This window comes from Furipterus horrens, unplaced genomic scaffold (genome assembly GCF_987537825.1).
Source record: "Furipterus horrens unplaced genomic scaffold, mFurHor1.1.pri manual_scaffold_4, whole genome shotgun sequence".
In the NCBI taxonomy this organism is placed as follows: Eukaryota; Metazoa; Chordata; class Mammalia; order Chiroptera; family Furipteridae; genus Furipterus; species Furipterus horrens.
This window is the reverse complement of record NW_028327174.1, coordinates 117,451,740-117,523,828: the sequence shown is the minus strand read 5'-3', so window position 1 is coordinate 117,523,828 and position 72,089 is coordinate 117,451,740. Positions and strand designations below refer to the sequence as shown.

The 72,089-nt window shown below is 40.0% G+C and overlaps 2 pseudogenes; both read right to left on the bottom strand.

The window, feature by feature from the left end:
- Positions 1–37,387: 37,387 nt before the first annotated feature.
- Positions 37,388–38,965, bottom strand: LOC150012720 (WD40 repeat-containing protein SMU1 pseudogene; annotated as a pseudogene).
- Positions 38,966–38,969: 4 nt separating this feature from the next.
- LOC150012719 (scaffold attachment factor B2 pseudogene) lies at positions 38,970–48,940 on the bottom strand (annotated as a pseudogene).
- Between the last annotated feature and the right edge of the window lie 23,149 nt (positions 48,941–72,089).

The window sequence follows — 72,089 nt, the reverse complement described above, 5'->3', positions numbered from 1 at the left end:
ACTGGTATCACAGAAATACAAAGGATTTTAAGAAATTGCTACAACAACTATATGGCAAGAAACTTGACAACCTAGGTGAAATGGACAAATTTGTAGAAACATATAATCAGCCAAAACTGAATCAAGAAAAAGCAGAAAGCCTGAGCATACCGATAAAAGGGTGAAATTGAAGCAGTAATCAAAAAACTCCAGGCCCAAAAAAGCACTGGACCGGATGGCTTCAAAGGCGAATTTTACAAAACATTTAGGGAAGAACTAATGCCTATCCTTCTCAAACCATTCCAAAAAATCCAAGAAGAGGATTTTTCTATGAAGCCAGTATTACCCTAATCTCAAAACTAGGTCAGGACACGACAAAGAAAGAAAACTATAGGCCAATATCACTGATGAACATAGATGCTAAAATCTTCAACAGAAAATTGGCAAACTGGATCCAGCAAAACATTAAAAAGATCATACATCACGATCAAGTGGGATTCATCCCAGGGATGCAAGGATGGTTTAATATTCGCAAATCAATAACTATAATACACCACCTAAACAAAATGAAAAACGATAGCCATGTAAGCATATCAATATATGCTGAAGAGGCATTTGATAAAGTACAACACCTATTTATGATGAAAACACTCAGCAAAATGGGAATAGAAAGAGCATACCTCAACATAATAAAGGCCATATACGAGAAACCCAAAGCCAACATCATACTCAATGGACAAAACTAAAAGCATTCCCCTGAAATTAAGAACCAGACAAGGCTCTCCACTCTCTCCACTCCTATTCAACATAGTGTTAGCAGTTCTAGCCACAACAATCAGATAAGAAAAAGAAATAAAAGGCACCTAAATTGGAAAAGAAGAAGTAAAACAGTGACTTTTTGCAGATGACATGATAGTATACCTAGAAAACCCTATAGACCCACAAAAAAACTACTGGAACTAATAAGTGAATTTGGCAAAATAGCAGGGTACAAAGTCAATATCCAGAAATCAAAGGCATTTCTATACACCAACAATAAAATATCAGAGATAGAAACTAAAAAAAATACCATTTACTATAGCAACAAGAAAAATAAAGTACCTAGGAATAAACTTAACCAAAGAGGTAAAAGATCTGTACTCAGAAAACTACATAACCCTGAAGAAAGAAATTAAGGAAGATACAAATAAATAGAAGCATATACCATGTTCATGAATGGGAAGAATCAACATCATTAAAATGTCTATACTACCCAAAGCAATTTATAGATTCAATGTAATCCCTATTAAAATACCAGCAATGTATTTTGCAGACCTAGAACAAGTACTTCAAAAACTTATATGGAACCAAAAATGAGCCCAAATAGCCACAGTAATCTTGAGACAGAAGAACGCAATAGGAGGAATCACAATACCTGATATCAAACTATACCACAAGGCCACTGTAATCAAAACAGCCTGGTACTGGCATAAGAACAGATATATAGATGAATTGAAAAGAATAGAGAGCCCAGAAATAAATCCAGGTCTCCATGGTCTCCTAATATTTGAGAAAGGGGGAAGCAACATAAAATGGAATGAGAAGAGCCTCTTCAACAAATGGTGCTGGGAGAACTGGACAAGGACATGCAAAAAAAATGAAGCTAGACCACCAACTTAAACCACACACGAGAATAAACTCAAGATGGATCAAAGACTTAAATGTAAGATGGGACACCATAAAAATTCTAGAGAAAAACATAGGCAGAAAAATTTCAAATATCCCACATAACAATATTTTCACTGTCACGTCTCCGAAGGCATGGGAATTGCAGGAAAAAAATAGACAAATGGGACTACATCAAACCAGAGTTTCTGCTCAGCAAACAAAAACATCAGCAAGATGAAAAAGGAACCAATCATATGGGAAAACATATTTGCCAATGATACTTCAGACAAGGGGTTGATCTCCAAAATATATAAAGAACTTACATATCTCAACACCAAGAAGACAGACAACCCAATTAAAAAATAGGCAAAGGACCTGAACGAACATTTCTCCAAACAGGACATACAGAGGGTACATAGGCATATGAAAGAATGCTCATCATCACTAGCCATCAGAGAGATGCAAATAAAAACCACAATGAGATACCACTTTACACCAGTCAGAATGGCCATCATCAACAAATCAGCTAACAACAAGTGCTGGTGAGGATGTGGAGAAATGGGAACCCTGTTGTATTGGTGGGAATGCGAACTGGTGCAGCCACTATGAAAAACAGTATGGAATTTCCTCAAAAAACTAAAAATGGAACTGCCTTTTAAACCAGCGATTTCACCACTAGAGTTATATCCGAAAAATCCTGAAACACCAATTCAAAAGAACCCATGCACCTGTATGTTCATAGCATCACTGTTTACAATAGCCAAGTGCTGGAAACATCCTAAGTGCCCATCTGTAGATGAGTGGTATAAAAAACTGTGGTACATTTACACAACGGAATACTATGCAGCAGAAATAAAGAACTCCTGCCATTTGTGGCAACATGGATGGAACTAGAGAGAATTATACTTAGCGAAATAAGCCAGGCAAAGAAAGAAAAATACCATATGCTATCACCCAATACAGGAGACTAATGAACAACACAAACAAATGAACAAAATTGAACAAGGTACAGAGTAACAGTTATCAGGGGAGAGGGCGGAGGGAGAGAAAGGGGGTAAATAGGGGATGGGTTTAGTAAAGGAACTAGTATAAATAACCCATGGACATGGACAATGGAGTGTGGATTGACTGTGGGAGAAGGGGTGGGCCGGGTGAGGGATAGCAATGAAGGAAAAAGTGAGGCAATTGTAATAAAAAACAATAAAAATCAAATCAAATAAAAGAAATCGGTATATCCTTGGACCCATATTTCCACTTCTGGTAGTAGCCTTGCATGTCTACAAAAATACTGTATTACAAACACCTGGTATTTTTTAAAACTTGAAAATAATTAAGATGTTCTTCAAGAAAAAAAGGTTAAAGGGAAAATGATATATCGGTACTACAGAGTATTTATTATTCAGCTCCTTAAAATACTAAGGGAGAGCTTTCAGACTAACACAGAAAACAATTTCAAAGCTATATTTTTAAAAAGAGAGTCATGTGTATTTTATAATCTTATACTTGTAAAAATGACCCATGTATGTGCCCATGTGCAGGTTTATCAATCAACAGGCAAACATCTCGAAGGCTCCATAACAGCCATTTCCAAGAATGGGATTTTTACCCTATTCACTGATTTATGGCTTGGCTCTTTACACTGAGACTGTATAACTTATATGATAAAGTGCTCTGTTTTGTCTTGTTTTTTAAAAGGGCAGTAATTACAAGAAATTGAGGAAGGCTGATCTTTCTTATGACTCTTAAATCTTAGTAATTACCAATTATTTGTAACATTTACAAGTAAATTCTTGGCCCCTTTAATTGCTTGACAATTGGAAATGAAGGATGAGAGAAGAGTGGTGTTATTAATCATTGTCCTGGCTTGCAGTCACAGTGAACTTCCCACATAAAGGAATAGCAGATATGTCATATATGATGCCCACCTGACCCTGCAAAGGAGATGTTATTATCTTCACTTGATAGATGGTAAATCTGAGGCTCAGGGTATTATGCCACTGCCCAAAGCCTCACAGCCACAGACCATGGATTGGAACCAGGTTCCTCTGATCCTTAAGCTTCTTCTGGTTTCCTCTGCTTCTTCTTGGAGCCTCCACATGCACAGGAGGTCCTCTTCAGAGGCACAGACTGCCCAACGTGACACAGCAGAGACACTCTCATGGCCCTAGTTGGCTGGCACTGTACCAGGTCCGACTGGAGCTGAATCCACAGGAATGTTCAGCTGGCCTGGATTCCTGTGAGTACTGTAAAGTCAAGTTGGTCCTGGTCATAACCTGAACACCACCATCTTCACACACATATGCATGTATACACACACATATATGTATATAATTTTATTGCTAGAATCTCAGTTTCTCAGGGCACCAAAAGCAATTTATCGAATAGTATTTAAGGAATAAAAATGCTTCTTTATGATTATCACTTCACATTCAGCACGTGACACTGATGCCCAGCTTGCAGTGGGTGATGCAAGTATGTGATGACCCCTTGGTTGAACGGGATCAGGTGTTCTTCCATTACTCTGACCCCCATACTTCTGTTCAGGGGGCTCACTCCTGCACCACTTTAGGTGTTTTTTTGTTTGTTTGTTTTGTTTTGTTTTTGGTTTTTCAATTACAGTTGTCCCATTTTTCCCCCATTGCTCCCCCCGACCCAGCCCACCCCCTCTCCCGCAATCATATCCCTGCCCGTTGTCCATGTCCCATGAGTCATTTATACACGTTCCTTGACTAGACCCTTCCCTTACTTATCCCCCTTCTCTCCCTCCCCCCAGCCCTCTATTGACTACTATTCTACTCTTTGTCCTATTTAGTTCGTTTGTTTGTGTTGTTCTTTAGTTTCCTGTATCAGGTGATATCATATGGTATTTTTCTTTCTTTGCCTGGCTTATTTCACTGAGCATAATTCTCTCTAGTTCCATTCATGTTGTTGCAAATGGCAGGAGTTCCTTCTTTCTCTCTGCTACATAGTATTCCATTGTATAAATGTACCTCAGCTTTTTGATCCACTCATCTACAGATGGGCACTTAGGCTGTTTCCAGCACTTAGCTATTGTAAACGGGCTGCTGTGAACATAGGGGTGCATAAGTTCTTTTGAATTAGGGTTTTAGGATTTTTCGAGTATAATCCTAGCGGTGGGATCGCTGGTTCAAAAGGCAGTTCCATTTTTAGTTTTTTGAGGTAATTCCATACTGTTTTCCATAGTGGCTGCACTAGTCTGCATTCCCACCAACAGTGTACTAGGGTTCCCGTTTCTCCACATCCTCGCTAGCACTTGCTGTTTGTTGATTTGTTGATGATGGCCATTCTGACTGGTGTAAAGTGGTAACTCATTGTGGCTTTTATTTGCATCTCTCTGATGACCAATGATGTTGAGCATTTTTTTCATGTGTCTATGGACCTTCTGTATGTCCTCTTCAACAAACTGTGTTCTGGGCTGGATGGCTCCCCATCTTTGCACATGTTTCTTTCTGTTTAGCAATTCTCTTCTCCCCCACCTGCTTTCCCTTTGGTTGCCCATAGAACAAGCTGAGCACCCATGCCCAGCCCCCCACTCACAGTGTTCAAGTTCTAAAAGCTGCTTGCACTTTCTTCCTTCTTCCCAGCTTTTTGTTCTTTCTACCATCTCAGGGCCATCACCCCCACCACCACCACCACCTTCTCAGGAAAAACTACTTTCATGCTTACACATTGATGATAGACAATGTTTTAAAGTGATTCGTATCTTGTAATATACTTGAAGCTTTTAAGAGCCAAACCCAGGAAATTCTGGTACCAATGGGTATCAGTGAAATACAGAAAAGTAAATACTTAGGGGTAAGTGAGCCTTTCAGTAACTGAATATCATTCATTCTCTCTCATTATATCTGAATTGTTGCTCTAGTGTTGTGGAGTTAAGATAACAGTGAATAAAATGAAATGTCATGAAACTCCTCCTATGCAGGGGTTTCCTGTCTCTCATGGCCTTAAATGCAGAAATAGAGTATCTACCCACCCCCAAAGCCAGTAGTTACTAATCTTAGATATCCAATTTTAATGGGGATTCTAGAATCTATTTATTTATAGCTGTGCTCCATCAGCAGTAAATACATTCTAATTGGGTCCACAAATTTATTCCTGAGTTTAAATCTTATAGTGTGTCTGTTTCTTGAGTTCCAATCAGCATGGGCCTGGTGCCTAATCATCAAAATGAAGAGATGAAGTAAACACCATTGCCACATTCCTCTTAGGATAAGCAGAGGACATTTGTTTGGAAGGACTGTCTTTCCTGTGGAAGGTATGAGTGTATAGAGGAACAAATAATGAGAAGGTGGAGCTTGAAACTAAATGCAAGTTTGAGGCAAAGTAGAATTGCTGTGGACATCATAGGAGGAGGATCTGTGGGTGTCAGTCTGCCTTCCTCCCTGTAGAGATGAACCTGCCTCTACATATGTGCTGGAGAAATTGTCATAGATCTTCTTGTAACAAGATGTGTTTGGTCCAGCCTATAGCCCAGATTAGTTTTGCCCATATGCGCCCTTTTGCTGTTAGTTCCCCTCATTAATAGATAAGACCACCAATTTTTCCTTAATTGTAGCTTTCTGTAAAGATCTACACAGATGCCCTGATCTGGTCTGGCCATCTGACAGTCCTTCCTAAATGGGTTATGTGTCCCTGTGGATTCTGGGACTGAATATACCTTGTCCTGGGTGGTGATTCACACACTCAAAATAGGCAAATGACTTCCCTTCTCTGTTTTTCATGGGGGATTCAGAGACACATGATTTCTCTCTGAATGTGTAGAAAGCAATGATATCATCACTCATTGCCCTAGTTGCCAGGACCTGCCCTTATAAGTCTAAAGTTCAGCTGTGTTTCTTCTTCAATTACAACATGATTTAGAGGACCATGTATTTAAAATACCTTAGGGTAAAGACTATGAAAATCAGCAATTTTTGTTTTGCTTTGTTAACAGGGATTCGTGTTTACAAAACCGTATTGGGAATAGAGAAGTAGAAGCTAAGAAGAGAAACAGTGTCAATGTTGTTGATGGAAATGAGGTTCTTACACAGATTTGCAAAAAAAGCATTTTGGGACTCATGCATGAGAGAATGCATAGTGAGATAAAGTGTAGTGGTAATATTTATTTGAGCTGGAGCAAACACAAGGAACTGTCCCCAGGTTCCCAGAGTTTCATCCACAACCAGGTAGCTCAGTTCCATCCCTCTATGGATTAAGTCCAACCTTGTCTTCAGCAAGCCAGAAGAAGGACCAGGGTCCAGCAATGTTGTGCCATTACCCAGAAACATCAGGGCATCCAAGGTTTCCTCAGTTCAGTTCAGTCTATGCCAAAGCTTGGTGCAGCTCACTCTCTCTGTTCCTGTCCACCTAGTTTAGTCTCTATTCCCAGGTGCACTTACTACACATAGGCTGCCACACCCAGACCACCACACCCAGACCCATACAACTGCCAGGCCTGCACCGCTGCTACGGAGAGAAAATATGCAAGTGGGTGATCCAGAATACAAATGCATGTTACCAACAGGCTTTTGTTAAGCTTTGAATATGTTACCTCAGGTTTGGGAAGGGGTAAAGTGTCTTTCAAACTAACCAATCTCTTTCCCAGCTCTTCATGGATATATAGCTGGCCCTTCCCCTATCCAATCTCTTCCCTGATCCTTCTAGGGTTTCACATCCCTTATCCAATACAATCTTTTTTCCAAGATTAGACACCCCCCCACACCATTTTTGCTCCTACTGTGTGTGCCTCAAAATTCTGCTATGTCATCAGATTTCTATTGTGCAAGCACTTACCTCTCCTGTACCATCTTGGTTTCCACTGCACATGTGCTCAACAAAAGAATTTCCCCTTTATTTGTTCTTCCTCCCCCTGGAAATCTATGGGGAACAGACATTTGGTTCCCTGAGGATATTGGAAAACAGGTCCTTCCTCCCTAAAAGTAGGGGGTTCGAAGGGATGTTAGTTCCCTTGGTGGGGATTAGGTTATCCCCTGGGGTGTCTGAAGCTATAACTTCCAGACCTATTCTTGGTTAAATATAACTCCCAGACTCAATAAGGTCCAGACAGTCTAGCTCTCTTCTCTTTTATTAACTCCAGTTGCCAACACTAACATTGTCACTTATAACTTGGGTTTGACCCTGGACAGAAGTTTTTTATTTCACATACCCTCTTAACCCGTTATGAATTTCATACATTTCCCCCCTCATTCATTTTCTTGTACTTGAAAAACATTTTTCTCTACACTCATCTTTTGTTGAGGGTTTCCTGTTCTTTAACATTCTTCTTCATATCAGAATCAACTTTCTCCCCAGCATATCCAATTATTTTCTGATTTAGTATTGCATGAATTTATTGACTCCCACCAAATTAGAGTCATTTTAAAGCTAGAGTGCTCTGGACAGAGGTACACACACACACACACACACACACACACACACACACACACACCTCCAAGCATCTCAAGCAGGCTCTTGACTTGATACAAAATATATTATGATGTTGTTCAGGGTGGGGGTGGGGATCTCCATGAGGCCCATCCAAAAACTCAGATAGAATATGGTAATTAATTTCTCAGATGCCAAAGCAAAAGCCACAGCTTTACAAAGGTAGGTACTCTTACAAGGAAAATTAAATAAATCATTTTAAGCTGAGAGTGAGTGCAGAAATCCAAGGTATATATATGATAAATGCTGGCTTGATGTCTACCTCATGACACAGTCTCTATTAATGCTTTTTACCCTACTACTATTTTATTAAGAACTCCAGGGTACCTTAAATTCCTTATGAAAAAGCCTGATCATGCCACAATATTCTGGATGATGATTGTCACAGGTCAGTTTCCCCAGGAAGCAGATTTGTGATAAAAATAAATGATTGTTGGTGTTATAAGCCACTAACATAAGGGTGTTTGTTATGTAACTGTAGTTCACTGGAACAAGTCCTTCTATGAGGTCTGGGACATCCTTATCTATCTTCCTATTTCAGTAGTCTAATACTATTCATTCCATGGGCCATCAGATTTCACATGATCACAAGACAAAATAATGGTTGGTCTGTTTCATATACCTAAGAGGTTCAAAAATTTGGTTCTGAAAGTCCCTGATAACGTAAAAAGCATAAATAAGTATGACATCATATGACTACTTATTCAGTGCATATTTTTAACTAATTTCAGGTTGAGATTTAAAATTATATATAAATATATTATGTTGATATATTAATAGTTAATATCTAATATGACAACACTTAATATGGAAACTTCCCATGAGGCTTCTGGTAGCAAATAATACTAGCCCACATTTCCTGGTGGGAAGAAAATATAGAGTGCCTGGACTGAGTTAAAGCCAAGTACAATACCATATCATACAACTGCTGGCCACTGATGCATATGTTGGCACAAACAAGAAAACAGAAAAGTCTTTCTCAGAACAAATGAGTATCTCTTTGGTTTATCAGGGCATTTTACAAGCTACCAGTCTATATGTGCAAGGGACAAAGAGACTGGTGGAACGTAACAAAATAGGCACTCTGATAAGAGGTGTAAAAATGGCACGGAATCCTCTCCACTAACAGGTGTGTGGATTTGCTCAAGGTGATCTGAATATCTATAGCATAGCAATACACATCCACACACATGCTCATCAGTGAAGGAAGTGAGGGGTCTGTCATTACTTACTTCCTTCTTGCCTCTGCCTACAGAAACACAGCACTGCAGTTCTTCTGGAACATGTTCAACATTTCTCCAGTCTGACAGATGATCAGACACTGATCTCTTCCAACCTCATGTTCCTTCCATCATGATGTCATGCCCTTCAGATCCATCCCTGCCTATATTCCACAGATCTCTGGCACTATTAACTAGAAAAGTCACACCGTTCTCTGTGTGTATATCACATATCTGGGTGGGTAAATGCTTACTGCACCCTTTAGGGTCTGCTGGGATTAGTTGTAGGTCTGGAAGTGGAGAGTGGTGATCGGGTAGGTACTGATGAAACCAGCAATGCCTGCATAGCCAACCTTCCCAGAGTGGCCATTACAAGCCTTCAGGCAAAGGGTGCTCACCTTTTCCTGCAGGAAGAAGGGTTGCTCATCCCGTTGTGCTGGGCTCCCAAAGAACAACCACAGGACTCAGCATATCAGTTGTACTCGCAGCTGTATTTCGTGCAGAAGGATATAAATCAAATCAATAAAGGATAAAGGCACATGGGTCAACATCTGGAGGAAACCAGGCACAGGCTCCCAAGCTTTCTCTCCCAGTGAAGTCACACCGATGCATTTAAACCTTTCAGCAACAAGCTATGACACCACATGTGAAATGTTGTCTAAGAGAAGCAGAGGCTCAGCACCCAGGGTTTTTATTGCAGTCTGGTCACATAATCACTCTCAGCCTAGAATATATCAAAATTTCAGAGTCCCATAGAAAAACAGGTCTCAGCACAAATTACACTGTACAAAGATATTTTCATCATTTAAGGAATCATTGGGTCCCTCCCCAAGTCCAAGTTTCTGAAAGTTAACCAAAGTTTATCCTTATAAACAGGCCTTTCCAAGGAGAGCAATCCAAGGCCTTTCTATGTTCCTATGTTAACTCTGTCCTACACAGGTGTCTGAGAAGATGCAGCAGCATTTAGGGGCTCAAGGTGCCCAGATTCATTTGCATCTGTTCATATTTCCCATTCCTTCTCAACCTGTGTTCTTTTTTAAAAATATGTTTTATTGATTATACTGTTACAGTTATCCCAATTTCCCTTCCCTCTGCTCCCCTCCACCCGGTGACACCCCTCCCTCCAGTTGTCCCCCCCTTTTAGTCCATGTCCATTGTTTGTGCATATAGTTCTTCTCAACCTCTTTCTGTCTATTCCATTCCCTCCTACTATGCTTCTTAATTCCTGCACTATCTCACTCCCTCTCCCCTTCCTGCTGACCTCCCCCCAGTATGTTCCCCATACCTATAGTTCTTTTTCCACACTTGTTGCCTATTTAGTTTGCCTTTCTTTTGATTCCCTAGCTTCTGTTATTGGTTCTTGTGATGCAATTTTTATTTTAATGTTCATAGTTTTGATGCTCCTTTTTCTAAACCAGTCCCTTTAACATCTCATATAACAGTGGTTTGGATCTAATGAACTCCTTCAGTTTTATTTTGTCCTGGAAGCACTTTCTCTGCCCTTCTATTCTGAATGACAATTTCAACCTGTTTTCTAACTTTAATAAAGGACTCTGGATTTATTTGGATATTGCAGTGATTTGCTGGAAAGAAAATAGGGATGCTAGCCTCCTACAAAATAACAAGTTGTCCCTCATTTCACATGACTTTCAAATGACTACTTCAATGTTTCCATTGATGAAGAAACCTATTTATGTGAGCCAATAATTTTACTCTTTACATGTAAGAACAAAGGATATCTTTATGTGGGATGAAAATACATTGAACTTTCCAGAAACGTATCTATCATGTAAATTAAGAAGAAATTTTTGTTCTGTTTTGCCCGGAACTTAACCAAAAGTGGTTCATGATTTCAGAAAATAACATTCCTAATGACAAAACTACCTACAGTACTTGAGTCACAAAAACAACATCTGTATCATCAGTTTACACTTGTGGGTGGGCCATTCAAAGTGATTCTGTGACTGTGTGTGTGTGTGTGTGTGTGTGTGTGAGAGAGAGAGAGAGAGAGAGAGAGAGAGAGAGAGAGAAAGAGAGAGAAAGAGATTATTGCAAAAATGTCACATATATAGCTGAATATTGGCTTCCTTCTCTCAAGTCCAACCTAGTTAATCTTAAGTAAGTACAAGTATTCAGTTACATTCTTGTTACCTCCTTGTCTCATAGTGAGGTCTGTTCTGCCACAGCACATTGTTAAGAAATGTTTGTTCATATGCTGCTTTAGTTATCTATTCCTATGCAGCAAAACACCTTAAAAAGTAGTAGCTTAAAAAAGCAAAATTGGCTTCTGGTCAAGATGGAGGCATAGGTAAACACATTTTGCAACCTTGCACAACCATAAGAAAAATCACAACTAACCCCAAAACAAAAACACCCAGAACTGACATAAAATTGAACTATTTAGAAGTCCAACAACCAAGGATTTAAAGAAGCCAAATTCATCCAGACAGGTAGAAGGGGTGGAGATGAGGAGCCAGGCAGAGAGGATACAAGTAACAGCATCAAGGCGGTGGAACAGGTGGTACCACATAATGTATAGTGTATAAAAATCAGGGAAATACCTTGTGAGCAAGCTCCCAGCCCCAGGTCATACCACACATCTCAGGGTTCTAGCGCCTCATAACTGTGGGCTATAAACACCAGTGGGAGTTGGAGTGGCAATAGAAACTGAGTGAGTCTGTTTACACGGATCGCACCAGTCAGGAACGTATGCAAACACACTCACTCTGGAAAACACCACCAGGGCGGCATCTGGAGGGGTGCCAGTCACATACAGGAAGTGGATGAAGTGAGTGGAAAGGGGGTAAGTGCCAGGCAAGACTCCAGAACTAAGGCAGCAGCAGCATTATGCACTCTCTGACCCCTGCCCCAAACACATGGAGCCACATAGAGGTGAAATATGCTGCCCTGCCCTGGAAAATACACAAGGCTCCACCCCATCCAACTTAACAAGTATGCCAAAACAGGGAGTCAAATACCCTCCATTTAGTACATAGAAACAAACACAGGGAGGCTACCAAATTGAGGAGATAAAGAAAGATTGCCCAGATGAAGAAACAGAACAGAACCCTAGAAAATGAACTATGCAAAATAGAGATAACCTACCTATCAGGTGCAGAGTTCAAAACACTGGAGATCAGAAAGCTCAGGGATCTTATTAAAAATAGCAAAAGCATAAGGGAAGAAATGAAGGCTACACTAAAAGAAATAAAGAAAAATCCACAGGGAACCAACAGTGAAGAAAATGAAGCTGGGGTTTAAATCAATGATTTGGAACATAAGGAAGAAATAAACAGTCAACCAGAACGAAATGAAAAACATGAATTCAAAAAATCAAGGAGAGCATAAGAAGACCCTGGGAGAAATAAAAGCCCCGATTCAGCGTTCAGATGAACCAGCATCTCCACAAAACAACTCAAGACAAAGTGGACAGAGTGACTTTCAATTAACTATCAAGAGGGAATATCCTACTAAAGAGCACCTGAAATATAACCAGACAGCATAAACAAATGACATAAAGGGTATCCCAAAAACATCAGGCTCAGGAGATCAAAGAGACTGCACCACTGAAACTCCCAGATCTCCTATAAAGAATCTCATACTACAAAAGTGGGACGTCAAAGCAGACAAATCCCCCCCCAAAAGAAATAAACAAGAAGAATCCAACATGGTAAGATGCAGAAACAACCTCTCAATGAAAAGAAAAGAGGAATTCAAAGAAAGAGAGGTAGACGGAATAGACATAGCCCAAATGTCAGACATGGAATTCAAAACAATGGTGGTGAAGAAGCTTAATATACTCAACAACCTCAAAAACAACTATGACAACCTCCAAGGAAGTTACCAACAGCTCCAGGAAAATTATGGGGAACTTATGGAGAACTACACCGGCATAAAAAAGGACATAGAAACTATTAACAAGAACCAGGAAGAAATAAAGAATACCATCTGTGAACTGAAAAACACAGTAAAATCAATTAAAAGCAGATTAAACAAAGCAGAGAATTGGATCAGTGAGTTAGAGGACAATATAGAAAAAAATTCCCAGACAATTCAACAAAATGAAAAAAGATTGAAAAAATATGAACAAGATGTAAGGGAATTACAGGATGGCATGAGAAAAAATAATATCAGGATCATTGGAATAAAAGAGGGAGAAGAGGAGCAAGGAATAAAAAAGCTGATAGGAGTAGTAATGACAAAATTTTTCCAACCTGATAAGAGAAAAAGTTATGCAAGTTCAAGAAGCACAGAGAGTCCAAATGAAGAGGAACCCAGTAAAATCCACTCCAAGGCACATCATAATTAAAATGGCAACATTCAAAGACAAAGAGATAATTCTAAAAGCAGCAAGAGAAAAAGAGCAAATAACATACAAGGGAGCTCTGATAAGGCTATCGACCGATTTCTCAACAGAAACACTACAAGCCAGAAGGGAAAGGTCAAAAATATTCCAAGCAATGAAAAACGAAGTCTTACAACCAAGAATACTCTACCCAGCTAGGCTCCCATTCAAAATGGAAGGTGAAGCAAAGAGTTTCTCAGACAAAGGAAGACTAAAAGAATACATCTCCACCAAGCCAGCATTGCAAATGATGCTAAAGGGAATGTTTTAAGAAAAAGAAGAAAAAAAAAAAAAAGAGAGAGAGAGAGAGAGAGGAACACAGGTACAAAGGGAAATGCAAAAAAATGAAACTGGACAATCAACTTACACCATAAACCAGAAAAAAATAAAAATAGATCAAAAACTTAAATATAAACAGTGACACCATTAAAGTCCTAGAGTAAAAAATAGGCAGGAAAATTTCACATATCCCACATAGCAACATTTTCACTGACACATCTCCTAAAGCAAGGGAAATAAAGAAACGAATAAACAAATGGGACTACATCAAACTAAAAGGTTTCTGCTCAGCTAAAGAAAACATCAGCAAGATGAAAAGAAAACCTACCATATGGGAAAATATATTTGTCAATCATATCTCAGACAAGCGATTGACCTCCAAAATATATAAAGAACTTATACGACTTAACACCAAAAAGACAGACAACCCAATTAAAAAATGGGCAAGAGACCTGAACAAACACTTCTCCAAAGAGGACATACAGAGGATCCATAAACTATGAAAGAATGCTCAACATCACTAGCCATCAGAGAGATGCAAATAAAAACCACAATGATATACCACCTCACACCAGTTAGAATGGCCATTATCAACAAATCAACAAACAACTTGTGCTGGAGAGGATTCGGAGAAAAGGGAACCCTGGTGCATTGCTGATGGGAATGCAGACTGGTGCAGCCACTATGGAAAACAGTTTGGAATTTCCTCAAAAAAATCTAAAAATGAAACTGCCTTCTGAACCAGCAATTCCATTGCTAGGATTATATCCAAAAAATCCTGAAACACCAACTCAAAAGAAGCTATTCACCCCTATGTTCATAGCATCACTATTTAAAATAGTCAAGTGCTGGAAACAATGTAAGTGCCCATCTGTAGATGAGTTGATGAAAAACTGTGGTACATTTACACAATGGAATACTATGTAGCAGAAAGAAAGAAGGGGGAAAAAAAGACATAGGGTAATGGAATGAATATGAAAACAGGACCCACATATTTGCTGTCTACAAGAAACACACCTCAAAACAAAAGATTTACACAGTCTGAAAGTAAAGGGATGGGAAAGTATTCCAAGCAAACAGACATAAAAATAAAGCTGGGTTAGCAGTACTCATATCAGACAAAACGAATTTCAAAGCAAGGGCAATAAAAAGAGACAAAGAAGGACATTTCATAATACTTAAGGGAATAATCCATCAAGAAGTTATAACACTGATAAACATATATGTATCCAACATAGGAGCACCTGAATACATAAAGAAAACACTAGAAAATCACAAGAAGGATATTAACAGCAATATACTCATAATAAGAGACTTTAACACTTCATTATCAACAATAGACAGATCTTTGAAGCAAAGAAACACCAAGGATATACAGGCATTGAACAATACACTAAACCACATAGATTTAACTGATATATATATAGAACTTCTCACCCCAAATAAGCAAAATATATGTTCTTTTCAAATGCACATGGGACATTTTAAAAGATAGACCACATGATAGGACACAAAACAAGCCTCAACAAATTCAAGAAAATTGAAATCATATCAAGCATTTTTTTTTTAGACCACAATGCCTTGAAACTAAAAATCAACCTCAGAGAAAAAAAATCAAATAAACCCAAATTCATGGAGAACGAATAACACTATTAAATAATGAATGGGTTAACAACGACATCAAAGAAGAAATAAAAAAAATTATGGAATCTAATGATAATGAATACACAACAGCCCAAAACCTATGGGACACAGCAAAAGCAGTCCTAAGAGGAAAGCTCATAGCAATACAGGCATATCTGAAAAAGATAGAAGAATCTCAAATAAGAAATCTAACCCTAAAGCTACAAGAACTAGAACAACAACAACAAACAAACCCTAGGGCAAAGAGAAGGAAGAAAATCATCAAGATCAGAGCAGAATTAAATGACATATAGACCAAACAAACAATTCAAGAGATCAACGAAAGTAGGAGCTGGTTCTTTGAAAAAATAAACAAAATCGACAAGCCTCTAGCCAGGCTCATCAAGAAAAAAAGAGAGAAGACACAAATAAACAAAACCAGAATCGAAAGAGGAGAAATTATGACTGATACCATAGAAATACAAAGGATTGTAAGAAATTACAAAAAAATTGACAACCTAGAAGAAATGGACCAATTTCTAGAAACATATAACCTTCCAAAACTGAATCGAGAAGAAGTAGAAAGTCTCAAAAGACCAATAACAAAGAAAGAAATTGAAACAGTAATCAAAAATCTCCCGGCACTCAAAAGCCCTGGACTGAATGGCTGCACAGGCAAATTTTACAAAACATTTAGGGAAGAACTAACTACTATCCTCCCCAAACTATTCCAAAAAATCCAAGATGAGGAAAAAACCCCAAACTCTCTCTATGAAGCCAGGATTACCCTAATTTCAAAACCAGGTCAAGACACAACAAAGAAAGAAAACTACAACCAATATCACTGATGAACATAGATGCCAAAAACCTCCAAAAAATATTGACAAACAGGATCCAGCAATACATCAAAAAGATCATACACCATGATCAAGTGGGGTTCATCCCAGGGATGCAAGGATGCTTTATTATTTGCAAAACAATAAATATAATACATCACCTAAACAAAATGAAAGACAAAAATCACGTGATCAACTCAATAGATGCAGAAAAAGCATTTGATAAAGTACAACACACATTTATGATGGAAACACTCAGCAAAATGGGAATAGAGGGAGCATACCTTAACATAATTAAGGCTATATATGAAAAGCCTGAGGCCAACATCATACTCAATGGACAAAAACTAAAAGCATTACCCCTGAAATCAGGAACCAGACAAGGCTGTCCACTCTTTCCACTCCTATTTAACATAGTGTTGGAAGTCCTAGCCTCAGCAATCAGACAAGACAAAGAAATAAAAGGCATCCAAATTGGGAAAGAAGAAGTAAAACCATCATTATATGCAGATGACATGATAGTATACCTAGAAAACCCTATAAACTCCACTAAAAGACTACTTGATATAATAAGTGAATTTGGCAAAATAGCAGGGTACAAAATAAATATACAGAAATCTAAAGCATTTCTATATGCCAACAATAAAATCTCAGAGACAGAGACAAAAAAGACAATACAATTTACTATAGCAACAAGAAAAATAAAGTACCTAGGAATAAATTTAACCAAAGAGATAAAAGACCTGTACTCTGAAAATTATGTAACATTGAAGAAAGAAATTAAAGAAGACACAAATAAATTGAAGCAAATACCATGTTCTTGGATGGGAAGAATCAACATCATCAAAATGGCCATACTACCCAAAGCAATTTATAGATTCAATGCAATCCCTTTTAAAATAGCAATGACATATTTCACAGACCTAGAACAAATCCTCCAAAAATTCATATGGAACCAAAAAAGACCCCGAATAGCAAAAGCAATCTTGAGACAGAAGAACACTGCAGGAGGAATCACGATACCAGACATCAAACAATACTACAAAGCCACTGTGATCAAAACAGTCTGATACTGGCATAAGAACAGACATATAGATCAATGGAACAGAATAGAGAGTCCAGAAATAAATCCAGGAATATACAGTCACCTAATATTTGATAAAGAAGGAAGGAACATAAAACGGAGTGAGAAAAGTCTCTCTAACAAATGATGCTGGGAGAACAGGACAGGGACTTGCAAAAAAATAAAACTAGACCACCAACTTACACCACACACGAGAATAAACTCAAGATGGATCAAAGACTTAAATGTAAGCCGTGACACCATAAAAGTCCTAGAGGAAAACATAGGAAGAAAAATTTTATGGATACATCTCCTAAAGCAAGAGAAATAAAGAAAGAAATAAACTAATGGGACTACATCAAACCAAAGAGTTTCTGCTCAGCAAAAGAAAACATCAGCAAGATGAAAAGGAAACCTACCATATGGGAAAACATATTTGCCAATGATATCACAGAAAGGGGACTGATCTCCAAAATATATAAAGAGCTTATATGACTCAACATCAAGAAAAGAAACAATCCTATTAAAAAATGGGCAAAGGACCTGAACAAACACTTCTCTGAAGAGGACATACAGAAGGTCCATAGACACATGAAAAAATGCTCATCATCACTAGCCATCAGAGAGATGCAAATAAAAACCACAATGAGATACCACTATACACCAGTCAGAATGGCCATCATCAACAAATCAACTAACAACAACTGCTGTCGAGGCTGTGCAGAAATGGAAACCTTAGTGTACTGCTGTTGGGATTGCAGACTGGTGCAGCCACTATGAAAAACAGTATGGAATTACCGCAAAAACTAAAAATGGAACTGCCTTTTGAACCAGTGATTTCACTGCTAGGATTATTCCCGAAAAATCCTAAAACCCCAATTCAAAAGAAGTTATGCACCCCTATGTTCATAGCAGCACTGTTTACAATAGCTAAGTGCTGGAAACAGCCTAAGTGTCCATCTGTAGACGAGTGGATCAAAAAACTGTGGTACATTTACACAATGGAATACTATGCAGCAAGCCCTGGCTGGTTTGGCTCAGTGGATTGAGCGTCGGCCTGCGAGCTAAGTGTCGCTGGTTCGATCTTCCAGTCAGGGCACATCAGAGAAAGAAAACTCTGATTCCAAAAAACCTCCGCTGCCTTGCGGCATACCTCTTCAGGGGAAAGGCTAAGGGAGTAAACCCCGACAGAAAATCCGGAGCCGGAGTCCCTAAGGCGGTTTGACGTTGTAGTCAACACCGGCAACTCCTGCGGCGCACCTGAAGCCAAGCTGTATTGACTCCGTCTTTCCCTTGGATCCTTCAGCTGCGAAGAGAGGGGGGGTCTGCTGCATGGGCAACAGGAGACCCTCCATATCACCCTGCCCAGGCTCTGTAGCTTCAGTTTCACTGGAGAGGACACTCCAGCGTCGTCGCAAGATGTCGATTCAACACGGGAGGAGACAGATACCGTGTCACTCCCGAGTCGGACTGCACAGCCATTCTCGGCGGTGCAGATAGACTCTTAAGAAGCTACACCATCGTCTCTCGAGACGGACGGCTGCCGACAATGATACTATGCAGCAGAGAGAAAGAAGGAACTCCTGCCATTTGCAACAACATGGATGGAACTAGAGAGAATTATGCTTAGTGAAATAAGCTAGGGAAAGAAAGAAAAATACCATATGATATCACCTAATACAGGAAACTAAAGAACAACATAAACAAACGAACTAAATAGGACAAGGAGCAGAATAACAGTTCATAGAGGGGAGGGGGAGGGAGAGAAGGGAGATTAGTAAGGGAAGGGTTTAGTCAAGGAACGTGTATAAATGACTCATGGACATGGACAACAGCAAGGGATATGTTTGTGGGAAAAGGGGGGGCTGGGTGGGGAGGAGCAATGGAGGAAAAATGGGACAACTGTAACTGAAAAACCAAATATTAAAATTAAGAAAAAAAAAGAAGACGACTCTGGGATATCTCCAAAACTGTCAACATCTGAATCATAGAGATGTCAGAAAGAGAAGAGTAAGAGCTAGAAACTGAAAAGTTATTTGAGAAAATAATGAAAGAAAACTTCCCTGATTTGGCAATGGAAATAGACATACAAGTCCATGAAGCACAGAGAGTTCCAAACAAGTTGGACCCAAAGAGAAACACACGAAAACACATCATAATTAAAATGCCAAAGGTTCAAGATAAAGAGAGAATCTTAAAAGCAGCAAGAGAAACCCAGAAAGTTCCCTACAAAAGAATTCCATAAGACTATCAGCTGATTTCTCAAAAGAAACTTTGCAGGCAAGAAGGGACTGGCAAGAAGTATTCAAAGCGATTAAAATCAAGGACCTACCACCAAGATTACTCTATCCAGCAAAGCTACCATTTAGAATTGAAGGGCAGAAAAAGTGCTTCTCATACAACGTAAAACTAAATGAGTTCGTCATGAACATGACCTTACTATATGAAATGTTAAAGGGACTTAAGAAGAAGATCAAACTATAAACATGAAAATGACAAACTCACAACTATCAACAACTGAATCTAAAAAACAAATTATGCAAACATCTAGAACAAGCACAGAATCATAGATATGGAGATCATGAGGGTTGTCAGCTGGGGGAAGGAGGAGAATGGGAAAATGGTGTGGGGATTAAGAAGCATAATTGACAGGAACACAATAAACTAGGGAATGTTAACAATAGTATAGGAGATGGAGAAGCCAAAGAACTTACATGCACGACCTATGAATATGAACTGAGGCGGGGATTGCTGGAGGGAAAGAGGTACAGAGTGGAGAGGGGCAAAGAGGGGGGAATTGGTACAACTGTAATGGTATAATCAATAAAAATATTTAAAAAATAAAACCACAGCACTGTTTATCTGTGTTCACAATTCTGCCAGCTGACCAAGATGGACAGGGCAGCTTTTCCCATCTTCAGTGTGGACTCCTGGAGGCCTGTCCTGACTGGCTGTCTTGGGTGGCACTGACTGTGCTAGCTGGTAGCTTAGTTGTGCTCTAGCTGAAGTGCCTTAATGCCCTCTGCATGGTCTCTTCAGGATGTCTGGGTGTCTCCTAATACTGTAGATATAGGTTCCAAGACATATTGCCTCAAGTGTGGAGTAGCCCAGTCTTCGAGTCAGGCTCCAAAAAATCATAGGTCCAGCCAAGCTTCCAGTGGTAGGGAAAAGGGTTCCACCACTCGAGACAGGGTCTGGGAGAGTGGCAAAGAATTTACAGCTATCTGTCACCACCATGATACCTGGCAGATAAGCTGGAGAATAAAATCACCTAATAAAAATGAAACAAACAAAAAATGGACCATTTTCCATGATGTGGGTTAACTTTGTGCAGCTGTAACACCAAATGATGCAGGTGAGACATGCCCACACCCAACTCAGAACTGTAACCTGCTGGGAGCTCACACCTGCACATGCCTTGCATTTCTTCAGGGCTAGTCTCCTGATACTTCCTGGTAGATGTATCCATGACAATGTCCCCGACATAAACACCCATTTTGGCTATAAGATTCCAAGTATGAATGACAAAGGAGAGCCTTGAATATTGAGGAGAAGCTTGAAGTAATAAAATATTTGTTGAGACATAGAGATCATGTGATATTGCAAGAGAATCACACCTACAGGAATTCGTAATGCACGATATTGAAGAGATGACATTGAAACTAACAATAAAATAAGATCAAATAAAATCCTAGTTATCAGCTGCCTTAAACACAATTGAAAATGACTTGCAGTGAATTAAAGATGACTAACACTGAGTGCAGCAGGAATTCCACTCCAAGCCAGTGAGAAGACAGAAACAGGACTGGGATCCTAAGCTGTCCGTTTTGATAAGTTCATCCTGAATGATGTGGCCCTCCTGCGTATGCCTTCTCCCAAAACCACACTCATCCACCAAACTCCATGTGCTTGTCAAGATAAATGGGGTATTTGTATGCATTTACTTGTTTATTAAGAATTTAGGATGTTTCAAACTGCCACAGGACTGTTAATAAGGTTTCTCCTTTATCTTGTAATAAATAAATTACAAGATTTTACAGTGGCTGCATATTCTGAGGCAGGCCTTATTTTCTCCATAAGCCTTGTTACTTTTTTTTACACAAAATGTCATAACATTTGAAGGAAAGCATGCTGTAGGAGAAACAACAATATCCTGAAATTTAGTTTACTATATTATGAATGATCGCTTTTTACTTTTTAATATGATGGCTAGGTATATAAATAGACTTATGAATATCTATGTTTCTTTGTATATCTCATATCTAGATAGAACTCATTATATATTAATTTCCTCACAGGATAGTGAAGGGGATTTAAAAGGTATGCTTGTAAAAGAGGAAACTGGAAATGGGATTGAAGTCCCTGAACTCGGTGAGCTCTGAAACTTCCAGCCAATGCAGCTAACTCCCTGAGCTGTGAAACAAGAGGCCCCTGTATTAGTTACCTATTGCTGCCTGACAAACTCCCTCAGATTTAGCATCTTACAACAACAATTCTTTTTAACCTTTCCCTGTTCCTATGGGTCAGGAATTTGGACAGGGAGCAGCAGAGTGGTGTGTCTCTGTCTGGTGGAGGCTGGGGACTTAAAGTGGGAAAGGCTCTCATGGGTCTGGTGGTCCATGCAGGCTGTGGGCTCCTGGCTGGAGCACCCACATGTGGCCTCTCCATGTGGCTTGGGCTTCCTCAAATGGAGGTGTGATACAATCCAAAGACAAACACCCAAAGAGAGGCAGGAAGAATCCATTCTACTGTTATGGCCCAGACCTGAAAGTTTCATAGCATCACTGTGCCTCCTCTGTTGGTTGAGGGAAACACAGGACTTCTGCTGGATTTAAGAGGTAGAATGCCTTACCTTTCAATAGAAGAGATCAGTATTGCACTTTAAGAGAAGCTTGTGGGATGGAATATATAGTGGTGTGACCATCTTTACCAAATACAATCTCTTCAGTCTCCAAACAAGACCTTTGTGTCAAAAAATGGCCAAAAAGATATATGTGGACAAAGAAAGGGAGACAAGAGGGGAGGAGAGATAAGAAAGGAAGAGGGGAAAAAGGGAAGGGAGAAGGGAGAAGGGAGAGGACAAGGGAGGAAGAGAAGGGAAGGCAGGAGGAAATTCTGTAAGGACATACATAGAACTAAAGCAATAGTAAAGCTGAATATTCCTAGAATATCATAATCAATCAAAATCTCTCAGAATTTGTGATAACATTCAATATTTTTTTTGTATTACATCTTGAGTTTCAGCAATTCCTTAAAGAGTGACATCATGTGTATTGTCTTACAACAGGGATTTGTGCAGAACTGAACTTTAATTTGGCAATTTAGTTCTAGTTTGTTTTTTTTAAATCATATTTATCTGCATTTTTTAAAGAAAGAGTGTGGAGTAAAACCAGTTTGCTTAGTCAGTAATTTCTTCTGTGGGCTCAGAGAACTAGAGAAATTATGTGTGGTGTGTGTAGTGTGTATGATGCATGTATGTTTGTGTTGTATGTGTGGTTCATGTTATTGTGTGTGTATGTGAGTGTATATGGAACAAAAATGAAACAAAAAAGAACATTTGCAGTCGTTTAGTCACTTGTGGTGACTGGTTTCGTTATCCGATAGACCACAGGGCTAGGAGCAACTCAATCCCTCCCTTCCAAATCCCACCTCCTTCTGTAAAATGGAAGGCAGAACACTGATCATCCCAGCTCATGCCCCCATGTGGCACTAACCTTCCCCAGCTCAGTGCAAGAGTTTCCAAAAAAACTCCTGGAGCACCACGTGCTCTGCCAGTTGTGCCTGATGGAGTGGTAAGGCTGTGGCACATCAGCATGGAGGGTGATAGCAGCACTTTTCCTTCCACCAAAGCCAATGAAGAATACAAGCCTTTGCAGTTTGCTCAGCACATAGTAGGCACTCAATAAACATCTGTGGAATCCAGAAAGCTCTGCCTGAGAGGCAGAAAGCAGAGCTGGAACCAATCTAGCCAACCAGTCTTGGCACATTATGCTCAGAACAGTTTGCATTTTCTAAACAAGACAATTACCTTCAGTGCCAGAGTGTAATGGGGAAACCAAACAAATGCATTTTCAGATGCTTTAAACTAAACAAGACTTCATCCTCAAAATAGTTTGGTTCCTGTTCATAAACAAAGGTTTGCATAATGTTACCTGTAAACAACATGGGTTGGGACAGCAGCTCCAGAGAACACGCAGGTTATTAAATCTTCAGGAGGTGAGTACGAGATATGACATTTTACCTAAGGCACACAAAACCAAGTCAAATGCTTAATGTTTCATCTGTCCCCACTGTGTTTCTGGCTTTCTGGTTGAAAGTGTTTTATGAAAATGCAAGGTTAAAAGAGCCAGAAAGTCCTCACAGAGACCATGAGAGAAATGATAAAGAATCATTTAAGAGAGGAGGGAAGATGGCGGAGGAGTGAGGAGAGGCTGAGGTTTCAGGCTCCCGAGACTCTTCTGCAGTTTGGGCTAACTGCAGACAGAACATCTCAGTGAGCAGCTGGACACTGGCAGGAGCCGAGCCAAGGCACTGCTGGATTAGAGAAAATCCATCTGGGAACAACCTGTTTAGGGAGGATAGCGGAAAAAAAGGGGACGAAACGGGATTCCTGACTGGGGCAGCTGCCGGAGCTGCGGCTTGAAGGACACAAAGGATTTTTGGGGACCACAGGCTGCCCCGGGAGAGGAGTTGGGAGGAGAGCGGATCTCTGCCCGCTGGCAGAGACCGGACTCGACCAAGTGGCATTGGCGCTGAAGGACAGGAGACAGCGTGCTGCCAGGCAAGTGAGAACATAATTCTCCTTTATATTTTTCTCTAGTGGATGGTGGAGAGGGGAGGAAAGTTTGGGGGTGGTAGGCCATTCTTGAGGAGCGCAGGCACAGTGGTGCACTCATCCACCCCCCAACCCTCCCCTTGGGTCGCGGGGGCGCGCATAGGGAAGTGCCCTCATTCACTGGCCCAGGTGCACAGGGCTGTGCGTCCAGGTGCCCCTCGGACACACGCCAACAGACATAAAATCAGTGACCCAACGGGCGCAAGGAGGGCCCACTGGACACACAGAAGACTGTGCACAATCGCCCCTGGCCAGCCCAGTGGGCGCCAGGCCGAAGTGCCAGGCCGAAGTACCAGGCAGAAATCCGGAGCGCAGAGCACTTGCCCAGGCTCTGTGCGTGCCTGCTCAGGAGGTGCGGGAACGGTGGACAGCAGGACTCACAGACACTCACGTCTACTGAGCACAAGTGTCTGCAGCCCTGCCCTAAGAGGTGAAAGACCAACGCCCAGAACACGGCGCTGCAGGCCTGAGGCTAGCTCCCCAGCTGCTTGGGTGCACACCTGCACTCGAGCCAAAAAACACCTCAAGGGCTTTCCCGAGCGCGGCCAGCTTTTTAGGAGTGCGGCACGGCAGGCCGGAGCTTAGTTCCCCGTACACCTTGGGAGCCCACTGGTGCTCTAGCCAAAAAAACACCTGGAGGGCTTTCCCAGAGCTTGGCGCGGCCTGCTTTCTGGGAGCACAGCGCGGCAGGCCTGAGCTTAGTTCCCCAGCTGCCTTGGGTGCGCACTGATGCTTGAGTGAAAAAAAAGAACAACAGAAAAAAACACCTTGCCAGCTTCCCCAAAGTGCGGCGTGGCCTGCTTTCCTGGAGCGCGGCGTGTCAGAGCTGAGGTGGGCTCTTGGCTGCCTAGCATTGCGCCTTGCCGGCCACCTCACGCACACTACTGCTGCAAGGAATAGGAATCTCTGACCCATCACATTAGACCAGCAGTGGACGCAGAAAAAGAAGACGACACAAGAAGGCTGAACTGACATCTCCACAAAAGAATTCGAGATAAAGTGGATAGAGTGACTCCCAATCAACAAGCCACAAGGAATATCCTAAAAACAAACAAACAAAAAATCTGAAATATAACCAGACAGCATAAACAAACGATATAAAAGGTCCCCCAAGAACATCAGGATCAGGAGATCAAAGAGACTGCACCACTGAATCCCCCAGATCTACCATAAAAAATCTCATACCACAAAGGTGGGAAGGCAAAGCAGACAAATCCAAATAACAAAAACAAAAAAGAAGAATCCAACATGGTAAGACGCAGAAACAACCTGTCAATGAAAATAAAAGAGGAATCCCCAGAAAGAGAGGTAGGTGGAATAGACATAGCCCAAATGTCAGACATGGAATTCAAAGCAATGGTGGTGAAGAAGCTCAATATGCTCGAAAACCTCAAAAACAACTATGACAACCGCCAAGGAAGTTACCAACAGCTCCAAGAAAATTACAGGGAACTTGCAGAGAACTACACCAGCATAAAAAAAGACATAGAAACTATCAACAAGAACCAGGAAGAAATGAAGAATGCAATCTCTGAACTGAGAAACAGTAGAATCACTCAAAAGCAGACTAAACGAAGCAGAGGATCGGATTAGTGAGTTAGAGGATAATGTAGGTCATAATTCTCAAATGATACAGCAAAATGAAAAAAAGATTGAAAAAATATGAACAAGATGTAAGGGAATTACAGGATAGCATTAGAAAAAATAATTTAAGGATCATCGGAATACGAGAGGGATAAGAAAAGGAGCATGGACTTGAAAATCTGATAGGAGAAATAGTGACAGAAAATTTTCCGAACCTGATGAGAGAAAAAGCAATGCAAGTCCAAGAAGCACTGAGAGTTCCAATCAAGAGGAACCCCCAAAAAACCCACTCCAAGGCACATCATAGTTAAAATGGCAACATTCCAAGACAAAGAGAGAATCCTAAAAGCAGCAAGAGAAAAACAGCAAATAACATACAAGGGAGCTCCAATAAGGCTATCGACCGATTTCTCAACAGAAACATTACAAGCCAGAAGGGAATGGTCAAAAATATTTCAAGCAATGAAAAACAAAGGCCTACAACCAAGAATACTCTACCCAGCAAGGCTCTCATTCAAAATAGAAGGTGAAATAAGGAGTTTCTCAGGCAAAGGAAGACTAAAAGAATACATCTCCACCAAACCAGCATTGTAAGAGATGCTAAAGGGAATATTCTAAGAGAAAAAACAAAAAAAGAGTAGAGGAACAGAGATACAAAAGGGAAATGAATAAATAGATGTCAATAATAACCTTAAATGTAAATGGATTAAATGCTCCCATTAAAAGACATAGGGTAACGGAATGGATAAGAAAACAGGACCCACAAATTTGCTGTCTACAAGAAACACACCTGAAAACAAAAGATTTACATAGACTGAAAGTAAAGGGATATAAAAAAATATTCCAAGCAAATGGACCTGAAAAAAAAAGCTGGGGTAGCAGTCCTCATATCAGACAAAACGGATTTCAAAGCAAGGGCAATAAAAAGAGACAAAGAAGGACATTTCATAATACTTAAAGGAACGATTCATCAAGAAGATATAACACTGATAAACATATATGCACCCAACATAGGAGCACCCAAATACATAAAGAAAATACTAGAAGACCACAAGAAGGACATTAATAACAACACACTCATAGTAGGGGACTTCAACACTCCATTATCAACAATAGACAGATCATCCAAGCAAAGAAACACCAAGGATATACAGGCATTGAACAACACACTAAACCACATGGACTTAACTGATATATATAGAACTTTTCACCCCAAAGAAGCAAAGTATATATTCTTTTCAAAGGCACATGGGACATTTTCAAAGATAGACCACATGATAGGACACAAAACAAGCCTCAACAAATTCAAGAAAATTGAAATCCTATCAAGCATCTTTTCAGACCACAATGCCTTGAAACTAAAAATCAACCTCAGGGAAAAAAAATCAAAGACACCCAAACTCATGGAGAATGAATAGCATGCTCTTAAATAACGAATGGGTTAACAATGACACCAAAGAGGAAATCAAGAAATTTCTAGAAACTAATGATAATGAACACACAACAGCCCAAAACCTATGGGACACAGCAAAAGCAATCCTAAGAGGGAAGTTCATAGCAATACAAGCATATCTGAAAAGGCTAGAAGAATTTCAAATAAAAAACCTAACCATGAAGCTACAAGAACTAGAACAGCAACAACAAACAAAGCCTAGGGCAAAAAGAAGAAAGGAAATCATCAAGATCAAAGCAGAATTAAACGACATAGAAACGAAACGAACAATCCAAAAAATCAACAAAACTAGGAGCTGGTTCTTTGAAAAAGTAAACAAAATTGACAAACCTCTAGCCAGGCTCATTAAGAAAAAAAGAGAGAAGACCCAAATAAACAAAATCAGAAATGAAAGAGGAGAAATCACAACTGATACCTCAGAAATACAAACAATTATAAGAAATTACTACAAACAACTCTATGGCAAGAAATTTGACAACCTAGTAGAAATGGACAGATTTCTAGAAACATATAACCTTCCAAAACTGAATCAAGAAGAAGTAGAAAGTCTCAACAGACCAATAACAAAGAAGGAAATTGAAACAGTAATCAAAAATCTCCCTGCACTCAAAAGCCCTGGACCGGATGGCTTCACAGGCGAATTTTACAAAACATTTAGGCAAGAACTAACTCCTACCCTCCTCAAACTATTCCAGAAAATCGAAGAAGAGGGAAAAATCCCAAACTCTTTCTATGAAGCCAGTATTACCCTAATCCCAAAACCAGGTCAGGACACAGCAAAGAAAGAAAACTACAGGCCAATATCACTGATGAACATAGATGCTAAAATTCTCAATAAAATTTTGGCAAACAGGATCCAACAATACATCAAAAAGATCATACACCATGATCAAGTGGGCTTCATCCCAGGGATGCAGGGATGGTTTAATATTCGCAAATCAATAAATATAATACATCACCTCAACAAAATGAAAGACAAAAATCACATGATCAACTCAATAGATGCAGAAAAAGCATTTGATAAACTACAACACCCATTTATGTTGAAAACACTCAGCAAAATGGGAACAGAGGGAGCATACCTTATCATTAAGGCTATATATGAGAAGCCTGAAGCCAACATCATACTCAATGGACAAAAACTGAAAGCATTCCCCCTGAAATCAGGAACTAGACCAGGCTGTCCACTCTCCCCACTTCTATTCAACATAGTGTTCGAAGTCCTAGCCACAGCAATCAGACAAGACAAAAAAATAAAAGGCATCCAAATTGGGAAAGAAGAAGTAAAACTATCACTATTTGCAGACTACATGATACTATACTTAGAAAACCCTATAAGTCCACTAAAAGACTACTTGATATAATAAGTGAATTTGGCAAAATAGCAGGGTACAGAATAAATATACAGAAATCTAAGGCATTTCTGTACACCAACAATAAAATCTCAGAGACAGAAGCAAAAAAGAAAATACCATTTACTATAGCAACAAGAAAAATAAAGTACCTAGGAATAAATTTAACCAAAGAGATAAAAGACCTGTACACTGAAAATTATGCAACATTGAAGAAAGAAATTAAGGAAGATACAAATAAATGGAGGCAAATATCATGTTCTTGGATGGGAAGAATCAACATCATCAAAATGGCCATACTACCCAAAGCAATTTACAAATTCAATGCAATCCCTATTAAAATACCAATGACATATTTCACTGACCTAGAACAAATCCTCCAAAAATTCATATGGAACCAAAAAAGACCCCAAATAGCAAAAGCAATCTTGAAACAGAAGAACACAGCAGGAGGAATCACGATACCAGACATCAAACAATACTACAAAGCCACTGTGATCAAAACAGTCTGGTACTGGCATAAGAATAGACATATAGATCAGTGGAACAGAATTAAAAGCCCAGAAATAAACCCAGGCCTCTATGGTCAACTAATCTTTGATAAAGGAGGAAGGAACATCAAATGGAGTGAGAAGAGCCTCTTTAACAAATGGTGCTGGGAGAACTGGACAGGGACGTGCAAAAAAATGAAACTAGACCACCAACTTACACCACACACGAGAATAAACTCAAGACGGATTAAAGACTTAAATGTAAGCCGTGACACCATAAAAGTCCTAGAGGAAAACATAGGCAGGAAAATTTCAGATATCACACGTAACAATATCTTCACGGATACATCTCCCAAGGCAAGAGAAATAAAGGGAAAAATCAACAAATGGGACTACATCAAACTAAAAAGTTTCTGCTCAGCAAAAGAAAACATCAACAAGATGAAAAGGAAACCAACCATATGGGAAAACATATTTGCCAATGATATCACAGACAGGGGACTGATCTCCAAAATATATAAAGAGCTTACACGACTCAACATCAAGAAAACAAACAACTTAATTAAAAAATGGGCAAAGGACCTGAACAAACACTTCTCCGAAGAGGACAAACAGAAGGTCCATAGACACATGAAAAAATGCTCAACATCATTGGCCATCAGAGAGATGCAAGTAAAAACCACAATGAGATACCACCTTACACCTGTCAGAATCGCCATCATCAACAAATCAACAAACAACAAATGCTGGCGAGGATGTGGAGAACCGGGAACCCTACTGCACTGTTGGTGGGAATGCAGACTGGTGCAGCCACTATGGAGAACAGTATGGGATTACCTCAAAAAACTAAAAATGGAACTGCCATTTGAACCAGTGATTCTACTGCTAGGATTATTCCCGAAAAATCCTGAAACCCTAATTCAAGAGAACTTATGCACCCCTATGTTCATAGCAGCCCTGTTTACAATAGTCAAGTGCTGGAAACAGCCTACGTGCCCACCTATAGATCAAAAAACTGTGGTACATCTACACAATGGAATACTATGCAGCAGAAAGAAAGAAGGAACTTTTGCCATTTGCAACAACATGGATGGAATTAGAGAGAATTATGCGTAGTGAAATAAGCCAGGCAAAGAAAGCAAAATACCATATGATATCACCCAATACAGGAAACTAAAGAGCAACACAAACAAACGAACTAAATAGGCAAAGACTAGAATAGTAGTCAGTAGGGGGGAGGGGGGGAGGGAGAGAAGGGGGATAAGTAAGAGAAGGGTCTAGTCAAGGAACGTATATGAATGACTCATGGACATGGACAACGGGGAGGGATATAATTGTGGGAGAAGGGATGGGCTGGGAGGGGGGAGCAATGCGGGAAAAAGGGACAATTATAATTGAATAACAAAAATTAAATAAAAAAAAATAGAATCATTTAAGAACAGTCTCACAGCCACAGAGGTTTTTATAAAATGAAATCTTTTCTTCTACCCATCTTCAGCTTTTCTCATTCAAGCTTTAAGGTTCCCAGGATCCTGCTTTCTGTTTCTTAAGGAAAAGCTTTCACTTCACAGCTCAAATTGCATGCCTAAGGAAATCATAAGGGAGACAACTGTCATTTTGCCATCATTGAGTATAAATTACCTGACAATCACCAAAGCCAGCTGGGTGTCTTACTCTCATTTTCTCCTCTTTCTGGAAAACCATGTCTGGTCAGTGGCTTAAATGTTCCCAGCGGATCAAGAACTTCTGGAATCTCTTTTCTGGAACATGCTCAAATACAGATTTTTATCTATAAGTTAGCACATGGTATATTTCCATGATTATGTTTCCCAAAGTGTATGCAGTGGATATTGGGTTAAATATAGATTATGTGCTGACAGACTAGAGGTCAACTTGCCATTCCTACTTCTAGGAACTAGTGTTTTGTTTCTTTCTTTCCACTAGTGATGGCATTTGAGGAATTTGCTCATTCTCACCCTAAAGCTATAAAGCAAAGTTGGAATTTAGAGGGGAAGATAGAATAAGAGAAATAGAAATAGGAGAAAAACAAAGAAATCTAGATTTGTGAACTTTAATTCACATACTTTTGCACTATAATTGAATGAATGAGTGCCAGTGTTTCTGAAGGCTCTCAGTCCATTACCCGGTGACTGAGCAGCCTGGGGCTTGGGGTGGTGGGACCTGTCTTCTGACTCATGGATAGGAGTAGAGCTTGACTGCATGGGAGAGTTTGCATCATGGCAAAGCACGAGGAGAAGTGGCCAAGCTTTGGTATGAAGCCCAACCTGAACCCTGCCCCAGGGTAACTTAGAAACAAAATTAGATAATCTTAAAGGGTACCGGCTGATGGTCAACCTGTGATGAAAGCTATGATGCTATCCCATCTTAATTGACTTCCAGCTTGTCATGCTCAGCTCTTTTCTGGATGAAGTCAGTGTTTATTTAGATGTGCTACCTCCTAATTAAGTACACCAAGGCTTACCTTCAGTGGTGACCTAATGAGAGAACATCTCTCCTATTCATCCACCTCCACCCTTGTGCAACAGGCATAAGAGACTGGATGGAGCTCACAATGAAAGTCAGGAAGGTCTCTCTTCAGGGATCATTCTGTATTTAGGAAAATGGAAACTCTGACCAGGGCAGAAGCGAACCAGCAGTGGGCCAGCCCTGCAGAGACAGAAGGAACTGGCCCTATTGTTGTTTCTAAAAAAGCCACTCCCTGAAGGTTTTCCAACTAACCTATTCAGATGTTGATGTACAATATGTTTTTGCCTTTTAATTTATTAAATAAAAACATGAGATGTCTTTGTCTCTGATTTATATATACAATTTATACATTATATTTTAAATTATAAATGATTGACATCTATGAAAAACTGTTGTATTTGTTAGATATAAATAACTGGTTAACAGACTTGAGGCATGTAACAGTCAGGATTCAGTTAAAGAAACTAAAAAAAATTATAAATATTTGATCTAGAAAACGTTTAATAATTAAAATTAAGTGTTTTAAAAATCATTAAAGGAACAGGTTTTAGACTAGGATTTTTGAAATGTTTTCAAAACAATAAGAACCAGCTTAGTGGGGGAATTACTGCCTCCAAGGTCATTGCTGGAGCCACAGCAGACTAAGTTCAGAGCTGTGGGTCTAATGCCCCAACACATCAAGAAGTGACTTTCTTTTACTCAGGAAACTAGAGGACGAACATTGGGACAACTTTTTGAAGAGAAAGCAATGAAGACACAATGAGTGGACTCAACCTCAGCCCTGGCTTTCCAATCCTGTTCTGGACCAGGAGTCAGCAAACTTTTCCTAGAAAAGTCCAGATAACAAATAGTTTTGGCTCTGTGGGCTATGACATCTCTGTCACAAGTATTCAGTTGGGCCATTATAGTGCAGTGCAACACAGATAATACATAAATAAATTAGCATTCAGTGGTCTTGTTCTCAAAAAACAGATAGCCCACCAGGTATGGTTCATGGACTATCCTTGATAAAGCCCCACAGTAGCAAATCTAAATGGAAACTAATTTATCTCTAGAATATGGGCTACAGTGGAGTCTAAAAAAAGCAGTTTTTAGTTTTCCAGTTAAATGCCCTGAGACAGTGAAGGAGTACTGTTTTCCTGCCCTATGAAAACACGTTGTTTCTGCTGACTTTTATTAATTTAAAAAACAAAAAGCATTAGCCAGAATAAAATATGTATGCCAGGTGTCAAGGGCTGCGTCGACTGACTTCAGAAGAAGAACCCATCTTTTGAAGAATAGCCACAGTTATGGTCACATTCAGTTACTTCAGGATAATTCACGGTCATTCTCTCAGAACTACTGGGTGTCTCCTTTTTCATGGCAGTGGCTTTGAGTCACATTCACAAAGGCAGGGATCCAAGCTCAAAGGATCTGACCCTATGTTTTCTTCCTCAAAAGTTCAGAGTGTTGACTCAAATGCTTTCAGTTTTATAGACTAAGCTACGTCCCCTGAAAGTATCCTAAAAGGTGCTGTTAAAAGAAATATGGTTTGTGCCAAGTAAATTTATCATAATGAGTGGTCCACTAGCCCAGTTTTTATGAATGAGTTCAGGGGTTTCAGTCAGGTCCCCTTATTTGCCACAAAAATTTTATCTGAGCCCAGGGGACCCCAGAAAGGGCAGCCACATCCTCTGTCTTCAAGTGCAGTCAACTCAGTTTTCCATAGAGGAGCCTGGTGCAAAGAAATGCAAACACTGAAACCATATTGCTGGGCCATCAAAAGCTTTGTCAGCATCAACCAGCTCTAGGACTGCTGGAGCAGCTTCTCTTCATACATGGAACCAGAAGTCTGCACCCCACACCAGGGAGCCTTCACAAAATGCTGAGAAGAAAGTGAAGGAAGAAATCCATCAGAGGAGGAGACACAGAAATGACAGATGGCATTGATGGACTGGATAATTTAGCAAAACCCTTCTTGAGAAAAACTACAATAGCAGGAACATATTTTTTTTTTTAAGAAAACAGTCTTCTTGAAAGCAGCAGAGTGAAAACAAGCAAACAAAAAATTGCAAGGCAAGCTCTGAGAACTACAAGAAGGACAAAGGTTTGGGTCCAGCTTCTGAAGCCAGTCTTCCCAGAGTGCTTTGCCAATTTCCACAAAAGTAGTCAAGAGGCAACAACAAGAATCACAAGTTCCTGACAACCTTTCAGTGCTAGGAGTACTAAAACCTGGGACCCAGGGCCCTCTAATGAAAGAGGGTCTCATGGGCCACCCACACACTGGGTGGGAATCATGAAAATTTACATCGTAGGAGTATAGGGGGCCCAGATTAATCATCTATTGTAGGGACTGCATCTAGCTTCAAATCATGTGTGAAATCGGATTATGGTGATTTTGAGCTGCTTGGCTCCCAGCATCCAGCCAGGAGAAAGCATAAATTCTTCCTGGAGGAAGATAGCATCAGACAAGGCCTCCAATATTCCTACTGCTTGTCATATACAATGCTTGACCCTCAACCAGAAATAACCAAACACCCATAAGACCAAACACAGGAATACAAACCAAGAAGGCAATAGAAAACAGAAGCAAACTCTTAACAACTCCCAACCAAAAATTAACTTATTAGACCCAGACTTCAAAAACCTTTTTTATTTTGGAAAGATTAGTTGATCATCAAAGAAAAAATAGCTTAATGAAACCCCACATACAAAGTAGTTATCTTCAATAATTACATAAACTCACACATATTTTGGGGTGGCATTTTAAAACAAATACAAACATAATATCATTTTACCTCTAAGGGTTTCAGTATATTATTCTAATAACCTAACCAATCATCACACACAACAAAATTAACAATTTCTCAATAACTTCTAGATTCCAGTTTGAGTCACAAACTTGAAGTAACTATGCTTAATATGTTCAATTGGATTAAGAACAAGATTGAAAATTCTGGCAGAAGGCAGAAAACTAGAAATTTTTTAGGAAAAAACAACAAGCATTCTAAAACTTAAAATTAAAATTATTGATAGTAAATCTTCAGTAATGGGCTTAACAGCAATTTAAACACAACAGAGGAGAAACTATGTGAATAGGAGTACAGATTAGAAGAAAATATCCTGAATAGAGCACAAAGTGAAAAACAGAGGGGAAATACAAAAGAAATGGTAAAAGATAAGAGAATATAGTCTCCTGCAACACACACGCACTACAACAGAAGCAATATAAAGAGCTGTTGGATGGTGATTTCCCCAAACTGATGAAACACATTTTATTGAGCACAATTTATGCCTCTTGTCAGAGTCATTCATTCCTATCCCCAGCTGCTGCCCCCACTGTTGCAGCCACAGCTACTACATGTCACCTCCAAGGGCCAGGCTGTCTTGGCTTCATTCCCAGGTAAGGTCCACTTCTCACATGGCATTTGTCACCTTGGTGGAAGCCACAGCAGCATTGGTGCCCAGGCTTGGCCTGACCAGACTCTCTGAGGCTTCCGCTCCCCCACCACTTATTACCTCAGCTGAGTTTTATGATCAGTTTTTCCAGAATAACATACTCAGAAGTATGGAGGTGTCAAACTCACGGAGGGAGCTTTGATCGTGGGAAACAAGAAATAAGAACATCAGCAAATAAATTTCTCTCTTCCCTCTTGTGATAGACTGTTCTGAGACAGTTTTTCTGTTCGGAAAAAGTGCACTTTCCGCTGAATCCCTCCATTAAGCTGCGGTCACCATCATCTAGCATTTGCTTCTCTTCCGCTTCACTTAACCTCCACCCTGTCCAGAGATACTACCTCCCTTCACCTTATAATCTACTTTCTTGAAAAGTTAGATCAATACAGATATCAAGCACAGATTTAATTAGCTTTGCAAATCCCAAACAGTATTAAACATACAGAGAAACCTACTCAAATCTGAGTACAGGAAGAAACTGCTAAAATTCAATTATTAAGAGAAAGTCATAAAAGTATCCAAAGAAAACATATAAATTATCTTCAAAGGGTCTGTAATTAAAATTATATCTGATTCTCTAATAGAAATATTTGAAGCCAGAAGACAGTGTTGTGATGCCAAAGTTTTAAAAATATATAAGAATAGAACTATATGCTTAGTGAAAATATTCTTCAAGAAAGGGGGTAAGATAGAAACATATTCAGATAAACATAAATTAAGAATTTCTCATCAGAACAAACTCACTAAAGGAATAATTAAGCAGGGTGCCACAAAATGAAGGAAACTGATAACAGATATGTTTGGAAATGCAGGGACAAGGGGAGAAAAATTAAAAATAGAGCTAAATCTAAAAGAATGTGCTATATATAAAAGAATGAATGTGGGAGGAAGTAAATGGATTTCAAGTGCCCTAAGGTACCTGAATTGTTAGTAAGGGGTAAAATATAGCAAGTAATACTATATATATGGTAGGACAAGAGCACCTGGTGTGATCTCTAAGATAATCAGAAATGAATAATAAAAAATTATATAACTGTTAAGCAAATAAGACTTAAATAACATTCAACCCAAAAGGAGAGAAAAAGAATAAATGGACAATGAGTAGCTAATAGTAAAATTTAAAATAGATAGAGCAGTAATTAAATTAGATGTAAATAAGCCAAATGTTCCACTTAACAGGAAAAAATTATCAGACTTGATAATAAAACTGCAAATAAAATGTTCCAAAACAAAAGAATACAGAAGGTTAGTAGTAAAAAAAATCAAGAATATCATGCAGATACTAACCAAGAGGAAGATGGTGAAACCATGTTAATATCAGACAACACAGGCTGCAGGTCAGTATTTTAGAGAATAAGACAAAAGAATCAACTCATCAGGATATTAAAACATTTCTAATTTTTATGCACACAATAACATCATTGTTTCAGCAACTATAAAGTAAAAGAAAAAATCTAAAAACAAAAAGATAAATCCACAATGGGTGGGAGATTTTTACACATCTCTCTCAGTAATTGTTAGAATAAATTCGACAAAAAAATCAGCAAGATTATACAAGATTTGAAAAAAAACAAGTAGAAAACTTGATCTGATTTATAATAATGCAGAATATACCTCTTTTCTAGAAGACAAGAAACATTTACAAAAATCATCAAATGCTGACTGTAAAGCAAGCCTCAGAAAATGTCAAAGAATCAACATCATATTGAGTATGTTGTCTGATTATGGCCCAATCAATTTGGAAAACAATAACATAATGGTAAACAAAAAATTGTCTTATGTTTGAAAGGTAAGGAATAAATTTCTTAGTAACTCAAGGATCATTGAAAACGTCAAAACGAAAATGAGAAATTATTTTGAACCAAATGATAATAAAGAACACTTGTGAGCTATAGTTCAGGAGGCACTTAGAGGGAAATTTTTTTTCCCAGAAATGTGTAAACTTTATTACCATCTTAAAAGAAAAAGGATGGAACAGCTACTGAATACGGAATAGTTCCTTTATAGTTCCTTATTTACAAGTTTACTACAAGGAGGCACATTTAATTCAGCATTTCAATAATCAAAGGATTACAATTTTTTCCAGAAATAGCAGTTATTCCACGCTCTGGGTAAAACATTATTGAAAATGTTAAGTGACCGCCTCAATTAGAAACAGACAAATGAATACCTTAAAAATATATTTAAAAAGGGTAACTGCTACTTAAACATGAATTTTCACAAAATTATTTTTGCACCTAATTCAGACAATTCACTCAGAAAAACTGCCCCCACCCCCACCCCCTGCAAAAGCAACACATGAGTATGTCTTCATTTAAGTACATGCTCTCAAGCTAATTTAAAGAAGTCAATTAGGGTTTCCAGAGTTTGAGGAGTCCGTCTTCACTGTAGGTAGCAATCAGGTTCTGATGAGGATGATGTGCAATACCAATCACATCCTTCTCATGAACTGTCAAGGTTCTCTCCAGTTTGCCAGTGACTGTGCTGAAATAGTAGAGCACAAAGTCCTCCCCCACACAGTAGATCCATTCACCTCGGGGAGAGAGGGCACAGCAAACAAAGTCACCACCTTCTCTCTTACCAGAGCTGAAGCTTCTGACAATCTGCTCCTGCATGTTCATGATGACCACTGTGTTTGATCTCTTGCACATCACAAAGTGATCTGGGTTTTTAGGAAGCAGGATCACACTGTTGACAGTGATGTCTGTCTCTGCAGTGCTGCCCAGACATTTAAAGGTATTTGAACATTCTGTGGTCTTCATATTCCAGATCTTTACAGTGCCATCAGAGGACGCACTAATAATATAATGTCCATCTTGTGTAAATGTTGCTTCGTTAACAAAGGAAGAATGGCCACGAAATTCCTTCAGGGTTTTCCCAGGTTTTAAACCATGAATTCTAATTTTCTGGTCAAAAGAGACACTAAGGATCTGACTGCTATCCTTAGAAAATCTTAGACAGGTGCCACCTTTACTGTGTGCCCTTTCAAATCTTCTTAAACACTGTCCACTCTGAATTTTCCAAACCTTGATTTTTCCATCTTGGGCCCCAGTTGCTAACATTTCTGTATCTCGGCTGAAACACATGCAGAGGATAGCATCATCCATCGTCAAGAAGTTATCCTGGGCCTGGTACTTAAGATCCTTCCTGATTTTTCCAGTTGTAAAGTTCCATACTTCAATGAATCCATCAACAGACCCGGTGACCAGATACTGACCATCTGGAGAAAATCAAGCACACTCCACATGTGATTTCTGACCAAACTTAATATGCCTATTCAGCTGTGTAGAAAACTTTTCTTCTTCCACATTTTTGACAGCTGCTTTGCCTCGGAACAAATCTATGGTCATGCCAGGAGGAAGCAACCCTTGGTGCTGCTGCCACTTCAATGCCTGTCCCAGCAACGCCATGAGACGGGATGGAGGCACCACACTGACTTCCCCAGCTAAGGCCTGGGCAATTGCTGCTCGTCTCTTCTCTTTGCTACTTCCATCTGGGTATGCCTCACCAGGATCAAAATAAGACCTGGCCAAGAGATTCTCCAGATAAATATACCGCTCTGGCTGCATTTGTTTTAACATGATCATAGAATCAGTCTGTCTCAGAAGTGACCTGGCAGCCCCCATTCACACAGCTCTATCAATTCCAGAACAACCTGTTCATAGAGGTCAATGAGGGTTTTGTCTGGCAATTTCAGAGACTGTATAGCCTGTAAAACAGTGTCCCAGTGGCCACTATTAATGTCAGTCACAAAACTCTCAATGCTATCCACAGTATTCAGAGACACAGTAGTCTCCTCCTGTAAGGTGGCTAATGCCCGGTGTAAACTATTCTCCTTCAGGTACTGCATGATAAGACGGATCACATCCAAGGACTTGATTTCGATCGACATTGTGCTATATTCCCCTGTTCAGGACCCACTCCACTCTCAGGCCTAGTCGCACAACACACCAATGATAGAGGGAAATTTCAACACTCAAACATCTATATGTTAGAGAAGATATATGACTAAACATCAATGACTTAAATACCCATTTAAAGAACTCAATAAGAACACCCAATTTTTTAAAAATGGGAGGAGACAAAGTGGGAGGAAGGAAAGAGAAGAAATTAACATAAAAATAAATATCTGATACAAGAACTCGATAAAGTTAAAGTTTCATTCTTTTAAAGAACCAACTATTCAGACTCCTAATGAGACTAATCAATGTAAAAAAGAAGATACAAATTATCAAGTCAGGAATACGCAAGTAACATTGCTGTAGGTCCTGGAGATGCTTACAAAATTGTAATACGGTGATTAAATACAATGCAGAACTCATAAAGTTAAAATACATTTAAATTTTTATTTATTTTTAAGTATATTTTATTGATTATATTGTTACAATAGTTCCAATTTTTCCCCTTTGCTACCCTCCACCCAGCACCTCCCCTCCACCAGCAATCCTCCCCCAAAATCCATGCCCATGGTTTGTACATACAAACTCTCTCGCTTCACCCTTTCATATATTCTTCTTCTTTTTCTTAAATAAATAAATGATCAATTAATTATTTTAATAATAAAAATAACAATACCTCCTTCTCAGATATTGAGACACTTTAAAATCTTACAAAGGACAATGGGCGAAGGTCACAAGCTCCTCTCGCTGCTTCAAGCTGGACATGGTCGTCGTCCTACCTACTCTTGGGTCCAGAAATCCCTAATAAGAGTGGCGATGTGGAGGGGAGGGTGGCCTTCACACATGAGGAAGGATCCTGCAGACTCCAGGTCAGTTGGCTGTCCCCGGACAATGGCGTGCTTGGTTTAACAGGCTGGCATCCTTGTTGTATTCTGGGGGCAACAGATTTGGCAAAAGGGTTAAAAGACATCATTCACTCCATAACTACTAGATGACAAAAGGCAGGGATTAATTTTTCAATGTCCCACATTAGGGGGAAAAAAAAGGGCTTCTTTGGAGGAAGGTGTCCCAGGCACATCTCACCTGTCCAAAACGCTTTTGCCCATTATACTTAGTTTGGGCTGAGGGAAATAATTTAGTTTACCCCCTCTCAGACCTCTGGGCCCTTTCTGTCCAAGGCATTAGGATAGAAAAGAGAAACCAGTTTTAAAGTGAAGCCCACAGACCACCCCATTCTTCACCAACTCAGCCACTTGGTTAAGCCAAAACATTGAGTCTCAGGAGGCAGCGCTGCAGACAGGATTAAGTGAGGCCTATATGTACAGACAATCACTCAGGTAATGAGATCATAGGCTTATGCCCTTTGAAAACAGAAAACACATGTTAATTTATGTAACATAACCCACAAACAAGTCTCTAAATCTGTAAGACTATCTTATTGGGAAGACATCCAGTTCCAAGGCATTTGATATTCTTCTTGCCTGTAAATTAAATATCTTTGATGATAGCACATAGTTTAACTTTCAAGTGAGAACATATTTTAAATAAAAAAAAACTTTAAAGATGATTAGCTGCACTACTTTATAGTCTACCACTGAGCATTGTGATTTTCCTTGAATAATGATTTTTCTCCCTCAGATTACCCTCCTTGTCATTAAAGGGACTGCAGTAAGTCCATTTTTAATTTATCCTGTTCATTTGCATAAACACAACAAGAGCATCAAATGATCACTTATGATCTTTAGTTCTGCTTTGCTGGAACTTATACAAGGAACATTTAGGGTGACCTTCAGTCTGCCCTTCAGAGCACAGAAACTGAGCCACATACCTGGCATTCAGCCTTGCCTGTAAACACCTGTCTTTTCCAAGTCCTTCTGGTTTTCCATTGTGCCTAAAGGTCTGTTCTAGCCATCTTTCAGGAAAAAAACCTTCATTCCTTCCCTGGAAAGATTGCTGTGGACCACACAACCAACCACGGTACCAGGCCTTTTATCTCGCGGCTTTTATTACCTTTGAAAGTCATTCCCAGCTCCTCAGGGCTTTTTGGTAACAACCTGAGCCCAAGCATGTCTCCTTTAGGCATGACATTCCAGTCAAAGACTTGGTCAAAAAAAAAAAAACAACCTCTATTAACAACTGGTCTTCTTAGTTTTATGCAAAGAAACTTATGTCATTACTTACTTCTTTAGAATGCCAAACTCTGGAGGGATCAGATAGGGAGAAAAATATACAACGTGAAGGAAAATCCTTGTCTTTCTAATATTCACTGAACTGGCATTTCCATTCTTCATATTTTCATTTTTCCCCCACTAAAAATTTTTTGTTTGTTTTTCCATTACAGTTGTCCCACTTTTTTCCCCCTCTTCCTTCCCTACACCCTGTCCCTCCCTTCCCCCACATTCAGTCCCCACTCAGTTGCCATGTCCGTGGGTCATTTATACATGTTCTTTGACTAGACCCTGCCCCTTCTTACCCCTTTCTCTCCCTCCCGCATCACCCTTGTTACTGTTAGTCTACTAATTGTTTACATACCTGTGGTTCAATTTTGCTCATTTGTTTGTTTTGTTCATTAGTTTCTTGTAATAGGTGACAGCATAAGGTATTTTCCTTTCGTTGCCTGGGTTATTTCGCTAAGCATAGTTCTCTCTAGTTCCATTCATGTTGTTGCAAATGGTAGAAGTTCCTTCTCTCTTTCTGCTACATAGTACTCCATTGTGTAAATGTACCACAGTTTTTTGATCCACTCATCTACAGATGGGCATTTAGGTTGTTTCCAGAACTTGGCTATTGTAAATAGTGCTGCTATGAACATTGGAGTATATAGGTTCTTTTGAATTGGTGTTTCAGGATTTTTCGGATATAATCCTAGCAATGGAATTGCTGGTTCAAAAGGCAGTTCCATTTTTAGTTTTCTGAGGAAATTCCAAACTCTTTTCCATAGTGGCTGCACCAGTCTGCATTCCCACCAGCAATGCACCAGGGTTCCCATTTCTCCGCATCCTCTCCAGCACAAGTTGTTTGTTGATTTGTTGATGATGGCCATTCTGACTGGTGTGAGGTGGTATCTCATGGTGGTTTTTATTTACATCTCTCTGATGGTTAGTGATGTTGAGCATTCTTTCATATGTCTATGGACTGTCTGTATGTCCTCTTTGGAAAACTGTTTGTTCAGATCCTTTGACCATTTTCTAATTGGGTTTTCTGTTTTCTTGGTGTTGAGTTGTGTGAGTTCTTTATATATTTTGGAGATCAATCCCTTGTCTGAGATATCATTGGCAAATAAATTTTCCCATATCGTTGGTTTCCTTTTCATCTTCCTGATGTTTTCTTTTGCTGAGCAGAAACTTTTTAGTTTGATTTAGTCCCATTTGTTTATCCTTTTCTTTATTTCCCTTGCCTTAGGAGATATATCAGTGAAAATGTTGCTACGTGGGATATCTGAAATATTTCTGCCTATGTTTTCCTCTAGGACTTTTATGGTGTCACAGCTTACATTTAAGTCTTTGATCCATTTTGAATTTATTCTGGTGTATGGTGTATGTTGGTGGTCTAGTTTCATCTTTTGGCATGTCCCTGTCCAGTTTTCCCAACACCATTTGTTGAAGAGTCTCTTTTCACTCCATTTGATGTTCCTTCCCCCTTTGTCAAATATTAGTTGACTGTATAGTCCTGGATTTATTTCTGGGCTCTCTATTCTGTTCCATTGATCTATATGTCTGTTCTTATGCCAGTATCCGACTGTTTTGATCACCGTGGACTTGTAGTATAGTTTGATATCAAGTATTGTAATTCCTCCTACTGTGTTCATCTTCCTCAAAATTGCTGTGGCTATTCGGGCTCTTTTTTGGTTCCATATAAATTTTTGAAGTATTTGTTCTAGGTCTGTGAAAAATGTCATTGGTATTTTAATAGGGATTGCATTGAATCTATAAATTGCTTTGGGTAGTATGGACATTTTAATGATGTTGCTTCTTCCCATCCATGAGCATGGTATATGCTTCCATTTATTTGTATGTTCCTTGATTTCTCTCTTCAGTGTTATGTAGTTTTCTGAGTACAGGTTTTTTACCTCCTTGGTTAAGTTTATTCCTAGGTACTTTATTTTTCTTGTTGCTATGGTAAATGGAATTTTTCTTTCAGTTTCTATCTCTGAAATTTTATTGTTGGTGTACAGACATGCCTTCGAATTCTGAATATTGACTTTGTACCCCGCTATTTGGCTGAATTCACTTATTAGTTTGAGTAGTTTTTTTGTGGAGTCTATAGAGTTTCCTATGTACACTATCATGTCATCTGCAAATAATGACAGTTTTACTCCCTCTTTTCCAATTTGGATGCCTTTTATTTCTCTTTCTTGTCTGATTGCTGTGGCTAGAACTTCCAAGACTATGTTGAATAGGAGTGGAGAGAGTGCACATCCTTGTCTTGTTCTTGACCTCAGGGGGAATGCTCTTAATTTTTACCCATTGAGTATGATGTTGGCTTCAGGTTTCTCATATACGGCCTTTATTATGTTGAGGTATGCTCCTCCTACTCCCATTTTGCTGAGAGTTTTCATCATAAATGGGTGTTGTACTTTATCAAATGCTTTTTGCATCTATTGATATGATCATGTGTTTTTTGTCTTTCATTTTATGTGGTGTATTACATTTATTGATTTGCAAATATTAAACCATCCTTGCATCCCTGGGATGAATCCCACTTGATCGTGGTGTATGATCTTTCTAATGTGTTGCTGGATCCTGTTTGCCAATATTTTATTGATGATTTGAGCATCTATGTTCATCAGTGATATTGGCTGGTAGTTTTCTTTCTTTGTTGTGTCTTGACCTGGTTTAGGAATTAGGGTAATACTGGCTTCATAGAATGAGTTTGGGAATCTTCCCTCTTCTTGGATCTTTTGGAATAGTCTGAGGAGGATCGGAGTTAGTTCTTTCCTAAATGTTTTGCATAATTCACCTGTGAAGCTATCCAGTCCAGGGCTTTTGTGTGTCGGGAGTTTTTTGATTACTGCTCAATTTCACTAGTTGTTATTTGTCTATTCATGCTTTCTGCTTCTTCTTGACTTTGTTTTGGAAGACTATATGGTTCCAGAAATTTTTCCATTTCATCTAGGTTGTCAAATTTCTTGCCATACAGTTTTCGTACTAATTTCTTACAATTCTTGTATTTCTGCGGTATCAGTTGTGATTTCTCCTCTTTCATTTCTGATTTTATTTATTTGGGTCCTCTCTCTTTTTTTCTTGATGAGCCTGGTTAAAGGCTTGTGAATTTTATTTATATTTTCACAGAACCAGCTCCTACTTATGTTGATCTTTTTTTTTTTTTTTTTTAAATTCCTACCAGAACTGCTGCAGATGCGACCTTTTTCATCTTTAATGATTGGCTTTATATCTTTTTCTTCCTTAAAAGAACTCATTTTCTGATCAGCGCCCTCACTGGCTGAGGACTCTTTAGGGGCCGGAGGGACTTCATTACAAGCTTCAAAAGCAAACTTCTTCACGTCTTCTTTGCAATCTCTGGGGTCTGGGCTTGAGGCTTCCCGGGGTGCTTCCGTGACCTCCTCGCTAGAGGCTTCTGCACACTCTGAGGCTTTACTACTCTGCTCAACTGGCTCCTCTAGCCCTACAGGCTCACAGTCCGTCCTCTCGTCACCGCCTGTTTGCTCCACGGGCTCCCTTTTCACTACCGCTAACAGGGTGTCTGCCTTGCTCCACTGAGCTTGTGCTGTTGACTCGCTGGCCAAATCTAAATCACCCTCCTTCGGAAGGCCGCTGCCAAAAAGGCCTTCCTCCGCAAGCCTTCTGTCTGACCCCACGCTACTTGTATCCTGTGCAAATGGCTGCTCCAGCTCGGAACCTTCTTCTTTTACTGGCTCAGATTTACAAGTTTCCCCCCAAAATGAAAATGTCGAGTATTTTCTCATTTTCTGGCTCCAATAGTGGTTCTTCAATATCTGAAGGTACTTTGAAGTCCAACGATGAAGCATCCAAAGTGCTCTCAAAGCCTTCCCCATCTACAGCATGTTCTGTGAGATGAGCTGGGAGCTCTTTCAGCTGTGCGGCCACATACTCTTTGCTATCACAAAGGGAATCAAGGATGCTGTCCGCACCATCTTCCCCAAAGTCTGGGGCACTGCTATTCTCGACTCCAGCTTCTTCTAATACACTAATGTCCATCATGTCAAGATTCTGCAAGCTCTCCAAACTTGCTTCCACATCCTCCTGCCCATCTCTGGAATCCTCTTCTAGGCCATTGTCTTCTGTGCCTTCTTCCTCTGTCTTCTGTCCTTTAACACATCTCTTTGCTATCTTCTTGCTGGTGGCTTCCAACGTGATGCCAATTTCATCAGGATCCTGCCCTTCTTCTTTAACTGCCTTCTTGAGTCGCTCCATCAAGACGCTCTTGTTGCCGCCCGTGTCCAGATTCCACTTCTTCAGCTCCGCCCGCAGGTCGATCACCCGCAGTTCGCTGAGCCGCCGAGTCCCGGCCTCCAAGGCGCCCGGACCAACAGCGGCCGTACCAGAACCCGAGTCGCCGGATCCTGCCAGAGTCTCCGCCGTCCCCTTATGTTGATCTTTTGAATTGTTAGTTTAGTCTCTATGTCATTTAATTGTGCTCTGATCTCGATGATTTCCTTTCTTCTACTTGATCTGGGCTTTGCTTGCTGTTCTTCCTCTAGTTCTTGTAGCTGTAGGGTTAAATTTTTTATTAGAGATTCTTCTAGCTTTTTTAGGTAAGCTTGTATTGCTATGAACTTTCCTCTCAGGACTGCTTTCGCTGTATCCCATAGGTTTTGGGTTTTTGTGTGTTCATTATCATTGGTTTCCAGGAACTTTTTGATTTCTTCCTTGATGTCATTGTTAACCCATTCATTATTTAATAGCATGTTATTCATTCTCCATGAGTTTGAATGTTTATGAGTTTTTTTCTTGAGGTTGATTTCCAATTTTAAGCCATTGTGAACTGAGAAGACGCTTGATATAATTTCAATTCTCTTGAATTTGTTGAGGCTTGTTTTGTGTTCTACTATGTGGTCTATCTTTGATAATGTTCCATGTGCCCTTTAGAAGAATGTATATTTTGCTTCTTTGGGGTGAAAAGTTCTAAAAATATCGACTAAGTCCATTTGATCTAGAGTGTTGTTCAGTGCCTCAATATCTTTGGTGTTTCTTTGCTTCGAAAATCTGTTCATTGTTGACAATGGGGTGTTAAAGTTCCCTATTATGAGTGTGTTCCTCTCTATATCTTTCTTGGAGTCTTTCAAAAATTTTTCTTACATATTTGTTGCTCCTAAGTTGGGTGCATATATATTTATAAGGGTTATATCTTCTTATGGATTTTTCCCTTAAGTATTATGAAATGTCCTTCTTTGTGTCTTTTTATGGACTTTGCTGTGAAATATGTTTTGTCTGATATAAGTATTGCTACTTCAGCTTTTTTTTTTTCATGTTCATTTGCTTGAAATACTTTTTTCCATCCCTTCATTTTTAGTCTGTGTAGATCTTTTTTTCTAAGGTGGGTCTCTTGTAGACAGCATATATGTGGGTCATTCTTTCTAATCCATTCAGCTACCCTGTGTCTTTTGATTGGAGCATTTAATCCATTTACATTTAAGGTTATTACCGATAAGTACTTATTCATTGTCATTTTCACCCTTTGTACTCGTGTTCCTCTCTGTCTCTCTCTGTTTCTTCATCTTCTTAAAGCAGACCCTTTAGCATCTCTTGCAATGCTGGTTTGGTGGAGATGTATATTTTTAGCCTTCTTTTGTCTTGGAAACTCCTTATTTCACCTTTCATTTTGAATGAGAGTCTTGCTGGATAGAGTATTCTTGGTTGTAGGCCTTTGTTTTTCATTGCTTGGAATATTTTTTGCCATTCCCTTCTAGCTTGTAGTGTTTCTGCTGAGAAATCTGATGATAGCCTTATTGGAGCTCCCTTGTATGTTATTAGTTGTTTCTCTCTTGCTGCTTTTAGGATTCTCTCTTTGTCTTTGAATGTTGGCATTTTAATTATGATGTGTCTTGAAGTGGGCCTGTTGGGGTTCATCTTCATTGGGACCCTCTGTGCTTCCTGGATTTGCATGACTCTTTCTCTCCTCATGTGAAGGAAGTTTTCTGTCAGTTTTTCAAAGAGGTTTTCTATCCCTTGCTCTTCTTCTTCTCCTTCTGGAATTCCTATGATATGGATATTATGACATTTCATGTTGTCCTGCAGCTGTCTTAGAACATCTTCAGGTCTTTTTTTTATTTTGTTGAACTGTTTGTGAGTTTTTGTCTACATTGTCCTCCAGCTCGCTGATACAATCTTCTTTTTCCTCTAACCTGCTTTTAATTTCTTCTACTGTGTTCTTCAATTCAGAGATTGTATTCTTCATTTCCTCCTGGCTCTTATTGATAGCTTCTATGTCATTTTTCTGCTGGTGTAATTCTCAGTAAGTTCCTTGTAGTTTTTTTGGAGTTCTTTGTAGTTTCTGCTGAGCTCATTGAACTTCTCCATAATCCATGTTTTGAATTTCATATCTAACAGTTTGCTCTCCTCTATTTCATTTAGCACTCTTTCTGGGGATTCTACCTTTCCTTTTGATGGGGGATTGTTTGTTGGTGCTTCTTAGAATGATCTGCACTTCCTGGATCTGCCCCTGGTGCCTGTCAGATTATCTACCAGTCTGGCCCTGGGCAGCCTGTTGGAGACTTCCAGGGATCTACTGCCTTTGTCTGTCTTCTTTAGTTGTTAATCTATTCAGTCTGTGATTAGCCGTCAGGCTTAAGGACCGTGGGTGTGGCAGCTTAATTCCTGTAGGCAGGGCTTTTGCTTCCCCTTCGGCTGATGTTACTTGGAGGGGAATTGTCTGCCTGCGGTGTGGGGATGAGTCAGCACTGGAACCTGGTTGGTTGCCCCCCTAGTTCTCCCCTCAAAGCCACCACGCCAAACTCTCCCCAAGTGTCTCCAGTCCTCTCTGCCTTCCCTCTGCTTCAGCACAGGGTAAGTGGGAGCCAAAATATTTTCATATGTGATCCACTTAAGAGCTCTTTTTCTCCTGCTGTTTCTCTTCAGCTAGCAAGAAACTCTGTGGCTTTTCGCTTTTCACAGCTGGATACTATTTTACTTTCCACTCTGTTGCTGTAGGCTGGGAAACCCAGCTGGGGGTTTAGACCCTGCCCTTCTCAGGGGGAATCCCCGGCTGCTGAGCTGTTTCTCAGTCCCTTCAGCTGCCACCCGTGGGAGCCCAGCCAACCCGTGCGCGTCTCCGCACTCCCTACCAGTCACGTTGTGATGTAGCAGCCTTTTCTGTCTCTCCGTGGTTATAAGACTTCTCTCCAGCTAGTGTTCGGGTGGTTATTCCAGATGATTTCTCCAAAATTAAGTTGTAAATCCGGACTGGTCCTGGAAGGATGTTAGTGTAGCTTCCACTTACTCCTCCGCCATCTTGTATCTCAAAATACATTTAAATTTTTAAAAGACAGAGAAATGTGTAGATAAATGAAACCTACTAAAGCTGATTTCAGAAGAAGTAATAAACATGGATGATAATATGACTATGAAAGAAATTAAAACTACAATTTAAAACCTTCCCTTAAAGAAAACTCCAAGCCCTGATGGCTAACCAGTGAAAAACTAATGCCAATCTCACAAAAACTCCTCCAGAAAACAAAACAGTGAAAACCTCTACCTTTATGAGGTTTTATGAAGCCTGAATGACCTTGCTACCAAAATCAAAGTCACTGTAAAAAGAAAAGTGCAGGTCAATTTCCCTTATTGAACATTGATGGAAGAGGTACTAGACCTAAATGGCAGAAGCCTCCTCTTGTGGAGATTTTCTTGGGAGAGAAGTATGAGCTGGCTGGTTTCAAGAGTTCATAGGACCCCCAAATCCATATTACCTTGATTAGCTGTTCCAGTTCCCTTGCACTCATCTGTGATCTGATACCTGTGAAGCTGTCTGATTGCCTGGGAGTCTGCCATGAGTATCTGCGTGTTTATTTTAGGTCATCTGGATCCAGAGCACCCTGTCTTCCCTCCTCTGCTTCCTTCCTGCACAGTGGCCTTGTTGTGACCCCACCTGTGGTTTGGAGGACAATACATCACTTAGTTTTGTTGTGGATGCTGTCCATACACAGTGATATTTTTTCTCTCAGTTGCTTTGTATGGCTTTGTTGAGAGATTTGGAGACATTCCACAATTGTGCCACCTCTACTGCCTTCCATAGTAAGGTCTAACACACTCCTATAGTGAGGTTCTAGCTCACAGCAGGTGTGTTGCATTGTTGTTTCAGCAGTGATGGGTATTCAAGAAAATACTTGGAAATATATTTTATATATTGGTTCTTTATTTTTGTAAGTTATGTTGTTAAAAGTGGGATTTCTACATCGTGGAGTTAATACACACTGTCAGATTATTTCCCCCTAAAAGTTGCAACAATTCATACTCCCATCAGTAAAATAACAGAGCACTAGTTTCTCTAACACCTTTTTCCTAAATTGTTAGAATTTGATAGGAAGTTAGATGTTGATTTAATTTCAGTTTTCCTGCTACTAATGAAGTTGAGAATTTTAATGTTTTCCCAGTTTTTGGATTTTCTCTTGCCTGTTCATATTCTTTGATATTTTTCCAGTTGGATCTTTGTTGTTTTCCTTTTCTGTAGAAATTCTTTGTATGTAAGAACTATAAAATTTTTGTCTACATATATCGCAAATGTTTTACCATCATATTTGTTCATCGTTTGTTATTTAACTCTTTAGAATCCTTTGTTGTATAAGAAATGTTTAACTTTTGTAGTGAATCTGTCACCATTTGCATTTCTGCCTTTTGAGGTTTCTTCGTTCCTTGGAAGGGTCTTCCTCACTCCACTGTTGGACACATATTCTTCTCCATTTTCTTATATTAACATTTTTATGGGTTTATTTTATAATTAGCTACTTAAACCACCTGAGATTTATTTATATGATACAAGGTATGGATCTGTCTCTGTTTTCTCCCAAATTAATGACTGTTTTTTTACCCAGCCATCACCTCTTTTCACTTCCTCCTTACCAATAAAATTCCAAACTTGTTCAGGCATTGATCTTCATGGGAAGTTGATCACAGTTTCCTCCAGGGTCACCCTAACTTCTCTAACCCTATAGCTCTTCCCAGAGATTGGTTCAGAATGATCATGTGACCAAATTCAGGCCAAAAGGATGTGGGGAGAATTGTGCTGGGACTTTGGATAAGCATCCAGAATTTACTGTCTCTCTTCTCCCTCTGAATGGGAAGAGGCCTGGGTGTGTGACAGCACCTGACTGCCTATAGGGAGGAAGCCCACACAAGAAGGCAGAAGCAGGAGACCCACAGAAACATTGTAGGACTGCACATCCCTGCAGTTCATCTCATTCTGCATCTTCCTATAAGGTCTGTATAATAGTTTTTATGTTGTAAACATATCTTCTTGAGTTCATTTCCATTGATTTCAGAGCTTTTGTTTTTGCTATAAGTAAAGTACTTCTCATTTACTTTCTCTTTATTGGTATAATTTCTAAAGCTATTGCCTTTTACTTATTTTTTTTTTTACAAAATAATCTTTCATAGTTCTTTTTTATTTTTCTTTCTTTATTTTTATTGTATTTTTTATTACCATTTATTCCCTTTATACCCCCTGCCTTCCAATCATCACTCTGCTGTCCATGTCCATTAATTTGGTCTGTTGTATTTTCCAAGCCTGCAGTCCTAGCAACTACAAATTGATAATTTTGATTCTTCTATTCTAACATTGGTATAACTTATTTTGTTATTCTTATTTTATTACATTATCTAGACCTGCCAAAATAATGTTGTTTAATGTTTATGATAGAAAGCATTGCAGTCACATTGCACATTTTAGTTGTTTAACATTTTAATATGTAGATTTTTGATAAATTGTCTTCATTAAGGTTTAGCAACTCTTCTAAAAATCAGACAATATTTCATGCCCAAATATTTCCAAATCAGTACTATTCTTCATGGGAAATGTATTAAGAACTGGCTCAATTGAAACAAATAAAATTACACTTTAAGGCAATGGAAATTGTACTCATTGAGAATTCCCACAGCCCATTATAATGACCATAACCACAGGAAAACTAAAATTACATAGCTGAAACATACAAGAATAGCCCAATTCACACAATTACTCATCCTTTTCCTATTTTACAAGGACAAAATGAAGAGAAAAAAGTTTTCCATGTGGATACTTCTGGGTTTTTCAAAGGAAGCTGCACCATTATTTCTGAGGCTGCCAATTTAAAAATGATATATCTGCAGGGTGACCAAAAGGTATGATCATTTATGGTGTTTTAAAATTCTTCAACTATGAGAAATTATTATTATTGATTATTATTCTTGGCTCTGGCATAAAACGGAATGATTCAAAGGTACCATGTGCCTGAAAAACAGTAGGCTTTTTCAGAGAGTTCTCAAGCCAAAATGAGATAGTTGTCCAATCTTAGACAAGTTAGTAAAAGATACATGATCATATAACTAAATATCCCAGTAGAGAAAAACTTATTTAATTGATGAATAAGACTTGAGGGCTCACATAGATTCATACAGTCTAGACCTACTATTTTATAGACTATAAGCTGATTGTCAGGGTGAAATTATTTGTACCAGGTATCATTTATTGCTCCATTTATTCTGTGAGTATATAAGTAATGGTATAAGAATTTGAGGAAACAGTGGTAAGCAAATAGAAAAAAATCCTTGCTCTCAAAATATTTGTAGCTTAAGGGTAGAACATAAAGATCAAAACAGATAATCATGAATGGTAAGTATGTGAGGAAATAATAGATTAATTATATTGGCTCTGGGGATTATTGCTATGTATACATATGTCAGGAGCGTCGGCCTGCGAGCTAAGTGTCGCTGGTTCGATCTTCCAGTCAGGGCACATCAGAGAAGGAAAACTCTGACTCCAAAAAACCTCTGCTGCCTTGCGGCATACCTTTTCAGGGGAAAGGCTAAGGGAGTAAACCCCGACAGAAAATCCGGAGCCGGAGTCCCTAAGGCGGTTTGACGTTGTAGTCAACACCGGCAACTCCTGCAGCGCACCTGAAACCAAGCTGTATTGACTCCATCTTTCCCTTGGACCCTTCAGCTGCGAAGAGGGGGGGGTCTGCTGCATGGGCAACAGCAGACCCTCCATATCACCCTGCCCAGGCTCTGTAGCTTCAGCTTCACTGGAGAGGACACTTCCAGCGTCATCGCAAGATGTCGATTCAACACGGGAGGAGACAGATACCGTGTCACTCCCGAGTCAGACTGCACAGCCATTCTCGGCGGTGCAGATAGACTCTTAAGAAGCTACACCATCGTCTCGCGAGACAGACGGCTGCCGACGACGATACATATGTCAAATCATCAGGTTGTACACCTTAAACATATATAATTTTTATTAATTTTTTAAAAGAATAAAATTAGACCCTTACCTCACACCATATACACAAATTAACTCAAAATGAATCATAAACTTAAACATAAAAGGTAAAATTGTAAAAGAATAAATAATGGAAGGAAATATAGGCATAAATCTTTATGTCTTTGGGTTAGAAAATGATTTCCTAAATACAACACCAAAAGCGCAAGTGACAAAACAAAACAAAAACTAGTTAAGTTAAATTTCATTAAAAAAAAACTTCTATTTCAAAAGAAAGCATCAAGAAAGTGAAAAGACACTCACCAGAATGGCATGATTCACTTGCAAGTTATATATCTAATAAGAGACATATCTAGAACTTATGAAGAACTCTTACAACTCAAAAATAAAAAAGGAACCAAGTTTAAAAATGGGGAGAGTACCCGAGTAGACATTTCTTCAAAAAGATATACAAATGACCACTAAGCACATGAAAAGATGTTCAATATTATTAACTATTAAGGAAGTATAAATTAAAACTACAATGAGGTACCACTCCATACACACTAGGATGGCTATAAAAAAATATGGACAATAACAAGCATTGGCAAAAATGTGGAGAACCCAGTATCCTCAAACACTGCTAGTGGGATTGTAAGATGAGGCAGCTACTTTGAAAAACTGGAAGCTTCTCAAAAATTTAAACATAACACATTATAATCAAATTATCAAAAATTAAAGATAAAGAGAGAATCTTAAAAGCAGCAAGAGAGATGAAAAGAATCATGAACCAAGGGGTTCCAATTAGACTATCAGCTTATTTCTCAAAAGAAACCCTGCAGGCAAGAAGAGATTGGCAAGAAATACTCAAAATAATGAAAATCAAAAACCTACAGCCATGAATACTCTATCCAGTGAAACTGTCATTCAGAATAGAAGGGCAGAGAATGTGCTTCCAGGACAAAGTAAAACTGAAGGAGTTCATCAAATCCAAACCACTATTATATGAGATGTTAAAGGGACTGGTTTAGAAGAAGGAAGATCAAAATTATGAACATTAAAATGAAACCTGCATCGCAAGAACCAACAACAGAAGCTAGGGAATTCAAACAAAGGAAAACTAAGTAGGCAACGAGAGTGGAAAAAGAACTATAGGTATGGGGAACATATTGGGGGGAGGTCAACAGGGAGGGGGAAGGGGGAAAGGGAGGGAGATGGTACAGGAATTAAGAAGCGTAGTAGGAGGGAATGGATAGACAGGAAGAAGTTGAGAAGAACTATATGCACAACAAATGGACATGGACTAAAAGGGGAGACAACTGGAGAGAAGGGGGTCACTCGGTGGAGGGGAACAGAGGGAAAAGAAATTGGGACAACTGTAACAGCATAATCAATAAAACACATTAAAAAATTTAAACATAGAGTTACCATATGCCACTTCAATTTTACATCTGTGTATATACCCCAAAAGAATTAAAAACAGATACAGGTACATACATTTTTAGAGCAGCGCTACTCACAATAGCCAAAAGGTAGAAACAGTCCAAATGTCCATGAGTGGATGAGTAAATAAACAGTAAAAATGTTATATTATTCTGTCATAAAAAGGAATGAAGTCTGATACGTATTACAAATATTACGCTGACTGGAAGAACTTGGAAAATATGCTAAGTGGAAGAAGCCAGACACACAGGTCACAGTTGTGTGATTCCATCTATATGAAATGTTCAGACTAAATAAATCCATAAACAACACAGGTTGTTGTTTGCCAGAAGCTGAGAAAGAAAGGATGGGAAGTGACTGCTTAAAGAGTATGGGGTTACTTTGGGGAGTTGAAAATGTTTTGGAACTATATAAAGGTGGTGACAGCACAACACTGTGTGCACTAAACCAAATTGTTTGTTTTAAAGTGGTTACTTCCATGTTATGTGAAGTTCAGTTTAATAAATTACTTAAAAAACAACAAACAGATAGTAGATGATAAGTCATTGTTGCTCTTGTTTTAGCCAGTCAGCACCTTCCCTTTTAGAGTTCTTTGCTCTCTTGCCTAAGGAGTTCTGTTTGATGAACTCAGCATGTCCTTATAAAGGAAATGACTAAAACCCCCACATATTGGCCCTTGATTAGTAACTGCTGGCCAGGCACCAGAAACAGGGTGACAAGAGGAACAGAGCAGAAGATTCATTCCCCAGAAACCTTGATTAAAGTTGAGTGCTGTTACCTCCCAGCTGTGCACCACTTGGGGCAGTTCCTATCAGTATGGCCTCCACTCCAGCCTCTGCAAACATGGTGGGGCAGGGAAGTCATAGTAAGATCTGCTCCCACCACACAAGACTAGGGAGCAAAGAGAAGAGTGGCATAAACACTCCTTTAAGTTGTAGAGACCATGTGGGTGTAAATTTTGTATTTGATTGCACTACATAAAATTACGAAAAGTCAACCATTTTTTGACCTACATTTACTATCTTCTTATTCTAAAAATGGTTAACACTTAGTAATTTCATGCAGTTCAAGCTAATTTTTTGTCTATTCTGTGGCAACAACCTCTTGAATAACTTAGCTTTACGAATTCCTAGGTACGACTGCCTTCTAGCATATCACTGACACTTTAAATATGCTTATTCACACACCTTACAAAGCTCAGAAGCATACAAGGAGGTTAAAATATAGAAGAGTATATCATCACAGAAAAGAACACAAATGCTGGAACACCATTGCCATGATTCTAATCCTGGATTTTCTGTTATTTCCTGAGTGACATTGGACACATTGCTTAGCTCCTCAGTGCCTCAGTTTCCTCATCTATAAAGTAAGATTAATAATATTACCTATCTCACAGAGTTGTTGTCAGGAGGACATGAGTCAGTGAGTGTGAAGCATATAGAAAGGCGCTTGACATGTGGTAAAGACTATATAATCATTCCATGTTATTGTTATTGATTTTCATATCTGGCCCAAGGTAAGTCTCCGTTTAATTTGACAAAATAGTATTTTAGAGATGGAAGGCATTCTTTAAAATGTTCTGTAAGGCCCTGACCAGTGCAGCTCAATGAGTTGGGCATCATCCTGCAAAGTGAAAGGTCACTTGGGTTGTAGATTCCGTCCCCAGTCAGGGTGTGTATGAGAGGCAATCAATTGATGTTTCTCTCTCACATTTATATTTCTTTCCCTTTCTCCCTTTCTTCCCTCTCTTAAAAATAAATAAAGTTATTAAAAAATAAAATGTTCTGTGAGTTTGTGTGTGTGTGTGCAGTCTATCTGATTTAAGAGAGTAAAAAATAATTTTAAGAGGTTCTGTAAACAGTTTTGCCCTAAATACTTCAAACAATGTGATCCTTAGATAGTCCCATGAAGTTGTAATTCTGAAAGTCCCTTTCTGTTCTATAAGAAGCCATGGTATTTCTAGCCTACTGGCCACAAAAAATCTAACTTTTTGGTCAAAATTCAACAAGATACAACAAAATAGTTCACATGTGATACTCTTCTGGGTGAAAGAACTATGAAATGCAAAGTTGGCTAGCATGTTAACATTAACTTTTTAACATTTTTTCTAATGTTGAAAAGGCTGCCTTTATTCTTAAGTTGTCTCAATATATAATTTTTTAATTGTAAAAATGTTGATGGGAATACCCATTGCTGGCAATTGTGCTGTAATAAGTATGTTTTCAATAAATTTTTTTAAAGAAGCCCTAAAATATCATCAGGGAACAAGACACTATGAGTAACATTGCACAGCTTTGGAAAAGAAAGCAAAAGAACTTCTAGAAATAAAAAAGTTTCACTCAAAAGAAAGCCCATGAACAGCTAAACATCAGATTATATTCAGTGGAAAGAGAACAAGGAGAAGGCTGGGAAAGAGAAATAAATTACCCAAAAGACAATCCAGAGAAACAAACAAGAAAAACAAAAGGTAATTAAAAGTTGTGAATGCTCATGTGAGATCTAATATGTGTCTAATTTGAGTTTGAGAGGAAATAAAGGAGGATGCAGAAGAGTACAGGTTTTTAAGAGGTGGTTGCTGAGAATTTTCCAGAATTGCTGAATGATAACAATGGTCAGATCCAAGAAGCTCAATGAGCTTCCAGTATAAGTTTTTTTTTTGTTTGTTTAATGGCCCTTACACTTGGATATAGGATAGTGACTCTGTAAAGCAATAGAGAGAAAGAAAAGGCTTGAATAGCATTCTGGGGAATAAAACAGCCAATCTATAAGAGCTGATAGTAGCAAGAGGATCCAGAAGACAATGGATAGAATATACCTAGGGGGTGGTATATTGTCAACAGAATGTGCTGAGATACCATGAGATACAATTTAACACATACCAGACTGACAAAAATATAAAGTCTGATAATCCCAAGTATTGGAGAGAATAAAAATAAATGGAAATTCTCATCACTACCAGCATAATTGTAAATATGTTTGGTATTAACTGATAAAGTGACCCATTTCCCTGTTCCTGGGGGAACACTTACAAATGGGCTCCAGAAGGCATCTACAAAAATGTTCATGGCATTATTGTTGATAATAACAAAAATAACCAAAATGTCCCTCAATAATGCTGCAGAAAATCAATTGTGGTGTCTTCATGTGATGGAAATCTACAATCATGAAATGATCCGCAGCAGCATGAATGAACTAATGCAAAGTGAACAAAAGAAATTACATCTGGGAGAGACTCTCAGTCAGCTAACCAGAGAGAAGGACCCACCAAAGAAAAACACAACAACAATCAAAATCCAAGTACAAACAGACAGCCCAGATAAATGGCATAAAGTGCAGAGCAGAACATCAAGTTCAAGAGACCAAGGAGAATGCACCATTAAATCCCACAGGTCTTCTCCCACAGAAGGTCACACCATGAAGACAGGAAGTCAAAGAGATCAATCCAAGAAGAAAAACAAAAAGAAGTCACCTAAAATAGGGAGAACAAAGAAACAACCCAACATTGAAAAGAAAGGAGAAATCCCCAGAAAGAGTGCTAAATAAAATAGAAGCAAGCAAACAATCAGACATGGAATTCAAAATAATAGTTATGAGGAAGCTCAATGAGGTCAGTGAAGTCAGAGAGAACAATAAAGAATTCAAGAGAAACTATGAATAATTCTAGAGAAGCTACAGGGACTTACTGCTAATGACACCAGCATTTAAAAAGACATAGAAACTATCAATAACAGCCAGGAGGAAATGAAAAATACAATTACTGAATTGAAGAACACACTAGAAGGAATCTAAAGCAGGCTACATGAAGCAGGGGATCGGATCAGTGAGCTGGAGGACACTGTAGAAAAAATTCCCAGACAGGAAACAAATAAAAAAAGACTGAGAAGAATGAAGAGGTTTTAAGAGAGCTACAGGATTCATGAAACATAAAAATATCTGTAAAATAGAGATACCAGAAGGAGAAGAAGAGGAGGAAGGGGTAGAAAACCTATTTGAAAAAAAATGAACAGAAAACTTCCCTACTTGGTGAGAGAAGGTCATGCAAGTCCGGGAAGCACAGAGGGTCCCAATCAAGGTGAACCCAAAAAGGCCCACTCCAAGACACCTCATAATTAAAATGGCAACATTGAAAGACAAAGAGAGAACCCTAAAAGCAGCAAGAGAGAAACATACACGGGAGCTCCGATAAGGCTATAGCTTATTTCTCAACAGACACACTGCAAGCCAGAAGGTAATGGCAAAAAATATTCCAAACAATGAAAAGAAAAAAACCTATAACCAAGACTATTCTACCCAGCAAGGCTCTCATTCAAAAAGAAAGGTAAAATACAGAGTTTCTCAGACAAAAGACCATAAGAATACATCTCCACCAAACAAGCATTGCAAGACATGCTAAAGGGAATGCTTTAAGAAAATGAAGAAACAAAGAGAGACAGAGAGGAATGCAGGTACAAAGGGGGAAATTCACAATGAAAAAGTACCTATCAATAATAACCTTAAACATAAATGAATTGAATGCACCAATGAAAATACATAGGGTAGCTAAATGGATAAGTAAACATGACCCACATATATACTGTCTACAAGAGACCCACCTCAAAAGAAACGATCTACACAGACTGAAAGTGAAAGGATTGAAAAAAATATTTCAAGAAAACAGACATAAAAAAAAAAACACTAGTGTAGCAATGCTTATGTCAGACAAAATAGATTTCACAACAAAGGCCATACAAGAGACAAAGGACATTTCATTATACTTAAAGAAACAATCCACCAAAAAGATATAACCCTTGTAAACATATATGCACTGAACATAGGAGCACCCAGATATATCAGGAGGACTTCAAGAAGGATATCAATAGCAGCACATTCATAGTAGGGTATTTTAACACCCCATTGTCAACAATGGACAGATCTGCCAAGGAAAAAAAAACAAGGATATTGTGGTATTGAACAACATTCTACATAAAATGGACTTAATGATATATAGAGAATATTTCACCCCAAAGAAGCAAAATATATATATTTTTCAGATGCTCATGGAACATGTTAAAAGATAGACCATGTGGTAGGACACAAGACAAGCCTCAACAAATTCAAGAAAATTGAAATTATACAAAGCATCTTTGCAGATCACAACGGCTTGAAACTAGAAACCAACCTAAATGGAAAATAAAAACCAACACTATTCAAATTTATTGAGATTGAATAACATGTTATTAAACAATGAATGAGTTAACAATGAGATCAAGGAAGAAATCAAAAAGTTTCTGGAAACAAATGAACAACAGCCCAGAACCTGTGGGACACAGAGAAGGCAGTCCTGAGAGGAAAGTTCTAGCAATACAGGTCTAACAAAAAAGGATAGGAGAATTTCAGATAAAGAACCTAACTTTACATCTACAAGAACTAGAGAAACAACAAACAAAGCCCAGAGAGAGTAGAAGGAAGGAAATAATCAAGATCAGAGCAGAATTAAATGACATAGAAACTAAGAGAACAATTCAAAGCATCAATAAATCCAGGAGCTGGTTCTTTGAAAAGATAAACAAAATTGACAAGCCTTAACAAGTCTCACCAAGAATAAAAGAGAGGACCCAAGTAAATAAAATTAGAAACAAATTAGGAGAAATCACAACAATACCACAGAAATACAAAGGATTGTAAGAAATGACAATGAACAAGACTATGACAAGAAATTTGACAACCTGGATGAAATGGACAGATTTCTGGAAATATATAATCTTCCAAAACTGAATCAAGAAGAAGCAGAAAACCTGACTAATCCAATAGCAGCTAGTGAAATTGAAGCAGTAACAAAAAAAAAAATCTCCCAGAATGCAAAAGCACCAGACTGGATGGCTTAACAGGTAAATTTTACCACACATTTAGGGAAGAACTAACTCCTATTCTTCTCAAACTATTCCAGAAAAATTCAAGAAAGAAGACTCCCAAATTCTTTCTACGAGGCCAGTATTATCCTAATTCCAAAACCAGGTCAAGACATAACAAAGAAAGAAAACTGCAGGCCAATATTGCTGATGAACATAGATGCTAAAATCCTCAACAAAAATTGCCAAATTGGATCCAGCAATACATTAAAAAGATAATACATCATGATCAAGCGATGCAAGAATGGTATAATAGTTGCAAATCAATAAACGTAATACACCACATAAACAAAATGTAAGACAAAAATCACATGATCGTATCAATAGATGCTGAAAAAACATATGATAAAGTACAGCAGCCATTTATGATGAAAAAAGGTCAGCAAAGTGGAAACAGAGAGACTATACCTCAACATAATAAAGGCCATATTTGAGAAACCTGAAGCCAACCTCATACTCAATGGGCAAAAACTAAAAGCTTTCCCCTCAAGATCAGGACAAAGACAAGGATGTCCATTCTCTACACTTCTATTCAATATAGTTTGGAAGTTCTAGCCACAGGGCTAAGACAAAAAAAGAAAAAGAAAGAAAGAAATCAAAGGCATCCAAATTGGAAATGAGGAAGTAAAACTCATTATTTACAGATGACATGATAGTGTATATAGAAAGCCCTATAAGCTTCCCCCCAAAACGACTCCACTTAATAAGTGAACTTGAAAAAATAGTGGGATACAAAGTAAATATTCAGAAATCAATGGCATTTTTGTACACCAATAATGAATAATCAAATATAGAAACTAAAAAAAATCCCATTTACTATAGCAACAAGAAAAATGAGATAGCTAGGAATAAACCAAGGAGGAAAAAGACCTGTACACTGAAGAAAGAAATTAAGGAAGATACAAATAAATGGAAACATATACCATGTTCATTGGTTGAAAGAATTAACATTATTAAAATGCCCATACAACCCAAAGCAATTTACAGATTCAATTCAGTCCCTATTAAAATACCAATGACATAGTTCACAGACCTAGAACAAATACTTCAAAAATTTATATGGAACCAAAAATAACCTCGAATAGCCTCAGCAACTTGAAAAAGAAAAACAAAGTAGGAGGAATCACAATACCTGATATCAAACTATATTACAGGGCCACTGTAAGCAAGAAAGTCTGGAACTGGCAGAAGACCAGACAAACAGATCAATGGAACAGAATAGAGAGCCCAGAAATATACCCAGGTCTCTATGATTAACTAATATTTGACAAAGGGTGAAGCAACATAAAATGGAACGAGAAGAGCCTCTTCAACAAATGGTGCTGGGAAAACTGGACAGGGATGTGCAAAAAATGAAGTTAGACCACCATCTTACACCATACACCAGAATAAACTCAAGATGGATCAAAGACTTAAGTGTAAGCCATGACACCATAGAAGTCTTAGAGGAAAACATAGGCAGTAAAATTTTACATACCCTATGCAGCAATATCTTCACTGATATATCTCCTAAGGCAAGGGAAATAAAGGAAAGAATAAACAAATGGGACTACATCAAACTAAAGAGTTTCTGCTCAGCAAAAGAAAACATCAGCAAGATAAAAAGGGAACCAACCATATGGGAAAGCATATTTTCCAATGATACCTTGGATAAGGGTTTGATCTCCAAAACCTATAAAGAACTTATGTGATTCAACATCAGGAAAAGACAATCCAATTTTAAAATGGGCAAAGGTCCTGAACAAACACTTCTCCAGGAGGACATACAGAGGGCCCATAGACATATGAAAGGATGCTCAAAATCACTAGCCATCAGAGAGATGCCAAGTAAAACCACAGTGAAATACCACCTCACACTGGTGAGAATGGTCATCATTAGCAGATCAGCAGACTACAAGTGTTGGTGAAGATGTGGAGAAAATGGAACCCTAGTGCACTGTTGGTGGGAATGCAAACTGGTTCAGCCAGTATGGAAAACAGTATGGAATTTCCTCAAAAAACTAAAAATGGAACTGCCTTTTGATCCTGCAACTCCACTCCTGGGATTATACTCAAAGAATCCTGAAACACCAATTCAAAAGAACCTACATGCCTCTATGTTTATAGCAGCACTACTTACAATAGCCAAGTCCTTGAAACAGCCTAATTGCCCATCAGTGAATGAGTGGATCAAAAACTGTGGTCCATTTACACAATGGAATACTACTCAGCAGAAAGAAAAAAGGAACTCCTACATTTTGTGACAGAATGGATGGAACTGGAGAGTATTATGCTAAGTTAATATGGCATGAAGTGAAATAGAAATATCATCTGATCTCATCTAATACAGGAACCCTATGAACAAAATAAACAAATGAGAAAAATAGAACCAGAGATATGGAAACAAGGAACAGACTGCCAGTAACCAGAAGGGAGGAGCAATGGAAAGAAATGGGGAAAGATGGAGAAGGGACTACTGAAGGAACTAATATAAATGACCCACGGTCATGGACAACAAGGCAGGAAATGACTGTTTGGAGGGAATGGGTGGAACAAGAGAGAGCAATGAGAGAAAAATGGGACAACTGTAATAGAACAAGAATAAAATCAATCAATCAATCAATCAGTAATTTTTAAAAAGCCACATGAGATATGTATGCATGATTGCATTAATATAATGTTCCAAAACAGGCATATGCTTAGGGATAATAATAAACAAGTTGTTAACTGTGTGTGTTTGTATATTTAGTAAAAATACAAAAATATGGATATACACCAAGTTCAGGTTAATGTTTACATTTTAGGAGAAAGTCAAGAGAAGCAGGGATTGGTAATAAGAAGGCTTCAATTGTCTCTCATCTATAACATTTTATTTAAAAAAATTACATTCAAAGCAAATATAAGAACATGTGATTATGTATTAAATATCAGTGACAGTCTTATAGGATTTTTATATTATTATCTTTGATTTTCTCTGTATTTGAAATATTTTATAATTTTAGAACTAAAGCAGACTAGTATACATTATATGTAAAGAGCTCATAAAAATATTAATAAGAAAACAAAGAACCACCCATCAAAAATCAAGCAAAATATTTTAGTAGAGACTTCATTAAAGAAGAGAAACAGATGGCAAATAAGCACATGAAAAACTCAACATTTATAATTATTAAGGAAGTGAAAATAAAACTGCACTGAGACACCAATGGCATACACATAGTAGAGCAGATAAAATTTAAAGACCACATCAAGTACTGTCCTGGATGTGGAGCAAGTGACACTCTCTTACATTGCTCATAGAAGTGTACAGTGAGGAAATCTTTGTGAATATCACTTTGATAATTTCTTTAAAATTAAACGTACAACCTATATAATCATAAACCCTATAACCCAGACATTTCATTTCTCGGCATTTACCCAAGACAAAAGAAGGCATATGTTTATAGAAAAACTTGTACACAGTGAGCATGGCAGCTTTACTTGTAATAACCATAAACTGGAAACATTCTAAATGTCCATGAACATGTAAATGGGAAACAAACTTTGATACATTCATACAATATAATGGCGGCGGCAGCCGTCCGTCTCGAGAGACGATGGCGTAGCTTCCTGAGAGTCTATCTGCACCGCCGAGAATGGCTGTGCAGTCCGATTCGGGAGTGACAATCCCTGCCGCACTTGGTACAGGTGAAGGCAGATGGCTGTTGTTGCTGCTGCTGACGCTGCTTCCGCCTCGATCTTTTCTGGACCGCCTCCTCGTTGCGCGCAGCCTCCGCGCGTGACGTACCTTGCCTGACCGCGAGCCTCCAGGCTAGGCGGTCATCTGCTTGAACTTCCCATGTGTTGAGATTGATGGAGCATTGTGTCATGCCCTTTTTGCAGATGTCTTTGAACCGCAGTTTTGGGCGCCCTGTCATCCTCTGGCCTTCTGCTAGCTCACCGTAGAGGAGGACTTTGGGGATACGGCCTGCATCCATTCTTTTGACATGGCCGAGCCACCTGAGGCGTCTCTCGCTAAGAACTGCATGCAAACTGCTCATATTGGCTCGCTTCAGCACCTCGGTGTTGGGGACCTTATCCTGCCAGGCGACATGCAGGACGCGTCGCAGGCACCTCATGTGGAAGCTGTTGAGTTTCCTTTCGTGCCTTGCGTAGGTGGTCCACGTCTCGCTGCCATAGAGGAGAGTGCTGAGTACGCAGGCTTGGTAGATGCGCAGTCTGGTTTTCTCAGTGAGGCTGGAATTGTTCCACGCTCGCCGGTTCAGTCTGGCCATAACTGTGGCTGCCCTGGCGATTCTCCGGTTGACCTCCAAGTCGACTGACAGAGAGCTCGAGATGGTGGACCCGAGGTAAGTGAAGTCGTTGACAACCTCCAGGGTGTATCCGTCGATGGTGATGCATGGGGGAGTCCCCGTGCCTTGAGCCATAACATTCGTCTTCGTCAGGCTGATGGCTAGTCCGAACTCCTTGCATGCGTGGGAAAGGCAAGTGACTAGCTGTTGGAGTCCCTCTTCGGAGTGTGATGTCAAAGCTGCGTCGTCGGCGAAGAGCATCTCACGGATGAGCACCTCTTTGACTTTGGTCTTGGCTTGTAGACGGGCCAGGTTGTAGAGCTTGCCATCGGATCTGGTGTGAATGAAGACACCCTCGCTGCAGTCCTTAAAGGCGTATTGGAGGAGCATGGAGAAGAAGATTCCGAACAGCGTAGGCGCGAGGACGCAGCCCTGCTTTACTCCGCTGCTGACTGGGAAGGCCTCAGAGGTTGCACCGTTGTAGGACACCGTGCTGTGCATGTTGTCGTGAAAGGACATGACCACAGCAAGCAGATGTGGTGGACAGCCAATCTTCCGTAGCAAGCTGAAGAGTCCGCTTCGACTGACCAGATCAAACGCCTTCGTGAGGTCGATAAAGGCAAGGTAGAGTGGTTTATGCTGCTCATGACACTTCTCCTGCAGCTGGCGTAGGGAGAAGATCATGTCCACTGTTGAGCGGCCAGCTCTGAAGCCACACTGGGACTCTGGGTAGACGCGGGAAGCAAGGGTCTGCAGGCGGGCAAGAGCGACCCGGGCGAATACTTTGCCGACGACGCTGAGGAGAGAGATGCCCCGGTAGTTGTTGCAGTCGCTGCGGTCTCCTTTGTTCTTGTACATGGTGATAATGTTGGCGTCTCTCATATCCTGGGGGATGTAACCCTTCTTCCAGCAGAGACAGAGTAGATGGTGGAGCGGCTGTAGCAGGACTGGTTTCCCGCTCTTTAGGATTTCTGGAGGGATTCCGTCGCTTCCTGGTGCTTTCCCGCAAGCGAGGCGGTCGATGGCTTTGCCGAGCTCTGCCGCAGTAGGTGGGGTGTCTAGCTCCTCCATGACTGGTAGGTCTGGGATGGCGTTAAGAGCAGTGTCTGTTACGGTGTTCTTCGTTGCGTACAGCTCGAGGTAGTGCTCGGTCCACCGCCGCATTTGCTGTTCCTGGTCAGTGATGACCTCACCTGTCTTGGACTTAAGGGGGGGCGATCTTGGAGGGGATTGGGCCTGTTGCCTTCTTGATACCCTCATACATTCCTCGTGCGTTGCCTATATCGGCGGCTTCCTGAATGCTTCTGCACAGGTTTAGCCAATAGGTGTTGGCACAGTGGCGGGCGGTCTTCTGGACTTTGTTCCTGGCAGCCCGTAGAGCTTGAAGTGTACTGGGAGTGGGCGTGGCCTTGTAAGCCAGTAGGGCCTTCCTCTTAGCCTCGATCACGGGTTCCATTTCTTCCCAGTGAGCCTCGTACCAGTCAGCGTTCTTCCGCTCTTTCTTCCCGTAAGCAATAATGGCGGAGTTGTATATGGCGTCGCGGAGACGTGGCCAATTGGATTCGATAATGTCATCTGCCGCCACTCCCTCACCGAGTGCATCTTCCATCTTGTTGATGAATTGCTGGGTCTTAACTGGGTTGCTGGCACAACTGGTGTTGATGCGTGGGCGACCCTTCATCTTGGAGTGGTGCAACCTCTTCGGCATTATGCGCACCTTGCTTACCACGAGGGCATGGTCCGTGTCGCAGTCTGCACTGTGGTAGCTGCAGGTGAGGAGGGTGCTGCCAATATCCGTTCTTCTGGTGATGACGAGGTCAAGCTGGTGCCAATGACGGGAGCGGGGGTGCCTCCATGACACCTGGTGGATCTCTTTGCACTTGAAGAATGTGTTTGTCACGCACAGGCCGTGGTGACACAAAAGCTCAAGCAGTCGCTGACCATTCTCATTGATCTTTCCTCTCCCAAAGTTTCCGAGGCAGGTGGGCCAGGCCATGTGGTCGGCTCCTACTCTTGCGTTGAAGTCTCCAAGGAGATAGAGAGCGTTACTTCTGGGAATCTTGGATAACGCTTCGTCCAGTGCATGGTAGAACTGTTCTTTCTCTTCGGTGGTGGCGCAGAGGGTTGGGGCATACGCGCTAAGAATGCTGACTGGGCCGAAAGTTGTTGACAATCGGAGGGTAAGTAATCTCTCTGTGCCTCCTGTGGGTGGCTCTATGGAGTTAACAAGCGTGTTCTTCACAGCGAACCCAGCACCGTGCTGTCTTGGTTGGTCCGGAGACTTCCCTTGCCAGTAGAAGGTGTAGTTGGTTTCTCTGATAGTTCCGTTGTCGGCCAACCGGGTCTCCTGTAGAGCCGCAATGTTGATGTTTAGTCGTGCCAGTTCCCTATCGATGACAGCGGTTTTCCTGGCACCCTTGATCCACGGAAGGTCTGCAGTAAGTCCGGGGCACATGGTTCTGATGTTCCAGCTAGCGAGGCGAAGAGCCGGAGGCTTCTTTCTTGTTGTTTGCTTGGAATTAACTGGTGCGGGTGTTTTGTGGCCCACTTTTCGAGAGGCGCCTCTCTGATCCCCACGCACCCAGTGGGGCAGGCGAGCCATGGCGAGACGGTAGCTGTCCAGTGAGGTGCGATGACCTCTCCCACCGTCAGAGGAGACCCCTGGCGCTCGTTTCCTTCACCAATCGGATGAGCTTATAACCGGTATCTGTCTCCTCCCGTGTTGAGTCGACATCTTGCGATGACGCTGGAGTGTCCTCTCCAGTGAAACTGAAGCTACAGAGCCTGGGCAGAGTGATATGGAGGGTCTGCTGTTGCCCATGCAGCAGACCCCCCCTCTCTTCGCAGCTGAAGGGTCCAAGGGAAAGACAAAGTCAATACAGCTTGGCTTCAGGTGCGCCGCAGGAGTTGCCGGTGTTGACTACAATGTCAAACCGCCTTAGGGACTCCGGCTCCGGATTTTCTGTCGGGGTTTACTCCCTTAGCCTTTCCCCTGAAGAGGTATGCCGCAAGGCAGCGGAGGTTTTTTGGAGTCAGAGTTTTCCTTCTCTGATTTTAGAGATGTCCTTCCTCTTTCCTCCTTTACAGTCTTGAGGGCAGCATTTACAGGCTAAAATAGAAAACTGGCAGTGTAACCTTCTAAGCAGATACTACCAATACCCTGCTTGGGTATACTCACCCAACAATAAACATCTCTTAAATGTCCTCCAAGTGCCATGCCTCGAATTAGTAAATGGCAGTGTAATGGCAGCCAAACATTTGGATCAGTTTCACTAAGTAAACCACCAACACAAGTAGGTTTTTAAAACAATAGAATAGTGTCTCATTTTATTAAAAATAATAACTATTTTTAAGCAACTTACCAGCAACACTGAATAAAAACCTGGCTGTGTTTCCCACTGTTTCAACTGCTCCTCAGCTGGCTTTAACACAGCAGTATCCTGACTGGTGGCCTGAGTTAAGACTTGAAGAACAACAGTGCTGGCACTATTGAGATCCATGGAATCCAATTGGCTCAGTCCGAATAGCCCGGCTCTCCAGCTTCCACTGTCCTACACGAAGTGGCGTCGGTTGGTCCCGCGCCCCACGCTTGCAAGTCCACGCGCCGCCGCCCACTGATGCCGAAAGCGGCTTCTAGGAACGCGCCATGTTCTGAGTCGCAGCTCTAAACGATGCGGACGCTAGAATATCGCGTCACAGACATCCACAGCAATAAAAAAGATCAAAATACTGATACACAAAACAACACAAATGAATCTCAAAAAGCATTACGCTAAGTGAAAGAAGCAAAGCATAAAAGTCTACATGAAGTTCTAGAAAATGCAAAATTATAGAGACAGAAAGTAGATCACTGGTTGCCTTGGGCTATGGGGCTAGAGGAAAGGATGATACAACAAGACACAGGATAATTTTTAGGGAGATGGAAATGCTTTAATCTTGATTCAATAGTAGTTATGCTACCGAAAAGCAATTTGGGGTCCTGCTGCCTGCCGCCACCCTCTAGGCAAAATTCCAGAAGCAAAGGTTTGGTGATAAAGAAAGTCTATCCAGTCACAGCTTCAATTACTTAAGCCTATCAATTAAGGCTAAACTCTAACACCTGGGCCCTGCTATCATTTCCCCCTGTTTTAATCACCTTATTTCTATAGGGCTAGTTACAAACTAAAACAGCATAAAATACAAAAACTACACAACTTTGGAAGAATGACAGGCTTCTGCCTCATAGCCTGTTCCCTCTAGAACACCCAAAGAATAAACCAGGGACCCTCTGCCAGGCCAGCCCAATCCTTTAGAAAAATAGGAAGCCCCACACTTTGTTCTTCCACAGAGACACGAACTTAACAATATACTGTCTAAAAACGCTTTAAGAGAACTCCAGAAACCAGTTAAAAAGTCATAATATCCCAGGAAAGTGCAAAGCCAAAACCAGCTACATTAAAATGGTTAAAAAATTATTTCACCCATGAGAGCCCCTCCCCTAAGCCAGCACAGAAACAACCTTAAAGAAATGAAGACCTAATAATTATGAGACAAAAATAAAAACGACCATCTTAAATAAGTTCAATGAACTTCGAGAGAAAACAGACAACTAAGGAAAATCAGGAAAATGATGCATGAACAAAATGAAAATATCTTAAAAAACAGAACTTCAGGAATTGAAGAATATAATAATTCAATTAAAATATTCACTAGGAGAACTTCTGGCCAAGATGGAGGCATAGACAGACATGCGGCGTCTCCCCCCACAACTAAGAAGGAATACAATTACCTCAAAACTAGAAACAACCATAAGTTCCAGAAAATCAAAGTGCATGGAAGTCCAGCAAACAAAGATATAACCTGCAACCAGGACCACCCTATTCAGCTGCACGTTTACATACTACATAAAACACTTTTAACTTTGAAATAACTGTAGGCTGAGAAAAGGGAATCAAAGTTGCAAAGACACGACCTGAGTTCTGCACGTCCCCTCACAGCGTCCTTACGAAAATTGATTACACCAATTTTCGACAAATGATGTAACTGAAGCACAATATAATATTCAACAATAAAACAATGTATTTTATAAGTTCCAACAAGGATCACTTTCAGAATAATTATGTAGAGTGAAAGAAGCCAGACAAAAGACAAGAGTATTCGCTGGGTGATTCCATTTATTTTAAGTGTAAGTTAATGTATAGCGACAGAAAGTAGATCAGTAATTGTCAGAGGATAGGAAGTTGTTGGTGGGGGAGGGAGCACAAGGAAACTCAGGAGTGAGTCATTTGTTCGCTCTCTTGATTGTGGCAATTGTTTTACAAGAGTACATCTATGATAAATGTATCAAACTGTGCCCTTCAAATATGTTCATTACAGTATATCAACTATACCTTAATAAAGGTGATTAAAAAGAAAATAAATTGAGTAGTAATAGGTTAGATGAAGCCACAAGCCATAAACCTGCAGAAAATTCTGACAAAGTGAACTAAATTCTCCACAAAGCACAAAAATGTTTCAGGAATGTGATACACCAGGGATGTTGGAGGGTGCAAAAAAAGGGCCTGGATTAATGTGTTTTACAAACCAACAGGTCGCCTTCTCAAATCTCCAGCATCACCTGTGTGTCATGTAACCCACTCTGCCCTTTGCTGCAGCATCACATGCATGTCAGGTAACCCATTCTGCCTGAGTCAGAGTCACAGCAGTAAGGCTTTATTTTGGGGTAAAAGGAGGGGCCCCGCAGAAGAGATGTGAGTTCCTATCTGCAGGGCAGCTCCCATGTGGCACAACCTGTCCCTGAAACAGTCAGCTTTTTGTTAACTCTCACTTTAACATGAATAGACAATGATATCTAAAGCATTTAAGAAATTTTTTCAATATGAAAGTGAGCCAAAAGTAAGAGATGGGGGTAAGAAAAAAGGAGGAAGAGAAGGAGAAAAATTCAAACCAGAGAAAATAGTCAAACCAGAAAACAAAACACAACCTCAGAAATATTGTCGTTAATATCTTTAGAAAAATAACAGAAGCCTCTACATTCATAAATCAAGAATTAATGGCATAAAAAGCAATGATTAAGAGGGCTCCTGGGCATTAAAACTATGGTACATGAGATTAACTTAGAACTTGGGGAAATAGGGTTTGGAGGAAAGGTGTGTGAAATGAGCAGAGCTGGTCTGAGCTGGCCAGGACAGGGGCGAAGGACAGTAGGCCAGCAAACCAGCTAAGCCCTACAAATGCTGGGATGCAAAATTCAGCCCACTCTTAGAGTTTTTGAGAATTTCATCCTTCAACCTGGGTGGAGGATGAAATGTGTGGAAAGTGTCTGCAGGGCCACAGAGACAGGGGTCCAGAGCTAGCCAAGGTATGCTCATCTGGGCTCCAGATCAAAGGTGGCACCAGAGCACCCACCCAGGGGAGTGAGTTCCCCCAGGAAGGGGCCTTTTTATCATTCACAGGAAGTTACACATGAGACCATCAGGTGGTCCAGGCTCCAGCAAAGAGTAGCCTTTTGTCCCTTGGAGCACAGCACCTCCTGTTAGATGTAGCTCAGACCAGGAGTGACAGCCACTCGTGTTACAGAAACAGGGGAGTCCAAAAACAAACTCCAGAGTTTGCGGCTGGGAGATAGGGAGCAGGAAGCAGCTTTCAGGATGCCCTTGCATGCCAGGAGCTGGTGGCTGGAAACTTTGTTGCACAAAGATCCGCTTTGAAATTTCCAAGGCCCAGGAAGATGGGAGGGGTCTTGGACTGTGGGCTGGTACAGAAGAAGCAGACAGAGCCTGCGTAGGGTTCTGTGAATGGTCAGAACTGGTTGCAACACCCACTGCATCAGAGGACGCAGTCAGGGATAGATAAGCAGCTGTGGACATTTTAGCGCGGGCTCCCTCCAGGTGGCTTGGAGGAGGGGGCTCTCCAGGCCGCCTTAAGAAGAGGCTCTCACCGTGCAGTTTTGAGAAGGAGAGGAGATCCACGTGGTTTGCAGGAAGAGGGAAGTTTACAAGGAGGTTGAGAATCCAGGCAGTACTGCATTGAGAGCTGGAGGGCACCACAGCACAGAAAGGACCTCCCCAATCAGAACTGAGTGATTGGCAGCTACTGGTAAAGCTGAACTGTGCCTAGGAAGTAGGGAAACGGTGTTTCTGACTTTCCTAAGACTGGCCAGGTCTGGGAGGGGGAGGCAGAACTATGTGCAAATAAACAATTCTTTTTCTTTTCACTAAACTCTGGGATTGAGAGTTATAATTCTGGCGGCGGGCAATCGAGCCCCTAACTAAACAGCCCATGGGTTCTGTTTCAATTGGAGCAACCCAGGGGTTCTGTTACACTCAGTGGTGACCAGGCCAGCCCATGAGATAGTGCCTGTCCCACAGAGGAGCACAGTTATTTGACACCTGGCAGTGCTCCAGCAGTGGAGGCTGGGGCACTTTGCTCTGTTCACACAGCATCCTTCTCTAGGCTAGGATGTCCGCAGCATATTAAGCCCCTTTCCTCTCCTCTCCTTCAGAAGGGCACTTGGGGGCAGTCACTGCATTGCACACATTGTCCCTCTGGGCAGCTCCACTCACCCTGACAATGGAGCCTTTCTTGGAGGGCCCCAGGATGCTCTGTGACAACCCTGGGCCGAACAAGACCATAGGTGACTTTTTTTGCACATAGCTACTACTGATCCAGCCAGCCAGGCTATGATAGCTCTAGGAGGAAGAGTTGGGCAAAACCCTCCAGCAGGACTCATAAATCTCAGCCCTTCCTCTGACTCAGTGAGTGGGAGGGGAGAACAAATTCACAGATGTATTGTTTTAAATGGATATAAAAATACACACACACACACACATACATACATACAACTTGATTTCCTTGCCATTCTCCCTGACATACTTCCAGGAACACTTCATCTCTTAGAGAAAGAGATGTGTATGGTGTCTGTGTTATAAAATCATTAAGATGTAAGCACATGAAGAAGGGGGACAGAAAATACAGGCTGAAGGCACAGCTCAAGCATTTACTGAAATATCCCTGCAGGAATTAGGGATTCTTTCTCTGTCGTGCACAATGTTCTCACCACAGCATTTGAATTAAACAATACCCCACACAGTATTTTGAGCACTGTAGGACCAAAACATTAATAAACAACTTCCTTTCAAAACTGACAAGTTCAAGAAAGGTGA